Source organism: Hoplias malabaricus, chromosome 4 (assembly GCF_029633855.1).
Source record: "Hoplias malabaricus isolate fHopMal1 chromosome 4, fHopMal1.hap1, whole genome shotgun sequence".
In the NCBI taxonomy this organism is placed as follows: Eukaryota; Metazoa; Chordata; class Actinopteri; order Characiformes; family Erythrinidae; genus Hoplias; species Hoplias malabaricus.
Window position 1 is genome coordinate 44,782,138 of NC_089803.1, and position 72,089 is coordinate 44,854,226.

The 72,089-nt window shown below is 36.6% G+C and overlaps 1 long non-coding RNA gene across 2 annotated transcripts; it reads left to right on the forward strand.

Moving 5' to 3' along the window:
- Positions 1-51,022: 51,022 nt before the first annotated feature.
- LOC136695328 (uncharacterized) lies at positions 51,023-58,970 on the forward strand. Of its 2 annotated transcripts, none has more exons than XR_010802274.1 (4): positions 51,023-51,255; positions 51,924-52,106; positions 54,725-54,791; positions 56,880-58,970. It is a non-coding gene; the product is annotated as an uncharacterized lncRNA (long non-coding RNA). The 2 variants fall into 2 exon arrangements; XR_010802273.1 differs by lacking the exon at positions 51,023-51,255 and adding an exon at positions 51,653-51,752.
- Positions 58,971-72,089: the final 13,119 nt, after the last annotated feature.

The window sequence follows — 72,089 nt, forward strand, 5'->3', positions numbered from 1 at the left end:
CTGATAAACGTCTGAATTTTAACGTCAGTTCAACCTGCCATTCTAACATCAATAGACGTTGATAATTTGTTGGTTTTAAGTAGTGATGTTATGTAACCAAAATCCAACATCTTCCAAACATCACATCCTGATGTCAAATTGACGTAAATTACCAACATTAAGCTGTAAGGTATGGTGACCAAATCCCAACGTCTGATAAACGTCTGGATTTTAACGTCAGTTCAACCTGCCATTCTAACATCAATAGACGTTGATAATTTGTTGGTTTTAAGTAGTGATGTTATGTAACCAAAATCCAACATCTTCCAAACGTCACATCCTGATGTCAAATTGACGTAAATTACCAACATTAAGCTGTAAGGTACGGTGACCAAATCCCAACGTCTGATTAACGTCTGAATTTTAACGTCAGTTCAACTTGCCATTCTAACATCAATAGACATTGATAATTTGTTGGTTTTAAGTAGTGACGTTATGTAACCAAAATCCAACATCTTCCAAACATCACATCCTGATGTCAAATTGACGTAAATTACCAACATTAAGCTGTAAGGTATGGTGACCAAATCCCAACGTCTGAATTTTAACGTCAGTTCAACTTGCCATTTTAACATCAATAGACGTTGATAATTTGTTGGTTTTAAGTAGTGATGTTATGCAACCAAAATCCAACATCTTCCAAACATCACATCCTGATGTCAAATTGACGTAAATTACCAACATTAAGCTGTAAGGTATGGTGACCAAATCCCAACGTCTGATAAACGTCTGAATTTTAACGTCAGTTCAACCTGCCATTCTAACATCAATAGACGTTGATAATTTGTTGGTTTTAAGTAGTGATGTTATGTAACCAAAATCCAACATCTTCCAAACGTCACACCTTGATGTCAAATTGACGTAAATTACCAACATTAAGCTGTAAGGTATGGTGACCAAATCCCAACGTCTGAATGTTAACGTCAGTTCAACTTGCCATTTTAACATCAATAGACGTTGATAATTTTTTGGTTTTAAGTAGTGATGTTATGTAACCAAAATCCAACATCTTCCAAACATCACATACTGATGTCAAATTGACGTAAATTACCAACATTAAGCTGTAAGGTATGGTGACCAAATCCCAACGTCTGAATTTTAACGTCAGTTCAACCTGCCATTCTAACATCAATAGACGTTGATAATTTGTTGGTTTTAAGTAGTGATGTTATGTAACCAAAATCCAACATCTTCCAAACATCACATCCTGATGTCAAATTGACGTAAATTACCAACATTAAGCTGTAAGGTATGGTGACCAAATCCCAACGTCTGAATTTTAACGTCAGTTCAACTTGCCATTTTAACATCAATAGACGTTGATAATTTGTTGGTTTTAAGTAGTGATGTTATGCAACCAAAATCCAACATCTTCCAAACATCACATCCTGATGTCAAATTGACGTAAATTACCAACATTAAGCTGTAAGGTATGGTGACCAAATCCCAACGTCTGAATTTTAACGTCAGTTCAACCTGCCATTCTAACATCAATAGACGTTGATAATTTGTTGGTTTTAAGTAGTGATGTTATGTAACCAAAATCCAACATCTTCCAAACGTCACACCTTGATGTCAAATTGACGTAAATTACCAACATTAAGCTGTAAGGTATGGTGACCAAATCCCAACGTCTGAATGTTAACGTCAGTTCAACTTGCCATTTTAACATCAATAGACGTTGATAATTTGTTGGTTTTAAGTAGTGATGTTATGCAACCAAAATCCAACATCTTCCAAACATCACATCCTGATGTCAAATTGACGTAAATTACCAACATTAAGCTGTAAGGTATGGTGACCAAATCCCAACGTCTGAATTTTAACGTCAGTTCAACCTGCCATTCTAACATCAATAGACGTTGATAATTTGTTGGTTTTAAGTAGTGATGTTATGTAACCAAAATCCAACATCTTCCAAACGTCACATCCTGATGTCAAATTGACGTAAATTACCAACATTAAGATGTAAGGTATGGTGACCAAATCCCAACGTCTGATTAACGTCTGAATTTTAATGTCAGTTCAACTTGCCATTCTAACATCAATAGACGTTGATAATTTGTTGGTTTTAAGTAGTGATGTTATGTAACCAAAATCCAACATCTTCCAAACGTCACACCTTGATGTCAAATTGACGTAAATTACCAACATTAAGCTGTAAGGTATGGTGACCAAATCCCAACGTCTGAATTTTAACGTCAGTTCAACTTGCCATTTCAACATCAATAGACGTTGATAATTTGTTGGTTTTAAGTAGTGATGTTATGCAACCAAAATCCAACATCTTCCAAACGTCACATCCTGATGTCAAATTGACGTAAATTACCAACATTAAGCTGTAAGGTATGGTGACCAAATCCCAACGTCTGATAAACGTCTGAATTTTAACGTCAGTTCAACCTGCCATTCTAACATCAATAGACGTTGATAATTTGTTGGTTTTAAGTAGTGATGTTATGTAACCAAAATCCAACATCTTCCAAACATCACATCCTGATGTCAAATTGACGTAAATTACCAACATTAAGCTGTAAGGTATGGTGACCAAATCCCAACGTCTGATAAACGTCTGAATTTTAACGTCAGTTCAACCTGCCATTCTAACATCAATAGACGTTGATAATTTGTTGGTTTTAAGTAGTGATGTTATGTAACCAAAATCCAACATCTTCCAAACATCACATCCTGATGTCAAATTGACGTAAATTACCAACATTAAGCTGTAAGGTATGGTGACCAAATCCCAACGTCTTATAAACGTCTGGATTTTAACGTCAGTTCAACCTGCCATTCTAACATCAATAGACGTTGATAATTTGTTGGTTTGAAGTAGTGATGTTATGTAACCAAAATCCAACATTTTCCAAACGTCACATCCTGATGTCAAATTGACGTAAATTACCAACATTAAGCTGTAAGGTATGGTGACCAAATCCCAACGTCTGATTAACGTCTGAATTTTAATGTCAGTTCAACTTGCCATTCTAACATCAATAGACGTTGATAATTTGTTGGTTTTAAGTAGTGATGTTATGTAACCAAAATCCAACATCTTCCAAACATCACATCCTGATGTCAAATTGACGTAAATTACCAACATTAAGCTGTAAGGTATGGTGACCAAATCCCAACGTCTGAATTTTAACGTCAGTTCAACTTGCCATTTTAACATCAATAGACGTTGATAATTTGTTGATTTTAAGTAGTGATGTTATGCAACCAAAATCCAACATCTTCCAAACGTCACATCCTGATGTCAAATTGACGTAAATTACCAACATTAAGCTGTAAGGTATGGTGACCAAATCCCAACGTCTGATAAACGTCTGAATTTTAACGTCAGTTCAACCTGCCATTCTAACATCAATAGACGTTGATAATTTGTTGGTTTTAGGTAGTGATGTTATGTAACCAAAATCCAACATCTTCCAAACATCACATCCTGATGTCAAATTGACGTAAATTACCAACATTAAGCTGTAAGGTATGGTGACCAAATCCCAACGTCTGATAAACGTCTGAATTTTAACGTCAGTTCAACCTGCCATTCTAACATCAATAGACGTTGATAATTTGTTGGTTTTAAGTAGTGATGTTATGTAACCAAAATCCAACATCTTCCAAACATCACATACTGATGTCAAATTGACGTAAATTACCAACATTAAGCTGTAAGGTATGGTGACCAAATCCCAACGTCTGAATTTTAACGTCAGTTCAACCTGCCATTCTAACATCAATAGACGTTGATAATTTGTTGGTTTTAAGTAGTGATGTTATGTAACCAAAATCCAACATCTTCCAAACATCACATCCTGATGTGAAATTGACGTAAATTACCAACATTAAGCTGTAAGGTATGGTGACCAAATCCCAACGTCTGAATTTTAACGTCAGTTCAACTTGCCATTTTAACATCAATAGACGTTGATAATTTGTTGGTTTTAAGTAGTGATGTTATGCAACCAAAATCCAACATCTTCCAAACATCACATCCTGATGTCAAATTGACGTAAATTACCAACATTAAGCTGTAAGGTATGGTGACCAAATCCCAACGTCTGAATTTTAACGTCAGTTCAACCTGCCATTCTAACATCAATAGACGTTGATAATTTGTTGGTTTTAAGTAGTGATGTTATGTAACCAAAATCCAACATCTTCCAAACGTCACACCTTGATGTCAAATTGACGTAAATTACCAACATTAAGCTGTAAGGTATGGTGACCAAATCCCAACGTCTGAATGTTAACGTCAGTTCAACTTGCCATTTTAACATCAATAGACGTTGATAATTTGTTGGTTTTAAGTAGTGATGTTATGCAACCAAAATCCAACATCTTCCAAACATCACATCCTGATGTCAAATTGACGTAAATTACCAACATTAAGCTGTAAGGTATGGTGACCAAATCCCAACGTCTGAATTTTAACGTCAGTTCAACCTGCCATTCTAACATCAATAGACGTTGATAATTTGTTGGTTTTAAGTAGTGATGTTATGTAACCAAAATCCAACATCTTCCAAACGTCACATCCTGATGTCAAATTGACGTAAATTACCAACATTAAGATGTAAGGTATGGTGACCAAATCCCAACGTCTGATTAACGTCTGAATTTTAATGTCAGTTCAACTTGCCATTCTAACATCAATAGACGTTGATAATTTGTTGGTTTTAAGTAGTGATGTTATGTAACCAAAATCCAACATCTTCCAAACGTCACACCTTGATGTCAAATTGACGTAAATTACCAACATTAAGCTGTAAGGTATGGTGACCAAATCCCAACGTCTGAATTTTAACGTCAGTTCAACTTGCCATTTCAACATCAATAGACGTTGATAATTTGTTGGTTTTAAGTAGTGATGTTATGCAACCAAAATCCAACATCTTCCAAACGTCACATCCTGATGTCAAATTGACGTAAATTACCAACATTAAGCTGTAAGGTATGGTGACCAAATCCCAACGTCTGATAAACGTCTGAATTTTAACGTCAGTTCAACCTGCCATTCTAACATCAATAGACGTTGATAATTTGTTGGTTTTAAGTAGTGATGTTATGTAACCAAAATCCAACATCTTCCAAACATCACATCCTGATGTCAAATTGACGTAAATTACCAACATTAAGCTGTAAGGTATGGTGACCAAATCCCAACGTCTGATAAACGTCTGAATTTTAACGTCAGTTCAACCTGCCATTCTAACATCAATAGACGTTGATAATTTGTTGGTTTTAAGTAGTGATGTTATGTAACCAAAATCCAACATCTTCCAAACATCACATCCTGATGTCAAATTGACGTAAATTACCAACATTAAGCTGTAAGGTTTGGTGACCAAATCCCAACGTCTTATAAACGTCTGGATTTTAACGTCAGTTCAACCTGCCATTCTAACATCAATAGACGTTGATAATTTGTTGGTTTGAAGTAGTGATGTTATGTAACCAAAATCCAACATTTTCCAAACGTCACATCCTGATGTCAAATTGACGTAAATTACCAACATTAAGCTGTAAGGTATGGTGACCAAATCCCAACGTCTGATTAACGTCTGAATTTTAATGTCAGTTCAACTTGCCATTCTAACATCAATAGACGTTGATAATTTGTTGGTTTTAAGTAGTGATGTTATGTAACCAAAATCCAACATCTTCCAAACATCACATCCTGATGTCAAATTGACGTAAATTACCAACATTAAGCTGTAAGGTATGGTGACCAAATCCCAACGTCTGAATTTTAACGTCAGTTCAACTTGCCATTTTAACATCAATAGACGTTGATAATTTGTTGATTTTAAGTAGTGATGTTATGCAACCAAAATCCAACATCTTCCAAACGTCACATCCTGATGTCAAATTGACGTAAATTACCAACATTAAGCTGTAAGGTATGGTGACCAAATCCCAACGTCTGATAAACGTCTGAATTTTAACGTCAGTTCAACCTGCCATTCTAACATCAATAGACGTTGATAATTTGTTGGTTTTAGGTAGTGATGTTATGTAACCAAAATCCAACATCTTCCAAACATCACATCCTGATGTCAAATTGACGTAAATTACCAACATTAAGCTGTAAGGTATGGTGACCAAATCCCAACGTCTGATAAACGTCTGAATTTTAACGTCAGTTCAACCTGCCATTCTAACATCAATAGACGTTGATAATTTGTTGGTTTTAAGTAGTGATGTTATGTAACCAAAATCCAACATCTTCCAAACATCACATCCTGATGTCAAATTGACGTAAATTACCAACATTAAGCTGTAAGGTATGGTGACCAAATCCCAACGTCTGATAAACGTCTGGATTTTAACGTCAGTTCAACCTGCCATTCTAACATCAATAGACGTTGATAATTTGTTGGTTTTAAGTAGTGATGTTATGTAACCAAAATCCAACATCTTCCAAACGTCACATCCTGATGTCAAATTGACGTAAATTACCAACATTAAGCTGTAAGGTACGGTGACCAAATCCCAACGTCTGATTAACGTCTGAATTTTAACGTCAGTTCAACTTGCCATTCTAACATCAATAGACATTGATAATTTGTTGGTTTTAAGTAGTGATGTTATGTAACCAAAATCCAACATCTTCCAAACATCACATCCTGATGTCAAATTGACGTAAATTACCAACATTAAGCTGTAAGGTATGGTGACCAAATCCCAACGTCTGATAAACGTCTGAATTTTAACGTCAGTTCAACCTGCCATTCTAACATCAATAGACGTTGATAATTTGTTGGTTTTAAGTAGTGATGTTATGTAACCAAAATCCAACATCTTCCAAACGTCACACCTTGATGTCAAATTGACGTAAATTACCAACATTAAGCTGTAAGGTATGGTGACCAAATCCCAACGTCTGAATTTTAACGTCAGTTCAACTTGCCATTTTAACATCAATAGACGTTGATAATTTGTTGGTTTTAAGTAGTGATGTTATGCAACCAAAATCCAACATCTTCCAAACATCACATCCTGATGTCAAATTGACGTAAATTACCAACATTAAGCTGTAAGGTATGGTGACCAAATCCCAACGTCTGATAAACGTCTGAATTTTAACGTCAGTTCAACCTGCCATTCTAACATCAATAGACGTTGATAATTTGTTGGTTTTAAGTAGTGATGTTATGTAACCAAAATCCAACATCTTCCAAACGTCACACCTTGATGTCAAATTGACGTAAATTACCAACATTAAGCTGTAAGGTATGGTGACCAAATCCCAACGTCTGAATGTTAACGTCAGTTCAACTTGCCATTTTAACATCAATAGACGTTGATAATTTGTTGGTTTTAAGTAGTGATGTTATGTAACCAAAATCCAACATCTTCCAAACATCACATCCTGATGTCAAATTGACGTAAATTACCAACATTAAGCTGTAAGGTATGGTGACCAAATCCCAACGTCTGAATTTTAACGTCAGTTCAACCTGCCATTCTAACATCAATAGACGTTGATAATTTGTTGGTTTTAAGTAGTGATGTTATGTAACCAAAATCCAACATCTTCCAAACATCACATCCTGATGTCAAATTGACGTAAATTACCAACATTAAGCTGTAAGGTATGGTGACCAAATCCCAACGTCTGAATTTTAACGTCAGTTCAACTTGCCATTTTAACATCAATAGACGTTGATAATTTGTTGGTTTTAAGTAGTGATGTTATGCAACCAAAATCCAACATCTTCCAAACATCACATCCTGATGTCAAATTGACGTAAATTACCAACATTAAGCTGTAAGGTATGGTGACCAAATCCCAACGTCTGAATTTTAACGTCAGTTCAACCTGCCATTCTAACATCAATAGACGTTGATAATTTGTTGGTTTTAAGTAGTGATGTTATGTAACCAAAATCCAACATCTTCCAAACGTCACATCCTGATGTCAAATTGACGTAAATTACCAACATTAAGCTGTAAGGTATGGTGACCAAATCCCAACGTCTGATTAACGTCTGAATTTTAATGTCAGTTCAACTTGCCATTCTAACATCAATAGACGTTGATAATTTGTTGGTTTTAAGTAGTGATGTTATGTAACCAAAATCCAACATCTTCCAAACATCACATCCTGATGTCAAATTGACGTAAATTACCAACATTAAGCTGTAAGGTATGGTGACCAAATCCCAACGTCTGAATTTTAACGTCAGTTCAACTTGCCATTTTAACATCAATAGACGTTGATAATTTGTTGATTTTAAGTAGTGATGTTATGCAACCAAAATCCAACATCTTCCAAACGTCACATCCTGATGTCAAATTGACGTAAATTACCAACATTAAGCTGTAAGGTATGGTGACCAAATCCCAACGTCTGATAAACGTCTGAATTTTAACGTCAGTTCAACCTGCCATTCTAACATCAATAGACGTTGATAATTTGTTGGTTTTAGGTAGTGATGTTATGTAACCAAAATCCAACATCTTCCAAACATCACATCCTGATGTCAAATTGACGTAAATTACCAACATTAAGCTGTAAGGTATGGTGACCAAATCCCAACGTCTGATAAACGTCTGAATTTTAACGTCAGTTCAACCTGCCATTCTAACATCAATAGACGTTGATAATTTGTTGGTTTTAAGTAGTGATGTTATGTAACCAAAATCCAACATCTTCCAAACATCACATCCTGATGTCAAATTGACGTAAATTACCAACATTAAGCTGTAAGGTATGGTGACCAAATCCCAACGTCTGATAAACGTCTGGATTTTAACGTCAGTTCAACCTGCCATTCTAACATCAATAGACGTTGATAATTTGTTGGTTTTAAGTAGTGATGTTATGTAACCAAAATCCAACATCTTCCAAACGTCACATCCTGATGTCAAATTGACGTAAATTACCAACATTAAGCTGTAAGGTACGGTGACCAAATCCCAACGTCTGATTAACGTCTGAATTTTAACGTCAGTTCAACTTGCCATTCTAACATCAATAGACATTGATAATTTGTTGGTTTTAAGTAGTGATGTTATGTAACCAAAATCCAACATCTTCCAAACATCACATCCTGATGTCAAATTGACGTAAATTACCAACATTAAGCTGTAAGGTATGGTGACCAAATCCCAACGTCTGATAAACGTCTGAATTTTAACGTCAGTTCAACCTGCCATTCTAACATCAATAGACGTTGATAATTTGTTGGTTTTAAGTAGTGATGTTATGTAACCAAAATCCAACATCTTCCAAACGTCACACCTTGATGTCAAATTGACGTAAATTACCAACATTAAGCTGTAAGGTATGGTGACCAAATCCCAACGTCTGAATTTTAACGTCAGTTCAACTTGCCATTTTAACATCAATAGACGTTGATAATTTGTTGGTTTTAAGTAGTGATGTTATGCAACCAAAATCCAACATCTTCCAAACATCACATCCTGATGTCAAATTGACGTAAATTACCAACATTAAGCTGTAAGGTATGGTGACCAAATCCCAACGTCTGATAAACGTCTGAATTTTAACGTCAGTTCAACCTGCCATTCTAACATCAATAGACGTTGATAATTTGTTGGTTTTAAGTAGTGATGTTATGTAACCAAAATCCAACATCTTCCAAACGTCACACCTTGATGTCAAATTGACGTAAATTACCAACATTAAGCTGTAAGGTATGGTGACCAAATCCCAACGTCTGAATGTTAACATCAGTTCAACTTGCCATTTTAACATCAATAGACGTTGATAATTTGTTGGTTTTAAGTAGTGATGTTATGTAACCAAAATCCAACATCTTCCAAACATCACATCCTGATGTCAAATTGACGTAAATTACCAACATTAAGCTGTAAGGTATGGTGACCAAATCCCAACGTCTGAATTTTAACGTCAGTTCAACCTGCCATTCTAACATCAATAGACGTTGATAATTTGTTGGTTTTAAGTAGTGATGTTATGTAACCAAAATCCAACATCTTCCAAACATCACATCCTGATGTCAAATTGACGTAAATTACCAACATTAAGCTGTAAGGTATGGTGACCAAATCCCAACGTCTGAATTTTAACGTCAGTTCAACTTGCCATTTTAACATCAATAGACGTTGATAATTTGTTGGTTTTAAGTAGTGATGTTATGCAACCAAAATCCAACATCTTCCAAACATCACATCCTGATGTCAAATTGACGTAAATTGCCAACATTAAGCTGTAAGGTATGGTGACCAAATCCCAACGTCTGAATTTTAACGTCAGTTCAACCTGCCATTCTAACATCAATAGACGTTGATAATTTGTTGGTTTTAAGTAGTGATGTTATGTAACCAAAATCCAACATCTTCCAAACGTCACACCTTGATGTCAAATTGACGTAAATTACCAACATTAAGCTGTAAGGTATGGTGACCAAATCCCAACGTCTGAATGTTAACGTCAGTTCAACTTGCCATTTTAACATCAATAGACGTTGATAATTTGTTGGTTTTAAGTAGTGATGTTATGCAACCAAAATCCAACATCTTCCAAACATCACATCCTGATGTCAAATTGACGTAAATTACCAACATTAAGCTGTAAGGTATGGTGACCAAATCCCAACGTCTGAATTTTAACGTCAGTTCAACCTGCCATTCTAACATCAATAGACGTTGATAATTTGTTGGTTTTAAGTAGTGATGTTATGTAACCAAAATCCAACATCTTCCAAACGTCACATCCTGATGTCAAATTGACGTAAATTACCAACATTAAGCTGTAAGGTATGGTGACCAAATCCCAACGTCTGATAAACGTCTGAATTTTAACGTCAGTTCAACCTGCCATTCTAACATCAATAGACGTTGATAATTTGTTGGTTTTAAGTAGTGATGTTATGTAACCAAAATCCAACATCTTCCAAACATCACATCCTGATGTCAAATTGACGTAAATTACCAACATTAAGCTGTAAGGTATGGTGACCAAATCCCAACGTCTGATAAACGTCTGAATTTTAACGTCAGTTCAACCTGCCATTCTAACATCAATAGACGTTGATAATTTGTTGGTTTTAAGTAGTGATGTTATGTAACCAAAATCCAACATCTTCCAAACATCACATCCTGATGTCAAATTGACGTAAATTACCAACATTAAGCTGTAAGGTATGGTGACCAAATCCCAACGTCTTATAAACGTCTGGATTTTAACGTCAGTTCAACCTGCCATTCTAACATCAATAGACGTTGATAATTTGTTGGTTTTAAGTAGTGATGTTATGTAACCAAAATCCAACATCTTCCAAACGTCACATCCTGATGTCAAATTGACGTAAATTACCAACATTAAGCTGTAAGGTATGGTGACCAAATCCCAACGTCTGATTAACGTCTGAATTTTAATGTCAGTTCAACTTGCCATTCTAACATCAATAGACGTTGATAATTTGTTGGTTTTAAGTAGTGATGTTATGTAACCAAAATCCAACATCTTCCAAACATCACATCCTGATGTCAAATTGACGTAAATTACCAACATTAAGCTGTAAGGTATGGTGACCAAATCCCAACGTCTGAATTTTAACGTCAGTTCAACTTGCCATTTTAACATCAATAGACGTTGATAATTTGTTGGTTTTAAGTAGTGATGTTATGCAACCAAAATCCAACATCTTCCAAACGTCACATCCTGATGTCAAATTGACGTAAATTACCAACATTAAGCTGTAAGGTATGGTGACCAAATCCCAACGTCTGATAAACGTCTGAATTTTAACGTCAGTTCAACCTGCCATTCTAACATCAATAGACGTTGATAATTTGTTGGTTTTAAGTAGTGATGTTATGTAACCAAAATCCAACATCTTCCAAACATCACATCCTGATGTCAAATTGACGTAAATTACCAACATTAAGCTGTAAGGTATGGTGACCAAATCCCAACGTCTGATAAACGTCTGGATTTTAACGTCAGTTCAACCTGCCATTCTAACATCAATAGACGTTGATAATTTGTTGGTTTTAAGTAGTGATGTTATGTAACCAAAATCCAACATCTTCCAAACGTCACATCCTGATGTCAAATTGACGTAAATTACCAACATTAAGCTGTAAGGTACGGTGACCAAATCCCAACGTCTGATTAACGTCTGAATTTTAACGTCAGTTCAACTTGCCATTCTAACATCAATAGACATTGATAATTTGTTGGTTTTAAGTAGTGATGTTATGTAACCAAAATCCAACATCTTCCAAACATCACATCCTGATGTCAAATTGACGTAAATTACCAACATTAAGCTGTAAGGTATGGTGACCAAATCCCAACGTCTGATAAACGTCTGAATTTTAACGTCAGTTCAACCTGCCATTCTAACATCAATAGACGTTGATAATTTGTTGGTTTTAAGTAGTGATGTTATGTAACCAAAATCCAACATCTTCCAAACGTCACACCTTGATGTCAAATTGACGTAAATTACCAACATTAAGCTGTAAGGTATGGTGACCAAATCCCAACGTCTGAATTTTAACGTCAGTTCAACTTGCCATTTTAACATCAATAGACGTTGATAATTTGTTGGTTTTAAGTAGTGATGTTATGCAACCAAAATCCAACATCTTCCAAACATCACATCCTGATGTCAAATTGACGTAAATTACCAACATTAAGCTGTAAGGTATGGTGACCAAATCCCAACGTCTGATAAACGTCTGAATTTTAACGTCAGTTCAACCTGCCATTCTAACATCAATAGACGTTGATAATTTGTTGGTTTTAAGTAGTGATGTTATGTAACCAAAATCCAACATCTTCCAAACGTCACACCTTGATGTCAAATTGACGTAAATTACCAACATTAAGCTGTAAGGTATGGTGACCAAATCCCAACGTCTGAATGTTAACGTCAGTTCAACTTGCCATTTTAACATCAATAGACGTTGATAATTTGTTGGTTTTAAGTAGTGATGTTATGTAACCAAAATCCAACATCTTCCAAACATCACATCCTGATGTCAAATTGACGTAAATTACCAACATTAAGCTGTAAGGTATGGTGACCAAATCCCAACGTCTGAATTTTAACGTCAGTTCAACCTGCCATTCTAACATCAATAGACGTTGATAATTTGTTGGTTTTAAGTAGTGATGTTATGTAACCAAAATCCAACATCTTCCAAACATCACATCCTGATGTCAAATTGACGTAAATTACCAACATTAAGCTGTAAGGTATGGTGACCAAATCCCAACGTCTGAATTTTAACGTCAGTTCAACTTGCCATTTTAACATCAATAGACGTTGATAATTTGTTGGTTTTAAGTAGTGATGTTATGCAACCAAAATCCAACATCTTCCAAACATCACATCCTGATGTCAAATTGACGTAAATTACCAACATTAAGCTGTAAGGTATGGTGACCAAATCCCAACGTCTGAATTTTAACGTCAGTTCAACCTGCCATTCTAACATCAATAGACGTTGATAATTTGTTGGTTTTAAGTAGTGATGTTATGTAACCAAAATCCAACATCTTCCAAACGTCACACCTTGATGTCAAATTGACGTAAATTACCAACATTAAGCTGTAAGGTATGGTGACCAAATCCCAACGTCTGAATGTTAACGTCAGTTCAACTTGCCATTTTAACATCAATAGACGTTGATAATTTGTTGGTTTTAAGTAGTGATGTTATGCAACCAAAATCCAACATCTTCCAAACATCACATCCTGATGTCAAATTGACGTAAATTACCAACATTAAGCTGTAAGGTATGGTGACCAAATCCCAACGTCTGAATTTTAACGTCAGTTCAACCTGCCATTCTAACATCAATAGACGTTGATAATTTGTTGGTTTTAAGTAGTGATGTTATGTAACCAAAATCCAAAATCTTCCAAACGTCACATCCTGATGTCAAATTGACGTAAATTACCAACATTAAGATGTAAGGTATGGTGACCAAATCCCAACGTCTGATTAACGTCTGAATTTTAATGTCAGTTCAACTTGCCATTCTAACATCAATAGACGTTGATAATTTGTTGGTTTTAAGTAGTGATGTTATGTAACCAAAATCCAACATCTTCCAAACGTTACACCTTGATGTCAAATTGACGTAAATTACCAACATTAAGCTGTAAGGTATGGTGACCAAATCCCAACGTCTGAATTTTAACGTCAGTTCAACTTGCCATTTTAACATCAATAGACGTTGATAATTTGTTGGTTTTAAGTAGTGATGTTATGCAACCAAAATCCAACATCTTCCAAACGTCACATCCTGATGTCAAATTGACGTAAATTACCAACATTAAGCTGTAAGGTATGGTGACCAAATCCCAACGTCTGATAAACGTCTGAATTTTAACGTCAGTTCAACCTGCCATTCTAACATCAATAGACGTTGATAATTTGTTGGTTTTAAGTAGTGATGTTATGTAACCAAAATCCAACATCTTCCAAACATCACATCCTGATGTCAAATTGACGTAAATTACCAACATTAAGCTGTAAGGTATGGTGACCAAATCCCAACGTCTGATAAACGTCTGAATTTTAACGTCAGTTCAACCTGCCATTCTAACATCAATAGACGTTGATAATTTGTTGGTTTTAAGTAGTGATGTTATGTAACCAAAATCCAACATCTTCCAAACATCACATCCTGATGTCAAATTGACGTAAATTACCAACATTAAGCTGTAAGGTATGGTGACCAAATCCCAACGTCTTATAAACGTCTGGATTTTAACGTCAGTTCAACCTGCCATTCTAACATCAATAGACGTTGATAATTTGTTGGTTTTAAGTAGTGATGTTATGTAACCAAAATCCAACATCTTCCAAACGTCACATCCTGATGTCAAATTGACGTAAATTACCAACATTAAGCTGTAAGGTATGGTGACCAAATCCCAACGTCTGATTAACGTCTGAATTTTAATGTCAGTTCAACTTGCCATTCTAACATCAATAGACGTTGATAATTTGTTGGTTTTAAGTAGTGATGTTATGTAACCAAAATCCAACATCTTCCAAACATCACATCCTGATGTCAAATTGACGTAAATTACCAACATTAAGCTGTAAGGTATGGTGACCAAATCCCAACGTCTGAATTTTAACGTCAGTTCAACTTGCCATTTTAACATCAATAGACGTTGATAATTTGTTGGTTTTAAGTAGTGATGTTATGCAACCAAAATCCAACATCTTCCAAACGTCACATCCTGATGTCAAATTGACGTAAATTACCAACATTAAGCTGTAAGGTATGGTGACCAAATCCCAACGTCTGATAAACGTCTGAATTTTAACGTCAGTTCAACCTGCCATTCTAACATCAATAGACGTTGATAATTTGTTGGTTTTAAGTAGTGATGTTATGTAACCAAAATCCAACATCTTCCAAACATCACATCCTGATGTCAAATTGACGTAAATTACCAACATTAAGCTGTAAGGTATGGTGACCAAATCCCAACGTCTGATAAACGTCTGAATTTTAACGTCAGTTCAACCTGCCATTCTAACATCAATAGACGTTGATAATTTGTTGGTTTTAAGTAGTGATGTTATGTAACCAAAATCCAACATCTTCCAAACATCACATCCTGATGTCAAATTGACGTAAATTACCAACATTAAGCTGTAAGGTATGGTGACCAAATCCCAACGTCTGATAAACGTCTGGATTTTAACGTCAGTTCAACCTGCCATTCTAACATCAATAGACGTTGATAATTTGTTGGTTTTAAGTAGTGATGTTATGTAACCAAAATCCAACATCTTCCAAACGTCACATCCTGATGTCAAATTGACGTAAATTACCAACATTAAGCTGTAAGGTACGGTGACCAAATCCCAACGTCTGATTAACGTCTGAATTTTAACGTCAGTTCAACTTGCCATTCTAACATCAATAGACATTGATAATTTGTTGGTTTTAAGTAGTGATGTTATGTAACCAAAATCCAACATCTTCCAAACATCACATCCTGATGTCAAATTGACGTAAATTACCAACATTAAGCTGTAAGGTATGGTGACCAAATCCCAACGTCTGATAAACGTCTGAATTTTAACGTCAGTTCAACCTGCCATTCTAACATCAATAGACGTTGATAATTTGTTGGTTTTAAGTAGTGATGTTATGTAACCAAAATCCAACATCTTCCAAACGTCACACCTTGATGTCAAATTGACGTAAATTACCAACATTAAGCTGTAAGGTATGGTGACCAAATCCCAACGTCTGAATTTTAACGTCAGTTCAACTTGCCATTTTAACATCAATAGACGTTGATAATTTGTTGGTTTTAAGTAGTGATGTTATGCAACCAAAATCCAACATCTTCCAAACATCACATCCTGATGTCAAATTGACGTAAATTACCAACATTAAGCTGTAAGGTATGGTGACAAAATCCCAACGTCTGATAAACGTCTGAATTTTAACGTCAGTTCAACCTGCCATTCTAACATCAATAGACGTTGATAATTTGTTGGTTTTAAGTAGTGATGTTATGTAACCAAAATCCAACATCTTCCAAACGTCACACCTTGATGTCAAATTGACGTAAATTACCAACATTAAGCTGTAAGGTATGGTGACCAAATCCCAACGTCTGAATGTTAACGTCAGTTCAACTTACCATTTTAACATCAATAGACGTTGATAATTTGTTGGTTTTAAGTAGTGATGTTATGTAACCAAAATCCAACATCTTCCAAACATCACATCCTGATGTCAAATTGACGTAAATTACCAACATTAAGCTGTAAGGTATGGTGACCAAATCCCAACGTCTGAATTTTAACGTCAGTTCAACCTGCCATTCTAACATCAATAGACGTTGATAATTTGTTGGTTTTAAGTAGTGATGTTATGTAACCAAAATCCAACATCTTCCAAACATCACATCCTGATGTCAAATTGACGTAAATTACCAACATTAAGCTGTAAGGTATGGTGACCAAATCCCAACGTCTGAATTTTAACGTCAGTTCAACTTGCCATTTTAACATCAATAGACGTTGATAATTTGTTGGTTTTAAGTAGTGATGTTATGCAACCAAAATCCAACATCTTCCAAACATCACATCCTGATGTCAAATTGACGTAAATTACCAACATTAAGCTGTAAGGTATGGTGACCAAATCCCAACGTCTGAATTTTAACGTCAGTTCAACCTGCCATTCTAACATCAATAGACGTTGATAATTTGTTGGTTTTAAGTAGTGATGTTATGTAACCAAAATCCAACATCTTCCAAACGTCACACCTTGATGTCAAATTGACGTAAATTACCAACATTAAGCTGTAAGGTATGGTGACCAAATCCCAACGTCTGAATGTTAACGTCAGTTCAACTTGCCATTTTAACATCAATAGACGTTGATAATTTGTTGGTTTTAAGTAGTGATGTTATGCAACCAAAATCCAACATCTTCCAAACATCACATCCTGATGTCAAATTGACGTAAATTACCAACATTAAGCTGTAAGGTATGGTGACCAAATCCCAACGTCTGAATTTTAACGTCAGTTCAACCTGCCATTCTAACATCAATAGACGTTGATAATTTGTTGGTTTTAAGTAGTGATGTTATGTAACCAAAATCCAACATCTTCCAAACGTCACATCCTGATGTCAAATTGACGTAAATTACCAACATTAAGCTGTAAGGTATGGTGACCAAATCCCAACGTCTGATAAACGTCTGAATTTTAACGTCAGTTCAACCTGCCATTCTAACATCAATAGACGTTGATAATTTGTTGGTTTTAAGTAGTGATGTTATGTAACCAAAATCCAACATCTTCCAAACATCACATCCTGATGTCAAATTGACGTAAATTACCAACATTAAGCTGTAAGGTATGGTGACCAAATCCCAACGTCTTATAAACGTCTGGATTTTAACGTCAGTTCAACCTGCCATTCTAACATCAATAGACGTTGATAATTTGTTGGTTTTAAGTAGTGATGTTATGTAACCAAAATCCAACATCTTCCAAACGTCACATCCTGATGTCAAATTGACGTAAATTACCAACATTAAGCTGTAAGGTATGGTGACCAAATCCCAACGTCTGAATTTTAACGTCAGTTCAACTTGCCATTTTAACATCAATAGACGTTGATAATTTGTTGGTTTTAAGTAGTGATGTTATGCAACCAAAATCCAACATCTTCCAAACATCACATCCTGATGTCAAATTGACGTAAATTACCAACATTAAGCTGTAAGGTATGGTGACCAAATCCCAACGTCTGATAAACGTCTGAATTTTAACGTCAGTTCAACCTGCCATTCTAACATCAATAGACGTTGATAATTTGTTGGTTTTAAGTAGTGATGTTATGTAACCAAAATCCAACATCTTCCAAACGTCACACCTTGATGTCAAATTGACGTAAATTACCAACATTAAGCTGTAAGGTATGGTGACCAAATCCCAACGTCTGAATGTTAACGTCAGTTCAACTTGCCATTTTAACATCAATAGACGTTGATAATTTGTTGGTTTTAAGTAGTGATGTTATGCAACCAAAATCCAACATCTTCCAAACATCACATCCTGATGTCAAATTGACGTAAATTACCAACATTAAGCTGTAAGGTATGGTGACCAAATCCCAACGTCTGAATTTTAACGTCAGTTCAACCTGCCATTCTAACATCAATAGACGTTGATAATTTGTTGGTTTTAAGTAGTGATGTTATGTAACCAAAATCCAACATCTTCCAAACGTCACATCCTGATGTCAAATTGACGTAAATTACCAACATTAAGCTGTAAGGTATGGTGACCAAATCCCAACGTCTGATTAACGTCTGAATTTTAACGTCAGTTCAACTTGCCATTCTAACATCAATAGACGTTGATAATTTGTTGGTTTTAAGTAGTGATGTTATGTAACCAAAATCCAACAACTTCCAAACATCACATCCTGATGTCAAATTGACGTAAATTACCAACATTAAGCTGTAAGGTATGGTGACCAAATCCCAACGTCTGAATTTTAACGTCAGTTCAACTTGCCATTTTAACATCAATAGACGTTGATAATTTGTTGGTTTTAAGTAGTGATGTTATGCAACCAAGATCCAACATCTTCCAAACATCACATCCTGATGTCAAATTGACGTAAATTACCAACATTAAGCTGTAAGGTATGGTGACCAAATCCCAACGTCTGAATTTTAACGTCAGTTCAACCTGCCATTCTAACATCAATAGACGTTGATAATTTGTTGGTTTTAAGTAGTGATGTTATGTAACCAAAATCCAACATCTTCCAAACATCACATCCTGATGTCAAATTGACGTAAATTACCAACATTAAGCTGTAAGGTATGGTGACCAAATCCCAACGTCTGATAAACGTCTGAATTTTAACGTCAGTTCAACCTGCCATTCTAACATCAATAGACGTTGATAATTTGTTGGTTTTAAGTAGTGATGTTATGTAACCAAAATCCAACATCTTCCAAACATCACATCCTGATGTCAAATTGACGTAAATTACCAACATTAAGCTGTAAGGTATGGTGACCAAATCCCAACGTCTGAATGTTAACGTCAGTTCAACTTGCCATTTTAACATCAATAGACGTTGATAATTTGTTGGTTTTAAGTAGTGATGTTATGCAACCAAAATCCAACATCTTCCAAACATCACATCCTGATGTCAAATTGACGTAAATTACCAACATTAAGCTGTAAGGTATGGTGACCAAATCCCAACGTCTGAATTTTAACGTCAGTTCAACCTGCCATTCTAACATCAATAGACGTTGATAATTTGTTGGTTTTAAGTAGTGATGTTATGTAACCAAAATCCAACATCTTCCAAACGTCACACCTTGATGTCAAATTGACGTAAATTACCAACATTAAGCTGTAAGGTATGGTGACCAAATCCCAACGTCTGAATGTTAACGTCAGTTCAACTTGCCATTTTAACATCAATAGACGTTGATAATTTGTTGGTTTTAAGTAGTGATGTTATGTAACCAAAATCCAACATCTTCCAAACATCACATCCTGATGTCAAATTGACGTAAATTACCAACATTAAGCTGTAAGGTATGGTGACCAAATCCCAACGTCTGATAAACGTCTGAATTTTAACGTCAGTTCAACCTGCCATTCTAACATCAATAGACGTTGATAATTTGTTGGTTTTAAGTAGTGATGTTATGTAACCAAAATCCAACATCTTCCAAACATCACATCCTGATGTCAAATTGACGTAAATTACCAACATTAAGCTGTAAGGTATGGTGACCAAATCCCAACGTCTGAATTTTAACGTCAGTTCAACCTGCCATTCTAACATCAATAGACGTTGATAATTTGTTGGTTTTAAGTAGTGATGTTATGTAACCAAAATCCAACATCTTCCAAACATCACATCCTGATGTCAAATTGACGTAAATTACCAACATTAAGCTGTAAGGTATGGTGACCAAATCCCAACGTCTGAATTTTAACGTCAGTTCAACTTGCCATTTTAACATCAATAGACGTTGATAATTTGTTGGTTTTAAGTAGTGATGTTATGCAACCAAAATCCAACATCTTCCAAACATCACATCCTGATGTCAAATTGACGTAAATTACCAACATTAAGCTGTAAGGTATGGTGACCAAATCCCAACGTCTGAATTTTAACGTCAGTTCAACCTGCCATTCTAACATCAATAGACGTTGATAATTTGTTGGTTTTAAGTAGTGATGTTATGTAACCAAAATCCAACATCTTCCAAACGTCACACCTTGATGTCAAATTGACGTAAATTACCAACATTAAGCTGTAAGGTATGGTGACCAAATCCCAACGTCTGAATGTTAACGTCAGTTCAACTTGCCATTTTAACATCAATAGACGTTGATAATTTGTTGGTTTTAAGTAGTGATGTTATGCAACCAAAATCCAACATCTTCCAAACATCACATCCTGATGTCAAATTGACGTAAATTACCAACATTAAGCTGTAAGGTATGGTGACCAAATCCCAACGTCTGAATTTTAACGTCAGTTCAACCTGCCATTCTAACATCAATAGACGTTGATAATTTGTTGGTTTTAAGTAGTGATGTTATGTAACCAAAATCCAACATCTTCCAAACGTCACATCCTGATGTCAAATTGACGTAAATTACCAACATTAAGCTGTAAGGTATGGTGACCAAATCCCAACGTCTGATAAACGTCTGAATTTTAACGTCAGTTCAACCTGCCATTCTAACATCAATAGACGTTGATAATTTGTTGGTTTTAAGTAGTGATGTTATGTAACCAAAATCCAACATCTTCCAAACATCACATCCTGATGTCAAATTGACGTAAATTACCAACATTAAGCTGTAAGGTATGGTGACCAAATCCCAACGTCTTATAAACGTCTGGATTTTAACGTCAGTTCAACCTGCCATTCTAACATCAATAGACGTTGATAATTTGTTGGTTTTAAGTAGTGATGTTATGTAACCAAAATCCAACATCTTCCAAACGTCACATCCTGATGTCAAATTGACGTAAATTACCAACATTAAGCTGTAAGGTATGGTGACCAAATCCCAACGTCTGAATTTTAACGTCAGTTCAACTTGCCATTTTAACATCAATAGACGTTGATAATTTGTTGGTTTTAAGTAGTGATGTTATGCAACCAAAATCCAACATCTTCCAAACATCACATCCTGATGTCAAATTGACGTAAATTACCAACATTAAGCTGTAAGGTATGGTGACCAAATCCCAACGTCTGATAAACGTCTGAATTTTAACGTCAGTTCAACCTGCCATTCTAACATCAATAGACGTTGATAATTTGTTGGTTTTAAGTAGTGATGTTATGTAACCAAAATCCAACATCTTCCAAACGTCACACCTTGATGTCAAATTGACGTAAATTACCAACATTAAGCTGTAAGGTATGGTGACCAAATCCCAACGTCTGAATGTTAACGTCAGTTCAACTTGCCATTTTAACATCAATAGACGTTGATAATTTGTTGGTTTTAAGTAGTGATGTTATGCAACCAAAATCCAACATCTTCCAAACATCACATCCTGATGTCAAATTGACGTAAATTACCAACATTAAGCTGTAAGGTATGGTGACCAAATCCCAACGTCTGAATTTTAACGTCAGTTCAACCTGCCATTCTAACATCAATAGACGTTGATAATTTGTTGGTTTTAAGTAGTGATGTTATGTAACCAAAATCCAACATCTTCCAAACGTCACATCCTGATGTCAAATTGACGTAAATTACCAACATTAAGCTGTAAGGTATGGTGACCAAATCCCAACGTCTGATTAACGTCTGAATTTTAACGTCAGTTCAACTTGCCATTCTAACATCAATAGACGTTGATAATTTGTTGGTTTTAAGTAGTGATGTTATGTAACCAAAATCCAACATCTTCCAAACATCACATCCTGATGTCAAATTGACGTAAATTACCAACATTAAGCTGTAAGGTATGGTGACCAAATCCCAACGTCTGAATTTTAACGTCAGTTCAACTTGCCATTTTAACATCAATAGACGTTGATAATTTGTTGGTTTTAAGTAGTGATGTTATGCAACCAAGATCCAACATCTTCCAAACATCACATCCTGATGTCAAATTGACGTAAATTACCAACATTAAGCTGTAAGGTATGGTGACCAAATCCCAACGTCTGAATTTTAACGTCAGTTCAACCTGCCATTCTAACATCAATAGACGTTGATAATTTGTTGGTTTTAAGTAGTGATGTTATGTAACCAAAATCCAACATCTTCCAAACATCACATCCTGATGTCAAATTGACGTAAATTACCAACATTAAGCTGTAAGGTATGGTGACCAAATCCCAACGTCTGATAAACGTCTGAATTTTAACGTCAGTTCAACCTGCCATTCTAACATCAATAGACGTTGATAATTTGTTGGTTTTAAGTAGTGATGTTATGTAACCAAAATCCAACATCTTCCAAACATCACATCCTGATGTCAAATTGACGTAAATTACCAACATTAAGCTGTAAGGTATGGTGACCAAATCCCAACGTCTGAATGTTAACGTCAGTTCAACTTGCCATTTTAACATCAATAGACGTTGATAATTTGTTGGTTTTAAGTAGTGATGTTATGCAACCAAAATCCAACATCTTCCAAACATCACATCCTGATGTCAAATTGACGTAAATTACCAACATTAAGCTGTAAGGTATGGTGACCAAATCCCAACGTCTGAATTTTAACGTCAGTTCAACCTGCCATTCTAACATCAATAGACGTTGATAATTTGTTGGTTTTAAGTAGTGATGTTATGTAACCAAAATCCAACATCTTCCAAACGTCACACCTTGATGTCAAATTGACGTAAATTACCAACATTAAGCTGTAAGGTATGGTGACCAAATCCCAACGTCTGAATGTTAACGTCAGTTCAACTTGCCATTTTAACATCAATAGACGTTGATAATTTGTTGGTTTTAAGTAGTGATGTTATGTAACCAAAATCCAACATCTTCCAAACATCACATCCTGATGTCAAATTGACGTAAATTACCAACATTAAGCTGTAAGGTATGGTGACCAAATCCCAACGTCTGATAAACGTCTGAATTTTAACGTCAGTTCAACCTGCCATTCTAACATCAATAGACGTTGATAATTTGTTGGTTTTAAGTAGTGATGTTATGTAACCAAAATCCAACATCTTCCAAACATCACATCCTGATGTCAAATTGACGTAAATTACCAACATTAAGCTGTAAGGTATGGTGACCAAATCCCAACGTCTTATAAACGTCTGGATTTTAACGTCAGTTCAACCTGCCATTCTAACATCAATAGACGTTGATAATTTGTTGGTTTTAAGTAGTGATGTTATGTAACCAAAATCCAACATCTTCCAAACGTCACATCCTGATGTCAAATTGACGTAAATTACCAACATTAAGCTGTAAGGTATGGTGACCAAATCCCAACGTCTGAATTTTAACGTCAGTTCAACTTGCCATTTTAACATCAATAGACGTTGATAATTTGTTGGTTTTAAGTAGTGATGTTATGCAACCAAAATCCAACATCTTCCAAACGTCACATCCTGATGTCAAATTGACGTAAATTACCAACATTAAGCTGTAAGGTATGGTGACCAAATCCCAACGTCTGATAAACGTCTGAATTTTAACGTCAGTTCAACCTGCCATTCTAACATCAATAGACGTTGATAATTTGTTGGTTTTAAGTAGTGATGTTATGTAACCAAAATCCAACATCTTCCAAACGTCACACCTTGATGTCAAATTGACGTAAATTACCAACATTAAGCTGTAAGGTATGGTGACCAAATCCCAACGTCTGAATGTTAACGTCAGTTCAACTTGCCATTTTAACATCAATAGACGTTGATAATTTGTTGGTTTTAAGTAGTGATGTTATGCAACCAAAATCCAACATCTTCCAAACATCACATCCTGATGTCAAATTGACGTAAATTACCAACATTAAGCTGTAAGGTATGGTGACCAAATCCCAACGTCTGAATTTTAACGTCAGTTCAACCTGCCATTCTAACATCAATAGACGTTGATAATTTGTTGGTTTTAAGTAGTGATGTTATGTAACCAAAATCCAACATATTCCAAACGTCACATCCTGATGTCAAATTGACGTAAATTACCAACATTAAGCTGTAAGGTATGGTGACCAAATCCCAACGTCTGATTAACGTCTGAATTTTAACGTCAGTTCAACTTGCCATTCTAACATCAATAGACGTTGATAATTTGTTGGTTTTAAGTAGTGATGTTATGTAACCAAAATCCAACATCTTCCAAACATCACATCCTGATGTCAAATTGACGTAAATTACCAACATTAAGCTGTAAGGTATGGTGACCAAATCCCAACGTCTGAATTTTAACGTCAGTTCAACTTGCCATTTTAACATCAATAGACGTTGATAATTTGTTGGTTTTAAGTAGTGATGTTATGCAACCAAAATCCAACATCTTCCAAACGTCACATCCTGATGTCAAATTGACGTAAATTACCAACATTAAGCTGTAAGGTATGGTGACCAAATCCCAACGTCTGAATTTTAACGTCAGTTCAACTTGCCATTTTAACATCAATAGACGTTGATAATTTGTTGGTTTTAAGTAGTGATGTTATGCAACCAAAATCCAACATCTTCCAAACATCACATCCTGATGTCAAATTGACGTAAATTACCAACATTAAGCTGTAAGGTATGGTGACCAAATCCCAACGTCTGATAAACGTCTGAATTTTAACGTCAGTTCAACCTGCCATTCTAACATCAATAGACATTGATAATTTGTTGGTTTTAAGTAGTGATGTTATGTAACCAAAATCCAACATCTTCCAAACGTCACATCCTGATGTCAAATTGACGTAAATTACCAACATTAAGCTGTAAGGTATGGTGACCAAATCCCAACGTCTGATTAACGTCTGAATTTTAATGTCAGTTCAACTTGCCATTCTAACATCAATAGACGTTGATAATTTGTTGGTTTTAAGTAGTGATGTTATGTAACCAAAATCCAACATCTTCCAAACATCACATCCTGATGTCAAATTGACGTAAATTACCAACATTAAGCTGTAAGGTATGGTGACCAAATCCCAACGTCTGAATTTTAACGTCAGTTCAACTTGCCATTTTAACATCAATAGACGTTGATAATTTGTTGGTTTTAAGTAGTGATGTTATGCAACCAAAATCCAACATCTTCCAAACGTCACATCCTGATGTCAAATTGACGTAAATTACCAACATTAAGCTGTAAGGTATGGTGACCAAATCCCAACGTCTGAATTTTAACGTCAGTTCAACTTGCCATTTTAACATCAATAGACGTTGATAATTTGTTGGTTTTAAGTAGTGATGTTATGCAACCAAAATCCAACATCTTCCAAACATCACATCCTGATGTCAAATTGACGTAAATTACCAACATTAAGCTGTAAGGTATGGTGACCAAATCCCAACGTCTGATAAACGTCTGAATTTTAACGTCAGTTCAACCTGCCATTCTAACATCAATAGACGTTGATAATTTGTTGGTTTTAAGTAGTGATGTTATGTAACCAAAATCCAACATCTTCCAAACGTCACACCTTGATGTCAAATTGACGTAAATTACCAACATTAAGCTGTAAGGTATGGTGACCAAATCCCAACGTCTGAATGTTAACGTCAGTTCAACTTGCCATTTTAACATCAATAGACGTTGATAATTTGTTGGTTTTAAGTAGTGATGTTATGTAACCAAAATCCAACATCTTCCAAACATCACATCCTGATGTCAAATTGACGTAAATTACCAACATTAAGCTGTAAGGTATGGTGACCAAATCCCAACGTCTGAATTTTAACGTCAGTTCAACCTGCCATTCTAACATCAATAGACGTTGATAATTTGTTGGTTTTAAGTAGTGATGTTATGTAACCAAAATCCAACATCTTCCAAACATCACATCCTGATGTCAAATTGACGTAAATTACCAACATTAAGCTGTAAGGTATGGTGACCAAATCCCAACGTCTGAATTTTAACGTCAGTTCAACTTGCCATTTTAACATCAATAGACGTTGATAATTTGTTGGTTTTAAGTAGTGATGTTATGCAACCAAAATCCAACATCTTCCAAACATCACATCCTGATGTCAAATTGACGTAAATTACCAACATTAAGCTGTAAGGTATGGTGACCAAATCCCAACGTCTGAATTTTAACGTCAGTTCAACCTGCCATTCTAACATCAATAGACGTTGATAATTTGTTGGTTTTAAGTAGTGATGTTATGTAACCAAAATCCAACATCTTCCAAACGTCACACCTTGATGTCAAATTGACGTAAATTACCAACATTAAGCTGTAAGGTATGGTGACCAAATCCCAACGTCTGAATGTTAACGTCAGTTCAACTTGCCATTTTAACATCAATAGACGTTGATAATTTGTTGGTTTTAAGTAGTGATGTTATGCAACCAAAATCCAACATCTTCCAAACATCACATCCTGATGTCAAATTGACGTAAATTACCAACATTAAGCTGTAAGGTATGGTGACCAAATCCCAACGTCTGAATTTTAACGTCAGTTCAACCTGCCATTCTAACATCAATAGACGTTGATAATTTGTTGGTTTTAAGTAGTGATGTTATGTAACCAAAATCCAACATCTTCCAAACGTCACATCCTGATGTCAAATTGACGTAAATTACCAACATTAAGATGTAAGGTATGGTGACCAAATCCCAACGTCTGATTAACGTCTGAATTTTAATGTCAGTTCAACTTGCCATTCTAACATCAATAGACGTTGATAATTTGTTGGTTTTAAGTAGTGATGTTATGTAACCAAAATCCAACATCTTCCAAACGTCACACCTTGATGTCAAATTGACGTAAATTACCAACATTAAGCTGTAAGGTATGGTGACCAAATCCCAACGTCTGAATTTTAACGTCAGTTCAACTTGCCATTTCAACATCAATAGACGTTGATAATTTGTTGGTTTTAAGTAGTGATGTTATGCAACCAAAATCCAACATCTTCCAAACGTCACATCCTGATGTCAAATTGACGTAAATTACCAACATTAAGCTGTAAGGTATGGTGACCAAATCCCAACGTCTGATAAACGTCTGAATTTTAACGTCAGTTCAACCTGCCATTCTAACATCAATAGACGTTGATAATTTGTTGGTTTTAAGTAGTGATGTTATGTAACCAAAATCCAACATCTTCCAAACATCACATCCTGATGTCAAATTGACGTAAATTACCAACATTAAGCTGTAAGGTATGGTGACCAAATCCCAACGTCTGATAAACGTCTGAATTTTAACGTCAGTTCAACCTGCCATTCTAACATCAATAGACGTTGATAATTTGTTGGTTTTAAGTAGTGATGTTATGTAACCAAAATCCAACATCTTCCAAACATCACATCCTGATGTCAAATTGACGTAAATTACCAACATTAAGCTGTAAGGTATGGTGACCAAATCCCAACGTCTTATAAACGTCTGGATTTTAACGTCAGTTCAACCTGCCATTCTAACATCAATAGACGTTGATAATTTGTTGGTTTTAAGTAGTGATGTTATGTAACAAAAATCCAACATCTTCCAAACGTCACATCCTGATGTCAAATTGACGTAAATTACCAACATTAAGCTGTAAGGTATGGTGACCAAATCCCAACGTCTGATTAACGTCTGAATTTTAATGTCAGTTCAACTTGCCATTCTAACATCAATAGACGTTGATAATTTGTTGGTTTTAAGTAGTGATGTTATGTAACCAAAATCCAACATCTTCCAAACATCACATCCTGATGTCAAATTGACGTAAATTACCAACATTAAGCTGTAAGGTATGGTGACCAAATCCCAACGTCTGAAATTTAACGTCAGTTCAACTTGCCATTTTAACATCAATAGACGTTGATAATTTGTTGGTTTTAAGTAGTGATGTTATGCAACCAAAATCCAACATCTTCCAAACGTCACATCCTGATGTCAAATTGACGTAAATTACCAACATTAAGCTGTAAGGTATGGTGACCAAATCCCAACGTCTGATAAACGTCTGAATTTTAACGTCAGTTCAACCTGCCATTCTAACATCAATAGACGTTGATAATTTGTTGGTTTTAAGTAGTGATGTTATGTAACCAAAATCCAACATCTTCCAAACATCACATCCTGATGTCAAATTGACGTAAATTACCAACATTAAGCTGTAAGGTATGGTGACCAAATCCCAACGTCTGATAAACGTCTGAATTTTAACGTCAGTTCAACCTGCCATTCTAACATCAATAGACGTTGATAATTTGTTGGTTTTAAGTAGTGATGTTATGTAACCAAAATCCAACATCTTCCAAACATCACATCCTGATGTCAAATTGACGTAAATTACCAACATTAAGCTGTAAGGTATGGTGACCAAATCCCAACGTCTGATAAACGTCTGGATTTTAACGTCAGTTCAACCTGCCATTCTAACATCAATAGACGTTGATAATTTGTTGGTTTTAAGTAGTGATGTTATGTAACCAAAATCCAACATCTTCCAAACGTCACATCCTGATGTCAAATTGACGTAAATTACCAACATTAAGCTGTAAGGTACGGTGACCAAATCCCAACGTCTGATTAACGTCTGAATTTTAACGTCAGTTCAACTTGCCATTCTAACATCAATAGACATTGATAATTTGTTGGTTTTAAGTAGTGATGTTATGTAACCAAAATCCAACATCTTCCAAACATCACATCCTGATGTCAAATTGACGTAAATTACCAACATTAAGCTGTAAGGTATGGTGACCAAATCCCAACGTCTGATAAACGTCTGAATTTTAACGTCAGTTCAACCTGCCATTCTAACATCAATAGACGTTGATAATTTGTTGGTTTTAAGTAGTGATGTTATGTAACCAAAATCCAACATCTTCCAAACGTCACACCTTGATGTCAAATTGACGTAAATTACCAACATTAAGCTGTAAGGTATGGTGACCAAATCCCAACGTCTGAATTTTAACGTCAGTTCAACTTGCCATTTTAACATCAATAGACGTTGATAATTTGTTGGTTTTAAGTAGTGATGTTATGCAACCAAAATCCAACATCTTCCAAACATCACATCCTGATGTCAAATTGACGTAAATTACCAACATTAAGCTGTAAGGTATGGTGACAAAATCCCAACGTCTGATAAACGTCTGAATTTTAACGTCAGTTCAACCTGCCATTCTAACATCAATAGACGTTGATAATTTGTTGGTTTTAAGTAGTGATGTTATGTAACCAAAATCCAACATCTTCCAAACGTCACACCTTGATGTCAAATTGACGTAAATTACCAACATTAAGCTGTAAGGTATGGTGACCAAATCCCAACGTCTGAATGTTAACGTCAGTTCAACTTACCATTTTAACATCAATAGACGTTGATAATTTGTTGGTTTTAAGTAGTGATGTTATGTAACCAAAATCCAACATCTTCCAAACATCACATCCTGATGTCAAATTGACGTAAATTACCAACATTAAGCTGTAAGGTATGGTGACCAAATCCCAACGTCTGAATTTTAACGTCAGTTCAACCTGCCATTCTAACATCAATAGACGTTGATAATTTGTTGGTTTTAAGTAGTGATGTTATGTAACCAAAATCCAACATCTTCCAAACATCACATCCTGATGTCAAATTGACGTAAATTACCAACATTAAGCTGTAAGGTATGGTGACCAAATCCCAACGTCTGAATTTTAACGTCAGTTCAACTTGCCATTTTAACATCAATAGACGTTGATAATTTGTTGGTTTTAAGTAGTGATGTTATGCAACCAAAATCCAACATCTTCCAAACATCACATCCTGATGTCAAATTGACGTAAATTACCAACATTAAGCTGTAAGGTATGGTGACCAAATCCCAACGTCTGAATTTTAACGTCAGTTCAACCTGCCATTCTAACATCAATAGACGTTGATAATTTGTTGGTTTTAAGTAGTGATGTTATGTAACCAAAATCCAACATCTTCCAAACGTCACACCTTGATGTCAAATTGACGTAAATTACCAACATTAAGCTGTAAGGTATGGTGACCAAATCCCAACGTCTGAATGTTAACGTCAGTTCAACTTGCCATTTTAACATCAATAGACGTTGATAATTTGTTGGTTTTAAGTAGTGATGTTATGCAACCAAAATCCAACATCTTCCAAACATCACATCCTGATGTCAAATTGACGTAAATTACCAACATTAAGCTGTAAGGTATGGTGACCAAATCCCAACGTCTGAATTTTAACGTCAGTTCAACCTGCCATTCTAACATCAATAGACGTTGATAATTTGTTGGTTTTAAGTAGTGATGTTATGTAACCAAAATCCAACATCTTCCAAACGTCACATCCTGATGTCAAATTGACGTAAATTACCAACATTAAGCTGTAAGGTATGGTGACCAAATCCCAACGTCTGATAAACGTCTGAATTTTAACGTCAGTTCAACCTGCCATTCTAACATCAATAGACGTTGATAATTTGTTGGTTTTAAGTAGTGATGTTATGTAACCAAAATCCAACATCTTCCAAACATCACATCCTGATGTCAAATTGACGTAAATTACCAACATTAAGCTGTAAGGTATGGTGACCAAATCCCAACGTCTTATAAACGTCTGGATTTTAACGTCAGTTCAACCTGCCATTCTAACATCAATAGACGTTGATAATTTGTTGGTTTTAAGTAGTGATGTTATGTAACCAAAATCCAACATCTTCCAAACGTCACATCCTGATGTCAAATTGACGTAAATTACCAACATTAAGCTGTAAGGTATGGTGACCAAATCCCAACGTCTGAATTTTAACGTCAGTTCAACTTGCCATTTTAACATCAATAGACGTTGATAATTTGTTGGTTTTAAGTAGTGATGTTATGCAACCAAAATCCAACATCTTCCAAACATCACATCCTGATGTCAAATTGACGTAAATTACCAACATTAAGCTGTAAGGTATGGTGACCAAATCCCAACGTCTGAATTTTAACGTCAGTTCAACCTGCCATTCTAACATCAATAGACGTTGATAATTTGTTGGTTTTAAGTAGTGATGTTATGTAACCAAAATCCAACATCTTCCAAACGTCACACCTTGATGTCAAATTGACGTAAATTACCAACATTAAGCTGTAAGGTATGGTGACCAAATCCCAACGTCTGAATGTTAACGTCAGTTCAACTTGCCATTTTAACATCAATAGACGTTGATAATTTGTTGGTTTTAAGTAGTGATGTTATGCAACCAAAATCCAACATCTTCCAAACATCACATCCTGATGTCAAATTGACGTAAATTACCAACATTAAGCTGTAAGGTATGGTGACCAAATCCCAACGTCTGAATTTTAACGTCAGTTCAACCTGCCATTCTAACATCAATAGACGTTGATAATTTGTTGGTTTTAAGTAGTGATGTTATGTAACCAAAATCCAACATCTTCCAAACGTCACATCCTGATGTCAAATTGACGTAAATTACCAACATTAAGATGTAAGGTATGGTGACCAAATCCCAACGTCTGATTAACGTCTGAATTTTAATGTCAGTTCAACTTGCCATTCTAACATCAATAGACGTTGATAATTTGTTGGTTTTAAGTAGTGATGTTATGTAACCAAAATCCAACATCTTCCAAACGTCACACCTTGATGTCAAATTGACGTAAATTACCAACATTAAGCTGTAAGGTATGGTGACCAAATCCCAACGTCTGAATTTTAACGTCAGTTCAACTTGCCATTTTAACATCAATAGACGTTGATAATTTGTTGGTTTTAAGTAGTGATGTTATGCAACCAAAATCCAACATCTTCCAAACGTCACATCCTGATGTCAAATTGACGTAAATTACCAACATTAAGCTGTAAGGTATGGTGACCAAATCCCAACGTCTGATAAACGTCTGAATTTTAACGTCAGTTCAACCTGCCATTCTAACATCAATAGACGTTGATAATTTGTTGGTTTTAAGTAGTGATGTTATGTAACCAAAATCCAACATCTTCCAAACATCACATCCTGATGTCAAATTGACGTAAATTACCAACATTAAGCTGTAAGGTATGGTGACCAAATCCCAACGTCTTATAAACGTCTGGATTTTAACGTCAGTTCAACCTGCCATTCTAACATCAATAGACGTTGATAATTTGTTGGTTTTAAGTAGTGATGTTATGTAACAAAAATCCAACATCTTCCAAACGTCACATCCTGATGTCAAATTGACGTAAATTACCAACATTAAGCTGTAAGGTATGGTGACCAAATCCCAACGTCTGATTAACGTCTGAATTTTAATGTCAGTTCAACTTGCCATTCTAACATCAATAGACGTTGATAATTTGTTGGTTTTAAGTAGTGATGTTATGTAACCAAAATCCAACATCTTCCAAACATCACATCCTGATGTCAAATTGACGTAAATTACCAACATTAAGCTGTAAGGTATGGTGACCAAATCCCAACGTCTGAATTTTAACGTCAGTTCAACTTGCCATTTTAACATCAATAGACGTTGATAATTTGTTGGTTTTAAGTAGTGATGTTATGCAACCAAAATCCAACATCTTCCAAACGTCACATCCTGATGTCAAATTGACGTAAATTACCAACATTAAGCTGTAAGGTATGGTGACCAAATCCCAACGTCTGATAAACGTCTGAATTTTAACGTCAGTTCAACCTGCCATTCTAACATCAATAGACGTTGATAATTTGTTGGTTTTAAGTAGTGATGTTATGTAACCAAAATCCAACATCTTCCAAACATCACATCCTGATGTCAAATTGACGTAAATTACCAACATTAAGCTGTAAGGTATGGTGACCAAATCCCAACGTCTGATAAACGTCTGAATTTTAACGTCAGTTCAACCTGCCATTCTAACATCAATAGACGTTGATAATTTGTTGGTTTTAAGTAGTGATGTTATGTAACCAAAATCCAACATCTTCCAAACATCACATCCTGATGTCAAATTGACGTAAATTACCAACATTAAGCTGTAAGGTATGGTGACCAAATCCCAACGTCTGATAAACGTCTGGATTTTAACGTCAGTTCAACCTGCCATTCTAACATCAATAGACGTTGATAATTTGTTGGTTTTAAGTAGTGATGTTATGTAACCAAAATCCAACATCTTCCAAACGTCACATCCTGATGTCAAATTGACGTAAATTACCAACATTAAGCTGTAAGGTACGGTGACCAAATCCCAACGTCTGATTAACGTCTGAATTTTAACGTCTGTTCAACTTGCCATTCTAACATCAATAGACATTTATAATTTGTTGGTTTTAAGTAGTGATGTTATGTAACCAAAATCCAACATCTTCCAAACATCACATCCTGATGTCAAATTGACGTAAATTACCAACATTAAGCTGTAAGGTATGGTGACCAAATCCCAACGTCTGATAAACGTCTGAATTTTAACGTCAGTTCAACCTGCCATTCTAACATCAATAGACGTTGATAATTTGTTGGTTTTAAGTAGTGATGTTATGTAACCAAAATCCAACATCTTCCAAACGTCACACCTTGATGTCAAATTGACGTAAATTACCAACATTAAGCTGTAAGGTATGGTGACCAAATCCCAACGTCTGAATTTTAACGTCAGTTCAACTTGCCATTTTAACATCAATAGACGTTGATAATTTGTTGGTTTTAAGTAGTGATGTTATGCAACCAAAATCCAACATCTTCCAAACATCACATCCTGATGTCAAATTGACGTAAATTACCAACATTAAGCTGTAAGGTATGGTGACCAAATCCCAACGTCTGATAAACGTCTGAATTTTAACGTCAGTTCAACCTGCCATTCTAACATCAATAGACGTTGATAATTTGTTGGTTTTAAGTAGTGATGTTATGTAACCAAAATCCAACATCTTCCAAACGTCACACCTTGATGTCAAATTGACGTAAATTACCAACATTAAGCTGTAAGGTATGGTGACCAAATCCCAACGTCTGAATGTTAACGTCAGTTCAACTTGCCATTTTAACATCAATAGACGTTGATAATTTGTTGGTTTTAAGTAGTGATGTTATGTAACCAAAATCCAACATCTTCCAAACATCACATCCTGATGTCAAATTGACGTAAATTACCAACATTAAGCTGTAAGGTATGGTGACCAAATCCCAACGTCTGAATTTTAACGTCAGTTCAACCTGCCATTCTAACATCAATAGACGTTGATAATTTGTTGGTTTTAAGTAGTGATGTTATGTAACCAAAATCCAACATCTTCCAAACATCACATCCTGATGTCAAATTGACGTAAATTACCAACATTAAGCTGTAAGGTATGGTGACCAAATCCCAACGTCTGAATTTTAACGTCAGTTCAACTTGCCATTTTAACATCAATAGACGTTGATAATTTGTTGGTTTTAAGTAGTGATGTTATGCAACCAAAATCCAACATCTTCCAAACATCACATCCTGATGTCAAATTGACGTAAATTACCAACATTAAGCTGTAAGGTATGGTGACCAAATCCCAACGTCTGAATTTTAACGTCAGTTCAACCTGCCATTCTAACATCAATAGACGTTGATAATTTGTTGGTTTTAAGTAGTGATGTTATGTAACCAAAATCCAACATCTTCCAAACGTCACACCTTGATGTCAAATTGACGTAAATTACCAACATTAAGCTGTAAGGTATGGTGACCAAATCCCAACGTCTGAATGTTAACGTCAGTTCAACTTGCCATTTTAACATCAATAGACGTTGATAATTTGTTGGTTTTAAGTAGTGATGTTATGCAACCAAAATCCAACATCTTCCAAACATCACATCCTGATGTCAAATTGACGTAAATTACCAACATTAAGCTGTAAGGTATGGTGACCAAATCCCAACGTCTGAATTTTAACGTCAGTTCAACCTGCCATTCTAACATCAATAGACGTTGATAATTTGTTGGTTTTAAGTAGTGATGTTATGTAACCAAAATCCAACATCTTCCAAACGTCACATCCTGATGTCAAATTGACGTAAATTACCAACATTAAGCTGTAAGGTATGGTGACCAAATCCCAACGTCTGATAAACGTCTGAATTTTAACGTCAGTTCAACCTGCCATTCTAACATCAATAGACGTTGATAATTTGTTGGTTTTAAGTAGTGATGTTATGTAACCAAAATCCAACATCTTCCAAACATCACATCCTGATGTCAAATTGACGTAAATTACCAACATTAAGCTGTAAGGTATGGTGACCAAATCCCAACGTCTGATAAACGTCTGAATTTTAACGTCAGTTCAACCTGCCATTCTAACATCAATAGACGTTGATAATTTGTTGGTTTTAAGTAGTGATGTTATGTAACCAAAATCCAACATCTTCCAAACATCACATCCTGATGTCAAATTGACGTAAATTACCAACATTAAGCTGTAAGGTATGGTGACCAAATCCCAACGTCTTATAAACGTCTGGATTTTAACGTCAGTTCAACCTGCCATTCTAACATCAATAGACGTTGATAATTTGTTGGTTTTAAGTAGTGATGTTATGTAACCAAAATCCAACATCTTCCAAATGTCACATCCTGATGTCAAATTGACGTAAATTACCAACATTAAGCTGTAAGGTATGGTGACCAAATCCCAACGTCTGATTAACGTCTGAATTTTAATGTCAGTTCAACTTGCCATTCTAACATCAATAGACGTTGATAATTTGTTGGTTTTAAGTAGTGATGTTATGTAACCAAAATCCAACATCTTCCAAACATCACATCCTGATGTCAAATTGACGTAAATTACCAACATTAAGCTGTAAGGTATGGTGACCAAATCCCAACGTCTGAATTTTAACGTCAGTTCAACTTGCCATTTTAACATCAATAGACGTTGATAATTTGTTGGTTTTAAGTAGTGATGTTATGCAACCAAAATCCAACATCTTCCAAACGTCACATCCTGATGTCAAATTGACGTAAATTACCAACATTAAGCTGTAAGGTATGGTGACCAAATCCCAACGTCTGATAAACGTCTGAATTTTAACGTCAGTTCAACCTGCCATTCTAACATCAATAGACGTTGATAATTTGTTGGTTTTAAGTAGTGATGTTATGTAACCAAAATCCAACATCTTCCAAACATCACATCCTGATGTCAAATTGACGTAAATTACCAACATTAAGCTGTAAGGTATGGTGACCAAATCCCAACGTCTGATAAACGTCTGAATTTTAACGTCAGTTCAACCTGCCATTCTAACATCAATAGACGTTGATAATTTGTTGGTTTCAAGTAGTGATGTTATGTAACCAAAATCCAACATCTTCCAAACATCACATCCTGATGTCAAATTGACGTAAATTACCAACATTAAGCTGTAAGGTATGGTGACCAAATCCCAACGTCTGATAAACGTCTGGATTTTAACGTCAGTTCAACCTGCCATTCTAACATCAATAGACGTTGATAATTTGTTGGTTTTAAGTAGTGATGTTATGTAACCAAAATCCAACATCTTCCAAACGTCACATCCTGATGTCAAATTGACGTAAATTACCAACATTAAGCTGTAAGGTACGGTGACCAAATCCCAACGTCTGATTAACGTCTGAATTTTAACGTCAGTTCAACTTGCCATTCTAACATCAATAGACATTGATAATTTGTTGGTTTTAAGTAGTGATGTTATGTAACCAAAATCCAACATCTTCCAAACATCACATCCTGATGTCAAATTGACGTAAATTACCAACATTAAGCTGTAAGGTATGGTGACCAAATCCCAACGTCTGATAAACGTCTGAATTTTAACGTCAGTTCAACCTGCCATTCTAACATCAATAGACGTTGATAATTTGTTGGTTTTAAGTAGTGATGTTATGTAACCAAAATCCAACATCTTCCAAACGTCACACCTTGATGTCAAATTGACGTAAATTACCAACATTAAGCTGTAAGGTATGGTGACCAAATCCCAACGTCTGAATTTTAACGTCAGTTCAACTTGCCATTTTAACATCAATAGACGTTGATAATTTGTTGGTTTTAAGTAGTGATGTTATGCAACCAAAATCCAACATCTTCCAAACATCACATCCTGATGTCAAATTGACGTAAATTACCAACATTAAGCTGTAAGGTATGGTGACCAAATCCCAACGTCTGATAAACGTCTGAATTTTAACGTCAGTTCAACCTGCCATTCTAACATCAATAGACGTTGATAATTTGTTGGTTTTAAGTAGTGATGTTATGTAACCAAAATCCAACATCTTCCAAACGTCACACCTTGATGTCAAATTGACGTAAATTACCAACATTAAGCTGTAAGGTATGGTGACCAAATCCCAACGTCTGAATGTTAACGTCAGTTCAACTTGCCATTTTAACATCAATAGACGTTGATAATTTGTTGGTTTTAAGTAGTGATGTTATGTAACCAAAATCCAACATCTTCCAAACATCACATCCTGATGTCAAATTGACGTAAATTACCAACATTAAGCTGTAAGGTATGGTGACCAAATCCCAACGTCTGAATTTTAACGTCAGTTCAACCTGCCATTCTAACATCAATAGACGTTGATAATTTGTTGGTTTTAAGTAGTGATGTTATGTAACCAAAATCCAACATCTTCCAAACATCACATCCTGATGTCAAATTGACGTAAATTACCAACATTAAGCTGTAAGGTATGGTGACCAAATCCCAACGTCTGAATTTTAACGTCAGTTCAACTTGCCATTTTAACATCAATAGACGTTGATAATTTTTTGGTTTTAAGTAGTGATGTTATGCAACCAAAATCCAACATCTTCCAAACATCACATCCTGATGTCAAATTGACGTAAATTACCAACATTAAGCTGTAAGGTATGGTGACCAAATCCCAACGTCTGAATTTTAACGTCAGTTCAACCTGCCATTCTAACATCAATAGACGTTGATAATTTGTTGGTTTTAAGTAGTGATGTTATGTAACCAAAATCCAACATCTTCCAAACGTCACACCTTGATGTCAAATTGACGTAAATTACCAACATTAAGCTGTAAGGTATGGTGACCAAATCCCAACGTCTGAATGTTAACGTCAGTTCAACTTGCCATTTTAACATCAATAGACGTTGATAATTTGTTGGTTTTAAGTAGTGATGTTATGCAACCAAAATCCAACATCTTCCAAACATCACATCCTGATGTCAAATTGACGTAAATTACCAACATTAAGCTGTAAGGTATGGTGACCAAATCCCAACGTCTGAATTTTAACGTCAGTTCAACCTGCCATTCTAACATCAATAGACGTTGATAATTTGTTGGTTTTAAGTAGTGATGTTATGTAACCAAAATCCAACATCTTCCAAACGTCACATCCTGATGTCAAATTGACGTAAATTACCAACATTAAGATGTAAGGTATGGTGACCAAATCCCAACGTCTGATTAACGTCTGAATTTTAATGTCAGTTCAACTTGCCATTCTAACATCAATAGACGTTGATAATTTGTTGGTTTTAAGTAGTGATGTTATGTAACCAAAATCCAACATCTTCCAAACGTCACACCTTGATGTCAAATTGACGTAAATTACCAACATTAAGCTGTAAGGTATGGTGACCAAATCCCAACGTCTGAATTTTAACGTCAGTTCAACTTGCCATTTTAACATCAATAGACGTTGATAATTTGTTGGTTTTAAGTAGTGATGTTATGCAACCAAAATCCAACATCTTCCAAACGTCACATCCTGATGTCAAATTGACGTAAATTACCAACATTAAGCTGTAAGGTATGGTGACCAAATCCCAACGTCTGATAAACGTCTGAATTTTAACGTCAGTTCAACCTGCCATTCTAACATCAATAGACGTTGATAATTTGTTGGTTTTAAGTAGTGATGTTATGTAACCAAAATCCAACATCTTCCAAACATCACATCCTGATGTCAAATTGACGTAAATTACCAACATTAAGCTGTAAGGTATGGTGACCAAATCCCAACGTCTGATAAACGTCTGAATTTTAACGTCAGTTCAACCTGCCATTCTAACATCAATAGATGTTGATAATTTGTTGGTTTTAAGTAGTGATGTTATGTAACCAAAATCCAACATCTTCCAAACATCACATCCTGATGTCAAATTGACGTAAATTACCAACATTAAGCTGTAAGGTATGGTGACCAAATCCCAACGTCTTATAAACGTCTGGATTTTAACGTCAGTTCAACCTGCCATTCTAACATCAATAGACGTTGATAATTTGTTGGTTTTAAGTAGTGATGTTATGTAACCAAAATCCAACATCTTCCAAACGTCACATCCTGATGTCAAATTGACGTAAATTACCAACATTAAGCTGTAAGGTATGGTGACCAAATCCCAACGTCTGATTAACGTCTGAATTTTAATGTCAGTTCAACTTGCCATTCTAACATCAATAGACGTTGATAATTTGTTGGTTTTAAGTAGTGATGTTATGTAACCAAAATCCAACATCTTCCAAACATCACATCCTGATGTCAAATTGACGTAAATTACCAACATTAAGCTGTAAGGTATGGTGACCAAATCCCAACGTCTGAATTTTAACGTCAGTTCAACTTGCCATTTTAACATCAATAGACGTTGATAATTTGTTGGTTTTAAGTAGTGATGTTATGCAACCAAAATCCAACATCTTCCAAACGTCACATCCTGATGTCAAATTGACGTAAATTACCAACATTAAGCTGTAAGGTATGGTGACCAAATCCCAACGTCTGATAAACGTCTGAATTTTAACGTCAGTTCAACCTGCCATTCTAACATCAATAGACGTTGATAATTTGTTGGTTTTAAGTAGTGATGTTATGTAACCAAAATCCAACATCTTCCAAACATCACATCCTGATGTCAAATTGACGTAAATTACCAACATTAAGCTGTAAGGTATGGTGACCAAATCCCAACGTCTGATAAACGTCTGAATTTTAACGTCAGTTCAACCTGCCATTCTAACATCAATAGACGTTGATAATTTGTTGGTTTTAAGTAGTGATGTTATGTAACCAAAATCCAACATCTTCCAAACATCACATCCTGATGTCAAATTGACGTAAATTACCAACATTAAGCTGTAAGGTATGGTGACCAAATCCCAACGTCTGATAAACGTCTGGATTTTAACGTCAGTTCAACCTGCCATTCTAACATCAATAGACGTTGATAATTTGTTGGTTTTAAGTAGTGATGTTATGTAACCAAAATCCAACATCTTCCAAACGTCACATCCTGATGTCAAATTGACGTAAATTACCAACATTAAGCTGTAAGGTACGGTGACCAAATCCCAACGTCTGACTAACGTCTGAATTTTAACGTCAGTTCAACTTGCCATTCTAACATCAATAGACATTGATAATTTGTTGGTTTTAAGTAGTGATGTTATGTAACCAAAATCCAACATCTTCCAAACATCACATCCTGATGTCAAATTGACGTAAATTACCAACATTAAGCTGTAAGGTATGGTGACCAAATCCCAACGTCTGATAAACGTCTGAATTTTAACGTCAGTTCAACCTGCCATTCTAACATCAATAGACGTTGATAATTTGTTGGTTTTAAGTAGTGATGTTATGTAACCAAAATCCAACATCTTCCAAACGTCACACCTTGATGTCAAATTGACGTAAATTACCAACATTAAGCTGTAAGGTATGGTGACCAAATCCCAACGTCTGAATTTTAACGTCAGTTCAACTTGCCATTTTAACATCAATAGACGTTGATAATTTGTTGGTTTTAAGTAGTGATGTTATGCAACCAAAATCCAACATCTTCCAAACATCACATCCTGATGTCAAATTGACGTAAATTACCAACATTAAGCTGTAAGGTATGGTGACCAAATCCCAACGTCTGATAAACGTCTGAATTTTAACGTCAGTTCAACCTGCCATTCTAACATCAATAGACGTTGATAATTTGTTGGTTTTAAGTAGTGATGTTATGTAACCAAAATCCAACATCTTCCAAACGTCACACCTTGATGTCAAATTGACGTAAATTACCAACATTAAGCTGTAAGGTATGGTGACCAAATCCCAACGTCTGAATGTTAACGTCAGTTCAACTTGCCATTTTAACATCAATAGACGTTGATAATTTGTTGGTTTTAAGTAGTGATGTTATGTAACCAAAATCCAACATCTTCCAAACATCACATCCTGATGTCAAATTGACGTAAATTACCAACATTAAGCTGTAAGGTATGGTGACCAAATCCCAACGTCTGAATTTTAACGTCAGTTCAACTTGCCATTTTAACATCAATAGACGTTGATAATTTGTTGGTTTTAAGTAGTGATGTTATGCAACCAAAATCCAACATCTTCCAAACATCACATCCTGATGTCAAATTGACGTAAATTACCAACATTAAGCTGTAAGGTATGGTGACCAAATCCCAACGTCTGAATTTTAACGTCAGTTCAACCTGCCATTCTAACATCAATAGACGTTGATAATTTGTTGGTTTTAAGTAGTGATGTTATGTAACCAAAATCCAACATCTTCCAAACGTCACACCTTGATGTCAAATTGACGTAAATTACCAACATTAAGCTGTAAGGTATGGTGACCAAATCCCAACGTCTGAATGTTAACGTCAGTTCAACTTGCCATTTTAACATCAATAGACGTTGATAATTTGTTGGTTTTAAGTAGTGATGTTATGCAACCAAAATCCAACATCTTCCAAACATCACATCCTGATGTCAAATTGACGTAAATTACCAACATTAAGCTGTAAGGTATGGTGACCAAATCCCAACGTCTGAATTTTAACGTCAGTTCAACCTGCCATTCTAACATCAATAGACGTTGATAATTTGTTGGTTTTAAGTAGTGATGTTATGTAACCAAAATCCAACATCTTCCAAACGTCACATCCTGATGTCAAATTGACGTAAATTACCAACATTAAGATGTAAGGTATGGTGACCAAATCCCAACGTCTGATTAACGTCTGAATTTTAATGTCAGTTCAACTTGCCATTCTAACATCAATAGACGTTGATAATTTGTTGGTTTTAAGTAGTGATGTTATGTAACCAAAATCCAACATCTTCCAAACGTCACACCTTGATGTCAAATTGACGTAAATTACCAACATTAAGCTGTAAGGTATGGTGACCAAATCCCAACGTCTGAATTTTAACGTCAGTTCAACTTGCCATTTTAACATCAATAGACGTTGATAATTTGTTGGTTTTAAGTAGTGATGTTATGCAACCAAAATCCAACATCTTCCAAACGTCACATCCTGATGTCAAATTGACGTAAATTACCAACATTAAGCTGTAAGGTATGGTGACCAAATCCCAACGTCTGATAAACGTCTGAATTTTAACGTCAGTTCAACCTGCCATTCTAACATCAATAGACGTTGATAATTTGTTGGTTTTAAGTAGTGATGTTATGTAACCAAAATCCAACATCTTCCAAACATCACATCCTGATGTCAAATTGACGTAAATTACCAACATTAAGCTGTAAGGTATGGTGACCAAATCCCAACGTCTGATAAACGTCTGAATTTTAACGTCAGTTCAACCTGCCATTCTAACATCAATAGACGTTGATAATTTGTTGGTTTTAAGTAGTGATGTTATGTAACCAAAATCCAACATCTTCCAAACATCACATCCTGATGTCAAATTGACGTAAATTACCAACATTAAGCTGTAAGGTATGGTGACCAAATCCCAACGTCTTATAAACGTCTGGATTTTAACGTCAGTTCAACCTGCCATTCTAACATCAATAGACGTTGATAATTTGTTGGTTTTAAGTAGTGATGTTATGTAACCAAAATCCAACATCTTCCAAACGTCACATCCTGATGTCAAATTGACGTAAATTACCAACATTAAGCTGTAAGGTATGGTGACCAAATCCCAACGTCTGATTAAAGTCTGAATTTTAATGTCAGTTCAACTTGCCATTCTAACATCAATAGACGTTGATAATTTGTTGGTTTTAAGTAGTGATGTTATGTAACCAAAATCCAACATCTTCCAAACATCACATCCTGATGTCAAATTGACGTAAATTACCAACATTAAGCTGTAAGGTATGGTGACCAAATCCCAACGTCTGAATTTTAACGTCAGTTCAACTTGCCATTTTAACATCAATAGACGTTGATAATTTGTTGGTTTTAAGTAGTGATGTTATGCAACCAAAATCCAACATCTTCCAAACGTCACATCCTGATGTCAAATTGACGTAAATTACCAACATTAAGCTGTAAGGTATGGTGACCAAATCCCAACGTCTGATAAACGTCTGAATTTTAACGTCAGTTCAACCTGCCATTCTAACATCAATAGACGTTGATAATTTGATGGTTTTAAGTAGTGATGTTATGTAACCAAAATCCAACATCTTCCAAACATCACATCCTGATGTCAAATTGACGTAAATTACCAACATTAAGCTGTAAGGTATGGTGACCAAATCCCAACGTCTGATAAACGTCTGAATTTTAACGTCAGTTCAACCTGCCATTCTAACATCAATAGACGTTGATAATTTGTTGGTTTTAAGTAGTGATGTTATGTAACCAAAATCCAACATCTTCCAAACATCACATCCTGATGTCAAATTGACGTAAATTACCAACATTAAGCTGTAAGGTATGGTGACCAAATCCCAACGTCTTATAAACGTCTGGATTTTAACGTCAGTTCAACCTGCCATTCTAACATCAATAGACGTTGATAATTTGTTGGTTTTAAGTAGTGATGTTATGTAACCAAAATCCAACATCTTCCAAACGTCACATCCTGATGTCAAATTGACGTAAATTACCAACATTAAGCTGTAAGGTATGGTGACCAAATCCCAACGTCTGAATTTTAACGTCAGTTCAACTTGCCATTTTAACATCAATAGACGTTGATAATTTGTTGGTTTTAAGTAGTGATGTTATGCAACCAAAATCCAACATCTTCCAAACATCACATCCTGATGTCAAATTGACGTAAATTACCAACATTAAGCTGTAAGGTATGGTGACCAAATCCCAACGTCTGATAAACGTCTGAATTTTAACGTCAGTTCAACCTGCCATTCTAACATCAATAGACGTTGATAATTTGTTGGTTTTAAGTAGTGATGTTATGTAACCAAAATCCAACATCTTCCAAACGTCACACCTTGATGTCAAATTGACGTAAATTACCAACATTAAGCTGTAAGGTATGGTGACCAAATCCCAACGTCTGAATGTTAACGTCAGTTCAACTTGCCATTTTAACATCAATAGACGTTGATAATTTGTTGGTTTTAAGTAGTGATGTTATGCAACCAAAATCCAACATCTTCCAAACATCACATCCTGATGTCAAATTGACGTAAATTACCAACATTAAGCTGTAAGGTATGGTGACCAAATCCCAACATCTGAATTTTAACGTCAGTTCAACCTGCCATTCTAACATCAATAGACGTTGATAATTTGTTGGTTTTAAGTAGTGATGTTATGTAACCAAAATCCAACATATTCCAAACGTCACATCCTGATGTCAAATTGACGTAAATTACCAACATTAAGCTGTAAGGTATGGTGACCAAATCCCAACGTCTGATTAACGTCTGAATTTTAACGTCAGTTCAACTTGCCATTCTAACATCAATAGACGTTGATAATTTGTTGGTTTTAAGTAGTGATGTTATGTAACCAAAATCCAACATCTTCCAAACATCACATCCTGATGTCAAATTGACGTAAATTACCAACATTAAGCTGTAAGGTATGGTGACCAAATCCCAACGTCTGAATTTTAACGTCAGTTCAACTTGCCATTTTAACATCAATAGACGTTGATAATTTGTTGGTTTTAAGTAGTGATGTTATGCAACCAAGATCCAACATCTTCCAAACATCACATCCTGATGTCAAATTGACGTAAATTACCAACATTAAGCTGTAAGGTATGGTGACCAAATCCCAACGTCTGAATTTTAACGTCAGTTCAACCTGCCATTCTAACATCAATAGACGTTGATAATTTGTTGGTTTTAAGTAGTGATGTTATGTAACCAAAATCCAACATCTTCCAAACATCACATCCTGATGTCAAATTGACGTAAATTACCAACATTAAGCTGTAAGGTATGGTGACCAAATCCCAACGTCTGATAAACGTCTGAATTTTAACGTCAGTTCAACCTGCCATTCTAACATCAATAGACGTTGATAATTTGTTGGTTTTAAGTAGTGATGTTATGTAACCAAAATCCAACATCTTCCAAACATCACATCCTGATGTCAAATTGACGTAAATTACCAACATTAAGCTGTAAGGTATGGTGACCAAATCCCAACGTCTGAATGTTAACGTCAGTTCAACTTGCCATTTTAACATCAATAGACGTTGATAATTTGTTGGTTTTAAGTAGTGATGTTATGCAACCAAAATCCAACATCTTCCAAACATCACATCCTGATGTCAAATTGACGTAAATTACCAACATTAAGCTGTAAGGTATGGTGACCAAATCCCAACGTCTGAATTTTAACGTCAGTTCAACCTGCCATTCTAACATCAATAGACGTTGATAATTTGTTGGTTTTAAGTAGTGATGTTATGTAACCAAAATCCAACATCTTCCAAACGTCACACCTTGATGTCAAATTGACGTAAATTACCAACATTAAGCTGTAAGGTATGGTGACCAAATCCCAACGTCTGAATGTTAACGTCAGTTCAACTTGCCATTTTAACATCAATAGACGTTGATAATTTGTTGGTTTTAAGTAGTGATGTTATGCAACCAAAATCCAACATCTTCCAAACATCACATCCTGATGTCAAATTGACGTAAATTACCAACATTAAGCTGTAAGGTATGGTGACCAAATCCCAACGTCTGATAAACGTCTGAATTTTAACGTCAGTTCAACCTGCCATTCTAACATCAATAGACGTTGATAATTTGTTGGTTTTAAGTAGTGATGTTATGTAACCAAAATCCAACATCTTCCAAACATCACATCCTGATGTCAAATTGACGTAAATTACCAACATTAAGCTGTAAGGTATGGTGACCAAATCCCAACGTCTGATAAACGTCTGAATTTTAACGTCAGTTCAACCTGCCATTCTAACATCAATAGACGTTGATAATTTGTTGGTTTTAAGTAGTGATGTTATGTAACCAAAATCCAACATCTTCCAAACATCACATCCTGATGTCAAATTGACGTAAATTACCAACATTAAGCTGTAAGGTATGGTGACCAAATCCCAACGTCTGATAAACGTCTGGATTTTAACGTCAGTTCAACCTGCCATTCTAACATCAATAGACGTTGATAATTTGTTGGTTTTAAGTAGTGATGATATGTAACCAAAATCTAACATCTTCCAAACGTCACATCCTGATGTCAAATTGACGTAAATTACCAACATTAAGCTGTAAGGTATGGTGACCAAATCCCAACGTCTGATAAACATCTGAATTTTAACGTCAGTTCAACCTGCCATTCTAACATCAATAGACGTTGATAATTTGTTGGTTTTAAGTAGTGATGTTATGTAACCAAAATCCAATATCTTCCAAACGTCACATCCTGATGTCAAATTGACGTAAAGTACCAACATTAAGCTGTAAGGTATGGTGACCAAATCCCAACGTCTGAATTTTAACGTCAGTTCAACCTGCCATTCTAACATCAATAGACGTTGATAATTTGTTGGTTTTAAGTAGTGATGTTATGTAACCAAAATCCAACATCTTCCAAACGTCACACCTTGATGTCAAATTGACGTAAATTACCAACATTAAGCTGTAAGGTATGGTGACCAAATCCCAACGTCTGAATGTTAACGTCAGTTCAACTTGCCATTTTAACATCAATAGACGTTGATAATTTGTTGGTTTTAAGTAGTGATGTTATGCAACCAAAATCCAACATCTTCCAAACATCACATCCTGATGTCAAATTGACGTAAATTACCAACATTAAGCTGTAAGGTATGGTGACCAAATCCCAACGTCTGAATTTTAACGTCAGTTCAACCTGCCATTCTAACATCAATAGACGTTGATAATTTGTTGGTTTTAAGTAGTGATGTTATGTAACCAAAATCCAACATCTTCCAAACGTCACATCCTGATGTCAAATTGACGTAAATTACCAACATTAAGCTGTAAGGTATGGTGACCAAATCCCAACGTCTGATTAACGTCTGAATTTTAATGTCAGTTCAACTTGCCATTCTAACATCAATAGACGTTAATAATTTGTTGGTTTTAAGTAGTGATGTTATGTAACCAAAATCCAACATCTTCTAAACATCACATCCTGATGTCAAATTGACGTAAATTACCAACATTAAGCTGTAAGGTATGGTGACCAAATCCCAACGTCTGAATTTTAACGTCAGTTCAACTTGCCATTTTAACATCAATAGACGTTGATAATTTGTTGGTTTTAAGTAGTGATGTTATGCAACCAAAATCCAACATCTTCCAAACGTCACATCCTGATGTCAAATTGACGTAAATTACCAACATTAAGCTGTAAGGTATGGTGACCAAATCCCAACGTCTGATAAACGTCTGAATTTTAACGTCAGTTCAACCTGCCATTCTAACATCAATAGACGTTGATAATTTGTTGGTTTTAAGTAGTGATGTTATGTAACCAAAATCCAACATCTTCCAAACATCACATCCTGATGTCAAATTGACGTAAATTACCAACATTAAGCTGTAAGGTATGGTGACCAAATCCCAACGTCTGATAAACGTCTGGATTTTAACGTCAGTTCAACCTGCCATTCTAACATCAATAGACGTTGATAATTTGTTGGTTTTAAGTAGTGATGATATGTAACCAAAATCTAACATCTTCCAAACGTCACATCCTGATGTCAAATTGACGTAAATTACCAACATTAAGCTGTAAGGTATGGTGACCAAATCCCAACGTCTGATAAACGTCTGAATTTTAACGTCAGTTCAACCTGCCATTCTAACATCAATAGACGTTGATAATTTGTTGGTTTTAAGTAGTGATGTTATGTAACCAAAATCCAACATCTTCCAAACGTCACACCCTGATGTCAAATTGACGTAAATTACCAACATTAAGCTGTAAGGTATGGTGACCAAATCCCAACGTCTGAATTTTAACGTCAGTTCAACTTGCCATTTTAACATCAATAGACGTTGATAATTTGTTGGTTTTAAGTAGTGATGTTATGCAACCAAAATCCAACATCTTCCAAACATCACATCCTGATGTCAAATTGACGTAAATTACCAACATTAAGCTGTAAGGTATGGTGACCAAATCCCAACGTCTGATAAACGTCTGAATTTTAACGTCAGTTCAACCTGCCATTCTAACATCAATAGACGTTGATAATTTGTTGGTTTTAAGTAGTGATGTTATGCAACCAAAATCCAACATCTTCCAAACGTCACATCCTGATGTCAAATTGACGTAAATTACCAACATTAAGCTGTAAGGTATGGTGACCAAATCCCAACGTCTGATTAACGTATGAATTTTAACGTCAATTCAACTTGCCATTCTAACATCAATAGACGTTGATAATTTGTTGGTTTTAAGTAGTGATGTTATGTAACCAAAATCCAACATCTTCCAAACATCACATCCTGATGTCAAATTGACGTAAATTACCAACATTAAGCTGTAAGGTATGGTGACCAAATCCCAACGTCTGATAAACGTCTGAATTTTAATGTCAGTTCAACCTGCCATTCTAACATCAATAGACGTTGATAATTTGTTGGTTTTAAGTAGTGATGTTATGTAACCAAAATCCAACATCTTCCAAACGTCACATCCTGATGTCCAATTGACGTAAATTACCAACATTAAGTTGTAAGGTATGGTGACCAAATCCCAACGTCTGATAAACGTCTGAATTTTAACGTCAGTTCAACCTGCCATTCTAACATCAATAGACATTGAAAATTTGTTGGCTTTAAGTTGTGATGTTATGTAACCAAAATCCAACATTTTCCAAACGTCACATCCTGATGTCAAGTTGATATAAAAAAATGCCAACTTTAAGTTATAATATAGGGTGACCAAAACCCAACGCCTGGTAAACATTAGACTAACATCAATAGACATTGCTATTTTGTTGGTTTTAGGTCGTGGGGTTTAGTACTTCAAATTTAAAGTCATCTTGATGTAAAATACCTACATTTATTTGTTAGGTATTGGTAATCAAAACCCAGTGTATGATAAACATCATAATCTAAATGTCAACTCAATGTGACATTCTAACAATATTGGATATACTTAGTTGGTTTAAGATGCAACATTCGTTCATTCATTTATTAAATGTAACTGCTTATCCACTTTAGGGTTGCAGTGGGTCCGGAGCCTACCTGGAATCAGTGGGGCACTTTTCCTTCACAGTGCGACACACACTCACACACTCATTCACACACTTATACCTATGGACAGTTTTGAGTAGCCAACTGAGCTACCAACATGTGTTTTTGGACCATGGGAGTAAATTGGAACACCCGGAGAAAACCCATATGAACACAGGGAAAACACACCCAACTAATCACAGACAGGCATGCGGAGCAGGGTTCGAACCTACAGCTGCAGCACCCTAGATTTGTGTGACAGCAACACTACCTGTTGCAGTCCCAAGTTGAATTTTATAAAAAATTCCAAACATCATTCTGATACTCTACCATACTGAAATTAATTAATTAATTAATTCATTGTCTGTAACCGCTAATCCAGTTCAGGGTCGCAGTGGGTCCTGAGCCTACTCAGAATCACTGGGAGCAAGGCAGGAACACACCCTGGAGGGGTCGCCAGTCCTTTGCAGGGTGACACACACTCATGCATTCACACCTATGGACACTTTTGAGTCACCAATCCACCTAACAACATGTGTTTTTGGACCTTGGAAGGAAACCTGAACACCTGGAGGAAACCCCCGTGGACACAGGAAAAACACACCAAACTACTCACAGTCACCTGCCGCTCCAGGACCCTAGAGCTGTGTGACAGCGACAGTACCTGCAGCATCATCGTGCTGCCCCAAGCTGCAATGTTAAGAAACCAAAATGCAGTGTGTTCAAAACATTATTCTGATGCCATATTGACATAACATAACAAAATTCAGTTGTGAGATACCATGACCAAAATGTAAAATTATAGAATAAGAAATCATCAAAATCATTTAAAATTAGTTTTAAGAGATCAAAAACTACTGAGATGTTCTTAAGTGGGCAATAATCTGAGCGGTCCAATGGTGGACCAGCAGTGGCCTACCATCAGTGGGTTACCAACATTTTCAAGCCATTTGACAGGTATATGCTTGCCGTCTTAAGAATACAAAACACACTATAAATAAATGCTGTAGCGAGTTTGCTACTGTATTGTAATGTATTTTTGAATACAGTATTTTACTGTGTATTGTAATGTATCTTGGGTAACAGACTGGAAGCAGCAATGAAGCTAGCTTTACAGTATTTCACTGTATTGTGAGCTGGGGAGGCTGAGGACTGCAAATGGCATCTAAAGGTGAGTAACTTATTTACACCATTTATTTATCACTTATTTTATTGTTTTGACAACGTAAATATAGCTTAGTTCCAAAATTACATTCGTAATTACATTAGTTCCAAAATACCCCCCCCCCCCCTTGGGCAATGGTACAATTTATTTTTGTAACGTCAGTTGTAGGCCTCACTACAAAACAAAACCAGAACAGGACAAGTGAATACTTTTCGTCCAAATGCAAAAAGAGAAAGAATTGTGTTTTTTCATTTCGTTACACCGCTACCCTGAAATGGACAAGCTTAAAAGATGATGATGATAATGATGATGATTTGTGTTAATATTGTTTTATTTTATTTAAATTATTTTGTTGAGGGTGGGGCGGTTAGCGAGAACGGGGCTAACGGTTCCCTGGGGGCGGGGTGACGAGAACAGAGACGGAGAGAAAGAGACAAAACGTATTCAGAGGCTGCAAGCGTCGTCGTACTTTAGGGATTTTGGAACAAAAGTAATGAGTAAATGTATGTTTTAATCATACAGCTCTAAACGTTTCCAACCACATTGTCTTGGTACTGCTTTTTAGCAAGATAGATGGTGCTAGTTATGATAGCCGCGAACATTTAACCAGATAACTCCTGTGGAATTTGCACACTTGTTTGCTCCCAAAAAATGTTAATGTTTTATCGTCGCAGATATCGTCAACTGGCGTTTCCCCCCCTCAAATTAGTCCGTTGGAGGGGATTGAAGCCGGAGACATCACCAGTTTTGTGACGGCTTACAAGCAGGAGGCTGAGGGAAAGGTAGGAGAGAAGAGGCGGGAAGAAAAGAAAGAGAGGGTTCTGCTCCATTGAAACAGGCTGCCGGTGAAAGGACGGGTCAGTCGTAGCATTATTTATATTTAGCGTAGTAGAGAACGATAATTTGACTGTACAAACAATTGTAAACTCAAAGTCCAGTTTTGGGCTTCTTGCGGGTACTATTCGAGTTTTAGTTAGCTAGCAGAGTAATGCTTTTTAAAGAAGAGAACGGAGGGAAATATAAACATAGAGATGGACAGGGATTCTGGTCATTGATATTGGTCAGTTTGGTAAAATTAGCTACGTTCATTATAACAGAGAATTGTAAACGTAGATGTTGTAGACATTGTAAACATGTAATGTTAGCTACAGACAAACTCCATTCCAGATTATTAGCTAATATATATTTGGAGTGTCAGGTGTGAATGAGGTGCAAGATGGGGGGAGTGAAATAGATTTTACTTTGTGCTGTGTTGAGAATTATAGGCTACTGTATTTTGCTGCAGAATTTTGAGCTCCATTCTACGGAGCCCCTAAAGGGACTGGGGGAAAAAAAAGACTATTGATTTTGCGTTCCCTCGCAAATACATTGCGCTCCTTTGCAAATGTTTTATGATACACAATTGTCTTTGTGGCTCAGTCAACACATCAGGACACTGCAGTTTCCAGTGAAATCCAGCCACTTGAAACAGATATATATGTATTTATTTATCTCTACTAACACACAGTTTCGTTGCCAGTGCGACGTCTGTAAGGAATACATCTGTATACATCTGTAAGGAACTGCCTAACATCAGAAGTTGTCAGCAACAGGTTTATATATGTTATGTAGCATCCTGAAAGTTCTAGTCAGAACGCCGTATTTCCATAGTAACAGTTGTATGAGACGTAGGCTGCTTCATGAAAGAAAGAAAAAGTGTGGAAGGCTGTGTTTTTTTTATTGTTATTGACTGGGGTAGGGGTCAAGCTAAGAATGTTAATTAAAAACCTTAACAAGCAAAGACTCTTAAAAATCCAGTCATTCAATAACAAGATGGAGGGTGTAAGGCGCAACACACAGAGATCTCAGAGCACACTGCAGGCTAATTTTTACAGAGGCTCAGCGCGCTGACTCCAGACACGGCTGTGGAGCTAGAGCCGGTCGCTACACCATGCATTTCGTTTTATCTGGAAAATGTTGGGTTTTTTTTTGTTTGTTTGTTTTTTAAATAAAGCTGCAGTAAAAACAGGATACCCTTTTCTGACTGACCTTTACACACATTACTCCAGTACACTACCAATAGCTACACATTTATTTAGGTGTTCATTCTCCTTTCTCTCCCACTGATTGGAAACGGTTATTATTATTATTATTATTATTATTATTATTGTTACACTTATATAGCGCCTTTCTAGACACCCAAGGACGCTTTACAATCTACACTGCTCAGAACGCTCCATTCACACACAGGCGAGAAGCGGCAGCCAAACGCGCACAGCGTACTCTCAACCAGAAACGACCGTCCACCTGGAGGACTGCATCGGGCACTAGGGTTTAACCCAGGACAGAGCGCCAATCCATATCTGGGCTCACACATACAGACATTCATTCACACACCAGGACAGTTATTAGAGAAGCCAATTCACCTACCCTCCATGTTTTTGGACTGTGGGAGGAAACCGGAGCCCCCGGAGGAAACCCACGCAGACACGGGGAGAACATGGAAACTCCACCCAGATGGGACTTGAACCCAAGATCCCAGCGCTGGGAGGCGAACGTGCTAACCACCAAGCCACCATGCCGCCCACAAAACTGTGTTCATTGTCTGTATCTCTATACTGTTCACGTAACCTTTGTCCATGCGCTTGCACTTTAAATTCTCTCATCCTCTTTGCTAAGCAATTAACAACACAGCATCAAACTTTTCAGTTGGCACTCCCCAATAACATATCCATGTTCATTGTTGAGAAGAAATGCTATGTCTTTATATTTCAGTCCAAGATCAAAGTAAATTTCAACAAGCTGCTCCATAGTTCACCTGACACGCACAGCAAGCACATAATCAACAGCAAGCACAGTACTACGGAGCCCACACAGTATTTGCGAGGTAACGCAATTGTGTTTGCGAAGGAACGCCAAAGTCTTTTTTTCCCCAGTCCCTTTAGGGGCTCCGTAACAAAGACAATTGTGTATCATAAAACATTTGCAAAGGAGCGCAATGTATTTGCGAGGGAATGCAATAATGTTTGCAAGGGAACACAAAATCAATAGTCTTTTTTTAATTTTTCCCCCAGTCCCTTTAGGGGCTCCATACCATTCCAAATCTGATTTGAGACTCCCATTTTTGTTATTTAGTTTATATAGAGTGTACATTTTAATTGTTTATCAGAGTTTAAGAGTATTGCATTTAAAGTGTCTAAATACTAAATGTTGGCTACCAGTTCTGTGATCACAAATGTAGTGTGTTGGTTTTTGTAATGCATATGAAATGACATCTTATATCTCTGTACTAAATGTTTTAAATGTGGAGAGTCTCGTCGTGCCATGACTTTCAGGAAGTTGGCTGCATTTAAGGCTCACATTTACAGGTATAATTAAAACAGGAAAACTGAAACTAGACCTAGGCTATATCATATAGGTTTTAATTTGACATGTCATTGAAAACTGCAATGGTAAATGTTGAAGACTTAAAATAATTTATATTCTCATCATTTAGGCAAGTGCCACAGTTGCTGATTTTGAAACCCTTAACCTGCTTGTGAGTCCTCAGATGTTTATTCTGGGTATGTATATATAATTGCAAGATACTCCAGAATGACAAAAGTTTAACATTTGAATTAATTACAGTGGAATTTTTGACCAATGCAAGATATATGCTGACAGTGGAAGGACAAGTGACCTATGTTTGCTCAAGCCTCCATTAATTTCTGGAAAGGCAGCCCTATTCACCTTGTACTAAAATTTCAATTTCCAATATTGACAGGAAATTACTTTCTTTCTCTCTCTCTACTTGTTTACTTCCTTCTCTGAATTAAACTAGCCTCTATTTAATGTTATCTTACCTGTAATTAAAAGTATTATTATATATAAAAACCTTGAAATATGATAACTTTACTGATGCAGAAACCCCATGTATGAAAATGGATTAAAAAATTCTAAAATTATCTGAAGGTAATTGCTTTTTAATATTTTGACCCGTTTCTGTTGGATAATTCTTCATGAAATTATTATGAAGGGCAGTTACTGTTTACTGTCATTCATTCATCTGTTGCAACCATTTAATTCTAATCAGGGTCATTGTGGGAATTATTTGATGCAGTTGAAATTTGTGCTTTTGATATGTGAAATTAAAAGTCAAATACAGGATTTTCTGATTACTATGATACATTGAAATATTGCATAGCATATCAGTATACATGACTTTTAGATCAGGTATCAAATTGAAATTGCAGTACTTTTGAAAAAAATGGTTTTGTTGAGTTCATATTAATATCTATCCTCAGTCTTCACTATAAAAAGTGTGAGCAAGCGACAACTAGGGCTGGGCGATATGACCAAAAATTCATATCTCGATATGCCTAAAAGAAATGGAGATATATGATACGAAATGACACTATGAAAGCCATAACAAAATACAATGTCAAAGTATTAGTGTTTATTTTTAGCACCAAATAGGACATGCTGCATTATCTAACTGTAATTATTAATGTAATTCACCCTTTACCTCACTCATTTGCTCTGATTACTTGCAGAAAAATAAAAATAAACATAGCACAAAAAGTAAGAAAATTTTTGTCTGGTTGATTATTTCTTTGTTGTAACAGTGCTTCTTGCCAATAAACCTTATACCATTACTGTCAATTTCTCTTTTAAATGGTGCTACATTTGTAAGAAACATGCTTTTGTGAGATGAGCAGTAGAGCTGAGTATGTGGATTGCACCAGTGAAAAATTTGTCAAATACTCACTGCCAGTGCCAAACAGCTTATTTTGTGTGATGGTGTGATGTGGCATCTCCTTCACTTGAAAAATGAGGTTTATCGTCATTGCAAGCAATCTCAATGCAGAAAAAGATATTGAGATGAAACCAGTGGCAATCCCATATCTCCACAGTCTGGGACCAAACTCTAACCTCCAAAATGACAACACTTGCCCCCACAGAGCGGTGTTTATCAGAGACTACCTCCAGAATTTGGTAGTGGAGAGGATGGAATGGCCTGCTAGCTCCTGACCTCAACCCCAATGAACACTTGTGGGATCAGCTTGGGAGTGCTGTTCATGCCACAGTGACCAACACAACCACATGTGTGACCAGCAGTGTTTAACCAGGATGGTGACCATCATGAAGAGAAAGTCCTGGGCTGTTTTGGCTGTTTATGGTTCTTCCACACGCTACTGAAGCTCCTATTTGTTAAAAGAATACATTGTTAAATTGCCAATATGTCTTGTTTCTTCAAACTTCAGTCAGCCAGTCACAACTCACCAAATGAGTCAATGGCAGAATAAGCTCTTTGGCATTGGCAGAGAGGATTGGGCTAATGTTTCATTGGCACAACCCACATACTCATTTCTACTGCTCATCCCACAAATGCATGTTCCTTATAAATGTGGCACCATTTCAAAGGGAAATTAACATGATTCCAACAGTATAAGATTTATTGCCAAGAAACATTGTTACAACAAAGATATAATATACCAAACAAAAATATCCTTATTTTTGTGCTATGTTTAGTTTTAAAAATTGTCTTGCCCATGATGTCATCTGATCTTCCCCTTACTGTATCCTCTTGTGTACAAAATTTTTATTGCAACTTTTTTGTACTTTTATTTCCACATGCTATGTTACTAACTGTGGAATTTTTATTTTTATAGACGCCTCATTGGTACAAATCCCCAGGGGTGGTCAACGTAGAGAGCAACCAAGAAGTCCTGGACCATGCATCCGTGTGTATCCTTGCTTTAAAGAAACTGATGGACTTTGAATTAAATTTTATTTACAAACCGGATTCCAAAAAAGTTGGGACACTAAACAAATTGTGAATAAAAACTGAATGCAATGATGTGGAGATGGCAAATGTCAATATTTTATTTTTAATAGAACATAGATGACAGATCAAAAGTTTAATCTGAGTAAATGTAACATTTAAAAAAAAATATATGTTCATTCAAAATTTCACAGTGTCAACAAATCCCAACAAAGTTGGGACAAGTAGCAATAAGTGGCAAAAAGGAGGAAATTGAGCATATAACGAACAGCTGGAAGACCAATTAACAATTATTAGGTCAATTGACAACCTGATTGGGTATAAAAAGAGCTTCTCAGGGTGTCAGTGTCTCTCTGAAGCCAAGATGGTAAGAGGATCACCAATTCCACCATTGTTGCGCAGAAAGATGTTTGTTGTGCAGCGATACCAGAATGGTGTTACCCAGCGTAAAAAAAGCATAGATTTTTAAGTTATCATCAACCGTGCATAACATCATCAAAAGATTCAGAGAATCTGGAACAATTGCTGTGCATAAGGGTCAAGGCCATAAAACTCTACTGGATGCTTGTGATCTCCGGGCCCTTAAACATCACTGCACCTTGAACAGGAATGCCACTGTCAAGGAAATAAAAGAATGGGCTCAGAAATACTTCCAGAGAGCATTGTCAGTGAACACAATCCACCGTGCCATCCGCCGTTGCCAGCTGAAACTCTACAGTGCAAAGAGGAAGCCATTTCTAAGCAAGCTCGACAAGCTCAGACATTTGCACTGGGCCAGGGGTCTTTTAAAATGGAGTGTGGCAAAATGGAAGACTGTTCTGTGGTCAGATGAGTCACGATTTGAAGTTCTTTATGGAACACTGGGACGCCATGTCATCCAGACCAGAGAGGACAGGATCACCCAAGTTGTTATCAACGCTCCGTTCAGAAGCCTGCATCACTGATGGTATGGGGTTGCATGAGTGCTTGTGGCATGGGCAGCTTGCGTGTCTGAAAAGGCACCATTAATGCAGAGAACTATGTTCAGGTTCAAAACATATGTTCAAAACATATGCTCAAAACATATGCTCCCATCTAGACGTCATCTCTTTCAGGGAAGACCCTGCATTTTTCAACAAGATAACGCCAGACCACATTCTGCAGCAATCACATCATCATGGCTACGTAGGAGAAGGATCCGGGTACTGAAATGGCCAGCCTGCAGTCCAGATCTTTCACCTATAGAGAGCATTTGGCGCATCATAAAGAGGAAGGTGTGACAAAGAAGGCCCAAGAGGCCTGTATTAGACATGAATGGGAGAGCATTCCTATTTCTAAACTTGAGAAACTGGTCTCCTCTGACCCCAGACATCTATTGAGTGTTGTAAGAAGAAGGGGGGATGCCACACAGTGGTAAAAAATGGCCTTGTCCCAACTTTTTTGGGATTTGTTGATGCCATGAAATTTTGAAACAACATATTTTTCCCTTAAAATGATACATTATCTCAGTTTAAACTTTTGATCTGTGATTTGTGTTATATTCTGAATAAAATATTAGATGTTGGCACCTCCAAATCATTGCATTCAGTTTTTATTCACAATTTGTTTAGTGTCCCAACTTTTTTGGAATCCGGTTTGTATTTAAAGGGTCATGTTCAACACAAAACTGACTCTAAGTCAGTAACATGTTGGGTTCATTGATGATATTTGAAATACAAAGTTTTAGCAATCCAGATTACATATTTTTTATTACATTTTTCATGATGTTTTACGGTCACTATTTGTGTTGTCTGGTAAGATCAAAAGTCATGTGATATAACGTAATGTTTTACTATAAAGATTTGGGCACCTTTCTTGTAATTCATCAAGGCAATAATGTAATTGGATATTGTGAAGTATTTTTGGTTAGGAAAAAAAAGCAAATATTATAAGGGGCAAAAATGTTAAGTTCAAGTAAAAAAATAAATGATTTGAACATGTTATGTAGTACTTGAAATTTGTCCACATTTTGTATATATTCAGTTTTAATAAAGCGTGTTACTGATTTTAATTCTGAATGTAGATTTGGACTTCTTTTGTGTATGTTATGGTTATAGTATTTTTAAAGTATTCATGCTTGGCAGACTTGATTTTTTTTTATTTAATAGTAACACTATCTTAATACAAAAATATTACATGCTGGTATTGTTCAGTATATATAAAGAATTGAATGTAATTTAGAAACTGTTTGTAATTAGTGTTCCTCTGTAAAAAGGTATTGTTTCTGAAAAAAGGCAGTAAATGGCTGGCAATTCTGCTGAAAATATTACTGTACATTTAAATATTTAGAGTAAAACATTGTATTATGCAATTACAGTAGTATTCTGTAAATTTTAAATACAATCTTGTTCCTGTACAAATGCAGTAATTGGCTGGAAACTCTGTTGCCAGGTATTTACTGTAAATCCCAATATTTACAGTTAAGTTTTATTCATTTACAGTAGTATTTTGTAAAGTTGTAATACATTAATATTCCTGTAAAAATACAGTAATTGTCTGGGAGCTCAGCTGACAGTTATTTACTGTAAATCAGTTTTTACAGTAAAGTATTGTATTATTTAATTACAGTAGTATGCTGTAAATGTGAAATACGGTAGTGTTGAGGCTCTATGTCACACCAGTGTTGGGTTTAGACGTCGACCCGATTTTTCATTAAAACTAAAACAACATTGGAGCTTGACGTCACCCAAATGTTAATTTTTGAGTAATATCTGACTTTGATTACTAACCATAATTCAATGTCTAAACTACATTGAGTCTTGATGTCACACCAATGTTGGGATTTGACGTCAACCCGAATTTTCATTTCCAACTAAAATTCAACATCTATACAACATTGGAGCATGACATCATCCTGACGTTAAATTTTGAGTAATATCTGACTTTGATTACTAAACATACTTCAACGTCTAACCAATGTTGGTTCTTGATGTCACATCAATGTTGGGTTTAGATGTCAACCCGATTTTCATTTCCAACTAAAAATCAACATCTACACAATGTTGGAGTTTGACGTCATCCTGACGTAAATTTTTGAGTAATATCTGACTTTGTTTACTAACCATATTTCAACGTCTAACCAACGTTGAGTCTTGACGTCACATCAATGTTGGGTTTAGACGTCAACCCGATTTTCATTTCCAACTAAAAATCAACATCTACACAACGTTGGAGTTTGACGTCATCCTGACGTAAATTTTTGAGTAATATCTGACTTTGATTACTAACCATATTTCAACGTCTAACCAACGTTGAGTCTTGACGTCACATCAATGTTGGGTTTAGACGTCAACCCGATTTTCATTTCCAACTAAAAATCAACATTTACACAACGTTGGAGTTTGACGTCATCCTGACGTAAATTTTTGAGTAATATCTGACTTTGATTACTAACCATATTTCAACGTCTAACCAACGTTGAGTCTTGACGTCACATTAATGTTGGGTTTAGACGTCAACCCGATTTTCATTTCCAACTAAAAATCAACATTTACACAACGTTGGAGTTTGACGTCATCCTGACGTTAATTTTTGAGTAATATCTGACTTTGATTACTAACCATATTTCAACGTCTAACCAACGTTGAGTCTTGACGTCACATCAATGTTGGGTTTAGACGTCAACCCGATTTTCATTTCCAACTAAAAATCAACATCTACACAACGTTGGAGTTTGACGTCATCCTGACGTAAATTTTTGAGTAATATCTGACTTTGATTACTAACCATATTTCAACGTCTAACCAACGTTGAGTCTTGACGTCACATCAATGTTGGGTTTAGACGTCAACCCGATTTTCATTTCCAACTAAAAATCAACATCTACACAACGTTGGAGTTTGACGTCATCCTGACGTTAATTTTTGAGTAATATCTGACTTTGATTACTAACCATATTTCAACGTCTAACCAACGTTGAGTCTTGACGTCACATTAATGTTGGGTTTAGACGTCAACCCGATTTTCATTTCCAACTAAAAATCAACATTTACACAACGTTGGAGTTTGACGTCATCCTGACGTTAATTTTTGAGTAATATCTGACTTTGATTACTAACCATATTTCAACGTCTAACCAACGTTGAGTCTTGACGTCACATCAATGTTGGGTTTAGACGTCAACCCGATTTTCATTTCCAACTAAAAATCAACATCTACACAACGTTGGAGTTTGACGTCATCCTGACGTTAATTTTTGAGTAATATCTGACTTTGATTACTAACCATATTTCAACGTCTAACCAACGTTGAGTCTTGACGTCACATCAATGTTGGGTTCAACCCGATTTTCATTTCCAACTAAAAATCAACTGTCCAACGTTGAAAATTATTCTCAAGGCAACATCGGGCTATGACGTCAACCCGATTTCATTTCCAACAAAAATTCAACGTCTGTCCAACGTTGAAGCTTGTTGTCAAGGCAACGTTGGGTTTAGACGCCAACCCGATTTTCATTTCCAACTAAAACTCAACGTCTGTCCAACGTTAGAGACCAACGCCTTTCTGACGTCAAATTGACGTCCTGTGCCTGCTGGGTTGTGTGACTCCTTCTTTGTTGGACATTCCACCTTCCTTTGGTGCTCTCTGTCTTGTCTGTCTCTCATGCCCTCCAAGTCAGTCTTTGTATCTCTCATGTCTGTCTGTGTTCAAGTTTAGTCTGTTTAGCTTTCTTTGTCTGTTTAGTTCTCCCTGTCCAGGTGTCTGTTTAGCTCTGTCTAAGATGAGTCTGTTAAGCTTTCTCTGTTTAGGTCTCTGTCTGTTTAGTTCCCTCTGTCTAGGTTTAGTCTGTGTAAGCTCTCTCTGTTTAGTTCTCTCTGTCTAAGCCCCTCTGTCCAAGTTTCTCAGTCTAGGTCTTTCTTGTTCTAAGTATTGTCTTTGTTTTGTATCTTTTGGTATAAATAAAAAGTCACTGTTATAGCGAGTGTGCCCGCCTCCATCAGTCCACTCAGTCCTGACAGAATGTATAACCCAATAAAGGAAACAGCTAACACAGATGGTTATGTCTGTTCTATGTCAGTGTAGTTCTGGTGATTTCTGAACTATAATTCCTTAGAATTTCTCACTCTCTCTCTCTCACTTGCTTGTCAGGTGTGTAGAGATAGAAGCAGCATGGTAATTTTTCCACTTCCTGTATTTCTCACTCCAAAATAAAAGCCCTCTGCTTTTTAAATTGTGTTTTCACAATTAATAATATATTTGTATATGGTATGAATGTAATTATTTAAATTCTGATGGCAATATTTAAGCAGTGGCCAGTCACCGTCACAAGATACACATAGTGGAATCATTGATTCATCTGTGGAAATTAAGGAAATCTGATTCTGTAATTTTTAAGAGTGTGCAGAGGAAATAGGGGAAAAAGCTGATCGTTAAGTGAGTCTCTGTGTCTCTGGCTAAAGCTAGAATCAGCATGAAATGTCGTTTTTATGATTCTTCTCTCCACACTAGAAGTGTTATCTGAAATTCCAATCTGGCTTGGGGGAGAAAAGGATAACCAGAAAGGTGACTTATGTGACTAGGCTAAATTTCTGAAGATTAAAGTCCCAAAAGTCAAATTTCTTATTAAAATAAATTTTAAAAAATGAAATCATGTTCATCATATTTCACTACACAGCATACATATCAACATATGGAGCTTGTTGGATGTGAAGATACTACAGCTTGTCTGTTGCTCCACATTTGTATTAGTTTAGCCATCCCAGGAAATCAGTTGACTTGATGTTTTTGATTTTGTGGACTGCCCAGGGGGCAAAAAAGCACACTGAATTATACTTAATTTAAGTATACTTAGTATAGTTCCATGCACTCATGATTGATGTACTAAAGGTGTGCTATTTTCAGGGTACTAAATATGTACATTGTAAGTGGATTATATTATTGCTATTATATATATTCTTAAATAACCTTTATATTTACTAAAGAAGAACCATCATTTTTCAGTGTATAGTTTGTGTAGGGTGATCAGATCTGAGATGGTGAAAAAGAGGACATGTCAGGGGGGGCTCACGCCCCTCCCTGCTGTAGTATGTTTAGCTGAACCTATGTGTGCTTTTAGGTCCTTTACACCTTTATTTGCTACACAAAACATGGGAATTCCTTTTTAAATTCATCCGAGAACTTACATTTACGTTTTGGCATAGCTGCTTGAGATGAGAGTAGGTACGTGAGCTTTGCCTGACGTAAACAAGGACTACTGACGTGCAGACTGACCAATTAAATGTTTACATAGAATGTTATCGACCAATAACTGTAGCTCTACAGTCAGACCGTGCAATCCGAAGATTTTAGGCTACTTCACTACGCCTCCTTCTCACTCAAGCGAACCAAAAGGAGTAGGGGAGGGCGGGACTAGTTTGTGAACGAAGCACTTCTTGAAATTCTATGTAAACTCTAGAAAAAGACGTTTGTGAAATTCCACCTGGACATTTTTTTTAAGTCTAAAAAAGAGGACATGTCCGGGTAAAAGAGGACATCTGGTCACCCTAAGTTTATGGAAATCCACTAAAATATGATTTTGAGATTTTGCAGGATGTTTGGATCATAGCAGCATAATCTGGCATCAGATTCATACAGCAAAGAAAGAGGGCAAGGACCTACCTGTTGTTTTCCTAGATTTAACTATGGCGTTTAGCTCAGTGCCACATAAACTTATGCGGAAAGCCTTTGAATTTTTCCAAGTGCCAGATAAGGTTGCTTGGTTGTTCTCAGCTCCCCCTCAGCATTCATGGACAACATGACAACCTAGATAACTAAAGTGCCTTGCACATAGCGGTTGCTGGGGAAGTAAAATGATAATTTTCTAGTATGAACCATGCCCATAAAACGCAGATGTTTTTGGGGAGGAGTTCAGGGTGGCTTCCGAATGCATATGGATAAATCAATACAGAAGAAAAGTAGAGACAGGGTGAATGTGGAATCAAGCTTGTTCAATATGGAAATGATATGAGTTTGTAGAGTATATATAGGGTAGAGGAGAGGAGTTTGGGTGTGGTCCTACTCCCAAAATGATGTTATTACACAACTTCAATATGCTAGTACGGACCACACCCATAAAGGTTGAAACAGGGAGGTGAACTTTTGTTGTTTTTTGGAGTGTCAGGGGACTTCAGAATGCATATGAAGCCAAACCCCAAAAAATTACAGGCTAGTCATTAAGTGCAACAGAATTGTCAGGTTGAGTTTGTCAGGAAACTAAAAGAGTAGTTAAGAAATGAAAGGGTTATCTAGAGGGTGTGGCAAAATAAGAAGCCCCAAAAGAAGAGCTGATGGTCAGCAGCGCAGGAACAGAGAGACAGAGAGAAGGCAGCTGGAAAGCTGGAGTGTGGGAGCAGTGCAGCATCAGTGGAAGGGGTCAGGATGAGAGTCCGCAGCAGCACATGAAAAGCGAAATTGTGAGCTGCAAAACTGAGGCTGGGTGTGACACAGCTATAAAGTGGAGAGGTTGGGACAAAGGTCAACAAAAGCACACAAGCTGTTGAGTTGAGGCAGAGAGTGGCAGCTCTGGCAGGGGAAGTAGGTGGGATGATGAAGGGAGCGGATGGGATGATTAGCAGAGACGAAAAGAGGAGGAAGAAGGGACAGGAGAGGAGAGATGGAACAGGAAAAGCAGAGAGGAGCTATGTCTAAATGGGTGAAATGTTGTCTAACAAGGCATTAGTTAAAATTATTAATTTCAAATGTAACCCTCTTGCATTTGAAAGTCACAGACTTGCAAGACAGCAAAGACAATAAAGCATTGACGTGAATGCCTTCCAGCTCAGACACAACAAGGAAGAGTAATAGGAAGATGAGAAAGATGAAGGCCGGACAGACACGAGCAGAGGCAGGTAATCCGCAGCTCCAGCAAGGGCATTGAATTGGGTTAGAGGAGGTTGTGATGTCATCACATTGCTGTGTGGGGGCTCGGTACTCCGGCAGTGGAGGCAAAAGATGAATAGAAGTTCCCTCTCATTAGTTGAATGATCGAAGATGGCATCATAGTCCCAAAGCACTTTTCCGGCACACCGTGGCTATTCAGGAAATGGGAGGCTCAAGGCTGCATGCTGGTGGCCAAGGTAGAGATGGGGTTTCACTCTGGTCACAGCGGGAGTAGAAGAAGAAGCCAAGTTTGTGTGGGAGCCGGTGTTCTGCAAAGCTTGTAGCAATCGGAGCAGTGAGGAAGCAGGCATGAAAACAGCTGATTGTGTTCTTCAAACTCAAGGCAGTCCCTTAACAATTTAGCTGAAGATGGAGAGGAGGAGAAGAAGCAGGAGATAGCAGAGACTTCAAGTGTCTCTGGAGTGGGAAAGACCAGAATTCACTAATAACTGATAACTAATTTTAGTCATTAGCAAGAAGAGGAGGCGCGGTGTGCAACAACAGGATCACAGACAAAACAAGGCCAGGGGCTTTGTTGGGAGAGTCTAAAGAAGCTGGAGATCCCTGCCCATGCACTTCAGCATCAGAGGCTGGAAAGTAAGGGCAGCTGTGAAGAATTTGTCAGAAACAGCTGAAAGGTCTAGTCAGTGTTTGTGGATAGGGCTAGCACATACTATGTGGGGAAATACACTGTAGCGGTGTTATTGTGATTTTTGGTGATGTAGCAAATATAGATTACACAGAACTGCGCTGAGCCTGCGTTAATGGTGACAGTGGTGAATCGTGGCAGATTACATATATAAACTTATATCTAGAATGCAAAACAATAATATGCTTGAAATTTACTTAATATTAAATATATATTTCTAGTATATTGAAATATATTTAATTTTTACCAAGGTGCTCACAGCTTAACAGTGAACAGTTAAGTTGTTTTAAAATCTCAGCAACATTGTTATATCTGAAACATTTGTACCATTTACAGTGTATGTGGTAAACAATTCTGATAAAAGTATCAGAGTTTTACAATGGTGTAAATGTTCTTCATAAAATTGCACCTTATAGTATATCATACATTATGCTCTACAATTCTTTATATACAGCCTTAACTGCATAGCATGCTATCAATCCACAGAAACTCCTAGGAATCTTATAGTGATCAGATGCTAGTTTGACGGGGGTATATGTCTGAGGCGGGTGGGACTTAATATTTTAGCCTGACCTGATTTTTTAGGCCTTTATAAAAACCAAGTATGATTTGGATGACAGATTTATTAAATTATACTTGACTGGGTGTGGTTTATTTATTTATTTATTGTTCCTGCTGACACATGTGAAGGCTCATAGGAATGCAAACAAAACAACCATAGCAACAAAATCTGATGACATTTCCCCAAATTAAATAGAATTTCCGCTTCCTTAGTATGATTCAGTAGAACACCTCAAGGCATGACACCTCCCACCTCCACATGGTCTAATGTGTAGCGTATGTTGGGTTTTTAATCATACGCCACGATACCTTTGAATATATATTTAATATATATATTTATAATTTGTGTTTATAGCGTTGACCTTATTCAAACTCCTATAGTCTCTGATATTTGACTTAATGATATTAATTAAAGGTTATAATTGGCTTAAGCAATTAAAACGCTAATAATTAGTTTGAGAATGAATAATAATCAAGCTAAGTGAGTCCTTCAGGATTTTCAGAAATTCTAATGAACAAAACTGCATACACTGTGATTTCAAATAATGAAAGTTTTATTAACAAAGAGAGAGATATTTAATTAACATAGCATAACCTTGTAATCTCACGGCGTCACCACAGGGGAGACCGATTCGAGCTTAAAGGTGAGCTAGGCACTTCTGGCTTGTAACTAAATTGTTGCTACTTAAGGTTTAATTAATAGTAAATTATAAAGGGACTTAATTAGACATCAGCTCCTGGAAAAGTGTAAAATTTGCTAGCTTACTCTTTTGCCGTTTCACCGAGCCGTCGCGTCCTGCTGTTTAACCTCCGTCTTCTGGGGTTGTTTCTCGTCGTTTCCACGTAGTGAGGGACAGGCCCGCTTGTGAAGGAGATTCCCTTCCGGTTGAGTTAGAAGCTCTCGGCTTCAGGTAGAGCGGCGTCGATCGAGATTTCCCCTCTTTGGAGAGTCGCAGGCGTGGCCGGTTTCTCACCGAGGTGGAGTGGCTTTTTCAGAGTGTTAGCTCGTCTCGTTCGGTTTCCCAGGAGTAATGCTATCAACTAATCAAAAAGGTCGATATCTTATTCTGGCCACGAATAAGTTTCACCTACTTTGATCACTCATGAGATCACACTTCGATGGGCAATAAACAAAACACAATTAAAAGAAAAGAAAATATTCAAATCACTCGACGCATTATTAAAGCTTCATACTTTTAGCTAATTCAAGACGTATCTTGTGAGCTTTTGATGAAGTCTCTAAGGTTTTTCTTTGTTTCGTCGGCGTGAAGGAGAAAGCGTCTCGTTTTGGAGAGGTTTTCGGAGTTGAAGCGAGGGTCTCTGTTGATCTCTTTGTTGTTTCAAAGTTCCTCGGATTTCTTTGCTGTTGTTGTCCTCTCTTCTCCGTTTTCTGTTTTCTGTTCTCCTTCGCTTACTCGAGTTCTCTTTCACTTGAAATTGAATTGTGTCGAGCTGTTGAGCTGTTTTTCAAAGCCAGCGCGGTCGCGCCCTCATGGGAGGCGTCCTTTTCCGATTGGGCGCGAGTTCAGGCTCACGTGACCGACTTCATGAGACAGGAAAGGGGGAAGGCTGAATCAGAGATTTAAAAAATAAGTACTAAGATAGACATTTCCCGTATCGAAATTTCCTATTCATATTAGTCATACCACAATGAGTGTCCTGGATTATTAATATCAAACATTTACATAAGATTTCATCCTGTGGTACGTTGTGTTTACGTCCCATTTACAATAATACGTTAGAAAAACATTAATCCGTTTTCTCTAGTCAGAGACAAAACATCTTTTCATGATAGAAACAATCAGCAATATACATCATTTCATTAGAAGGTGGACATTCATCTGAGGGCACAGAAAGTGACATTAATACATTTGTTTATACACATTTAATCATAATTTGACTTCATTCCAGTCATTTGTTTTAGGCGACCCCGAGCGAGGCGTAGTTTCGCCAGTGTCCATTTGGGGTCGCTGTTGGTCCATGCCATGTTGGTTGTCGAATAGGTGAGTCATGGGGGTTCAACCGAGGTCACTTTTGGTTTAACCATTTGCTGATCCTTTTTAGTGGGCTCGAGATAAGGACGAGACACTTAGGTGCCATTGTCATAAAAGCGGGCCGTAAAAACTCTCTTCTTTGTTCTAGGTTCCTGTTTCTCACAAGAGAGAAGGGGGTGTTGGGGCCATGTGTCACTTGAAAGTGTCTTTTGATCTTTAGATTAGGTGTGTGCATGTTTGTGGGGGGTGCACCCCTGTGGTTCGTGTAATGTTGGATTCAGACGAAAGGTTCCCTTCAGACTGGAAAAGTTTTAATTTGAAACTTTTCATTTCTTCATTTTGATTTATATTAGGTCCATATCTATCTTCGGTCCATACTCCACTACAAATGCTTAGCTCATGAGAACTGGTTATTCCTTAGTCTTAGTGCTTCCCTATATGAACCAAAAACATAGGTTAAATCCAGCAGCTGAGATTAAAGTGAAATGGCTTTAAAAAAAAAAAAAATTAAATCCAACAGGCATGGCATGTTTGGTGTTTGAAATTTGTTTAGCCACAACATTAATTTAATACAACCATTTCATTCCAGAGGTATTGGATGGTGCTGTATAACTCCGGAGAACAGTTCCACTGCTCCATACCCCTCTAGCTGACACTTCATTGGGTATGGTAAACATACGCTCCGGAGCTGCTCCAAAATGAACTATAACATTTCCTGTATTTTATATGAAAAATATATACTGAATATTTGGCAGAGAATGAAGCCATATCACCTGGGTTTTTGTATGTGGATCAGCCATGAACCACATGGTTGGGGAGGTGGACTTGCAGTTCTTTACCCTTCCTCTTATACATCTCAAACATTGTCAGTTCACCCTGCAATGTCCTTTGAATGATTGGCTTTAAAAACAACTAGGTCATATCCCTTGTGGGACTTTTTGGTCTACTGCCCACCTAGTTCTGTACCTGTTTTTCTGTCTGTGCTATCTGAAAGGCTAGTTATGCTCTGTCCTTTATTTCCTTCAGTGTTAGTGCTAGGTGATTTTAATATTCATGTTCACTCAAGCAAATTTGTTCACTCTGCTGATTTTCTTAACGTGTTAAATCAATCAAAATTTATTAATATAATAAATATAGAATAAAATTGCTCAAAACTTTGTTGGAAGTCAGGTGTTTGTTTAGGCAAAGCCACATAAATGTATTTATTGTGTAGAAGAGTGTTCTTGAATTTCCCTTTGGGCTAATAATATTAAATAAACTTTTGCCTTTCATAGAGCAGTTTTGTAATTCAGAAATTGAATTTTATAAGCAACTGCACAAACTCTCTAGGGACTTCAACCATGCTTCTCCATCCTCCACTCTGCCCAACTTCACCCAGTATATAACTTGCCACACCAGAGACATTAAAATACTGGATCTGTTTTATGCACAAATGAGTCATATTACTTACTACCCCTCCCTCCTCTAGGAAAATCAGATCACAACCGGGTTCATCTTCTGCCTGTGTACAAAACCCTTATACAAAGGGTTGAAGAAGTTTTACGAGACTGTTTCAGTACAAATGTGTGGAAGAACTGTGTGATCATTATGGATAGATATTGATGGCCTTTCACACTGTATAACAGACTATGTTAACTTCTGCGTAGAGAACAGTGTAACCACTAAGAGTGTTCTGTGTTTCTCCAAAAAATAAACCATGGATCAACACTGTTATAAAGGCTCTCCTGAAGGGTAAGAGGGCCTTTAGAGTGGATGACAAGGAGGAGCTGAAAACAGTGCAAACTGAGAAGGAAGATCAGAGAGAGGGAAAGCCAGCTACAGGAAGGAGAAACAGGTGCAGCAGAACAATGTCAGTGGAGTCTGGAAATGCCTGAAAAATATTTCAGAGTACAAGATGCCTGACTCCCAGGTGGTAGGGTACCAGAAGTGCATGAATGAAATCAATCTGTTTTTCAATAGGTTTGATCACTTCACCCTCATACACAGACATTGCTGCTGGAAACCTCCTTTCTGGCACTATCCCATCTCTCACACTCTCCACAACTCTGAGCTCACAGCCATCTAACACTGGTTCTCCTGCTAACGACTCTCCCTCCCAATCCACATAGCTCCAACACACAGCCCCGGCATTACAGTCTGATCGTCATAACGGCCCAGGTGAGATATGAGCTCAGGACAGTCAAGGTGAGGAAGACTGCAGGACCAGATGGCATCAGTGTCAGGCTCCTCAAATCCTGCATAGATCAGCTGTGCGGGGTTGTCGAGCACATGTTCAACATGATCCTAAAACTGAGGAGAGCACTACAACAAACATCTTGTGTGTTACCAGTGCCGAAAAAGCAGCACCCTAAGGACCTCAGTGACTACAGGCCAATGGCACTAACGTCACATCTGATGAAGATCCTGGAGAGGATCCTAGTATTTATCCATCTCTGAACTGTGGTTACTTCATCTATGGACCCACTTCAGTTTTCCTACCAGCTTTACATTGAGGTGGAGGACGTCATCATCTAACTCCTACAAGGAGCTCTGGCTCACCTGCAGAAGCCTGGAAACACTGTGAGGATCATGTTCTTTGATTTCTCCAGTGCATTTAACACCATACAGCCTGAGCTCCGGAGGGACAAAATTGAACATTGAGGGGTGGACCATCACCTATCTAACTGGGTCCTGTACTTCCTCACGAATTGACCATAGTATGTGAGGGCACAGGACTGTGTGTCCGATAGTTTAGTCTGCAGCATAGGGGCACCGCGAGGAACAGTCATCATTTCTCTGAACTTTGTACACTGTAGACTTCATGAATAAATCACCAAACTGCCACCTACAGATGTTCTCTGATAACTTGGCGATCATTGGTCTCATCACAAATGAGGATGACAGAGAGTACAGAGAACTGATTCAGGACTTTGTGGACTGGTGTCTGCAGAATCACCTCCAGATCAACTCGGGGAAGACAAAGGAACTGGTGGTGGATTTCTGGAGATGTACACTCCCCTTCACCATTGAACATCCAGGGAACAGACATTAAGAGAGTGACCTCTTATAAGTGCCTGGGTGTTCACCTGAACAATAAACTGAACTGGTCAGATAATACTACTGCACTTTACAGAAAAGGAAAGAGCATACTCTACCTGTTCAGGAAGATGAGGTCCTTCGGAGTGCAAGGACCACTCCTGAGCGCCTTTTTTGATGCAGTAGTGGCATCAGCCATCTTTTATCAAGTGGTCGGCTGGGGCAGCAGCATCTCTGCTACAGACAGGAGGACACTGGACAAACTTATTCAGAGGGCCCTCTCTGTCCTGGGAAGCCCCCTAGACCCAGTGCAGGTGGTGGGATAAAGGAGGATGTAACCAAGTTAACATCCATGCTGGAGAATGATAGCACAGGGCAGTTCCTTCAGCTGCTTCACCTCAGGTGTGTGAAGGAACATTATCGCATGTCCTTCCTTCCTGCTGCTGTTTGAATTTCCAACCAGCAATGCTCCCAGTAAGCCACTTTACAACCAGCACTACTGCCAGTAAAACACTTATATCTACAGTTAAATCTGACATTTTAGACTACACTAAGAATACAGAATGTAAATTGATCTCGATGATATGTAATGTGCAATATTTAATACAATGCTGTGATATTTTATACTATAATATCCATCCATCCATCCATTGTCCACTGCTTATCCGAGTCCAGACTCCCTCTTCCAAGCCACTTCTTTCAGCTCTTCCAGGGGAATACAGAACCATTCCCAGGCCAGTGGAGACATATACACTCTCCAGCATGTTCTGGGTCTTCCCTGGGGCCTCCTCCCCATTGGACATGTCTGAAACACCTCACCAGAAAAGCGTCTTGAACCACCTCAACTGACTCCTCTAGACATGGAGAAGCAACGGCTCCACTTCGAGTCTCTCCCAGATGTCCGAACACCTAACCCTATCTCTAAGGAAGAGTCTGGACACCCTGCGGAGGAAACTCATCTCAGCTGTTTGTACCTGTGTGTGATCTCACTCTTTTGGTCATT